General features: G+C 44.2%; 6 long non-coding RNA genes across 6 annotated transcripts; all 6 read left to right on the top strand.

Moving 5' to 3' along the window:
• The first annotated feature begins 12,411 nt into the window (after window positions 1–12,411).
• On the top strand, window positions 12,412–14,424 carry LOC309358846. Its single transcript, XR_014163664.1, has 2 exons — window positions 12,412–13,263; window positions 13,874–14,424. It is a non-coding gene; the product is annotated as an uncharacterized lncRNA (long non-coding RNA).
• A 3,168-nt stretch (window positions 14,425–17,592) lies between these two features.
• On the top strand, window positions 17,593–20,798 carry LOC309358699. Its single transcript, XR_014163507.1, has 2 exons — window positions 17,593–17,733; window positions 20,213–20,798. It is a non-coding gene; the product is annotated as an uncharacterized lncRNA (long non-coding RNA).
• An 812-nt stretch (window positions 20,799–21,610) lies between these two features.
• LOC309359319 lies at window positions 21,611–22,526 on the top strand. Its single transcript, XR_014163811.1, has 2 exons — window positions 21,611–21,839; window positions 22,270–22,526. It is a non-coding gene; the product is annotated as an uncharacterized lncRNA (long non-coding RNA).
• A 21,279-nt stretch (window positions 22,527–43,805) lies between these two features.
• LOC309359246 lies at window positions 43,806–46,722 on the top strand. Its single transcript, XR_014163793.1, has 2 exons — window positions 43,806–43,955; window positions 46,246–46,722. It is a non-coding gene; the product is annotated as an uncharacterized lncRNA (long non-coding RNA).
• An 8,624-nt stretch (window positions 46,723–55,346) lies between these two features.
• LOC309358696 lies at window positions 55,347–57,831 on the top strand. Its single transcript, XR_014163506.1, has 2 exons — window positions 55,347–55,427; window positions 57,286–57,831. It is a non-coding gene; the product is annotated as an uncharacterized lncRNA (long non-coding RNA).
• A 1,812-nt stretch (window positions 57,832–59,643) lies between these two features.
• Window positions 59,644–61,482, top strand: LOC309358349. Its single transcript, XR_014163464.1, has 2 exons — window positions 59,644–60,383; window positions 60,945–61,482. It is a non-coding gene; the product is annotated as an uncharacterized lncRNA (long non-coding RNA).
• The last annotated feature ends 10,607 nt before the right edge of the window (window positions 61,483–72,089 follow it).

Below are 72,089 nucleotides of genomic sequence, written 5' to 3'. Positions count from 1 at the left end.
GAGCCGGCATACAGCTTCCGGGTCATGTGGACAGCATGACTAAGCTGCTTCTGGCGAACCAGAGCAGTGCACTGAAACGCCATTTACCTTCGCACCGGAGCGCTACTTATTTATCTACTTGCAGTTTTGATGTGCTTTTGAACTGCTAGGTTGACAGGAGCTGGGGCAGAGCAACGGGAGCTCACCCCATCACAGGGATTCGAACCGCCGACTTTCTGATCGGCAAATCCTAGGCTCTTGGGCTCATGGGCTCAAGCCCCACACTGGTCAACGGAAAAAAAATCTGCATTGCAGGGAGTTGTACGAGATCAGCCTTTCCCCGCCTGTGGGTCCCCAGATGTTGTTGGACTACAACTCCCATCACCCCTAGCTAGCAAGGCCAGAGCTCAGAGATGATGGGAGTTGTAGTCCAACAACATCTGGGGACCCACAAGTTGAGAACCACTGTACTAGATGAACCTTGTGGTCTGTTCTAACTCTACAATTCTCATCGGGGGTGGGGGGGCAAGTCAGAATGGCTATTAGCTAAGATGACAAAATGGAACTTCTAGTTTCAGATGCAGTATACCTTTGGGTACCAGATGCTGGAAGACAAACAACAGAGCTGTTTACTTTTCAGAGGGATGCATCTGACCCATCCTTTCCCAACTTGATGGCTTCCAACTGTCACTAGACTACATCTCCCATCCGCCCTGACCACTAGGTGGTGCTGATGGGAGTTTGGGTCCAGCAGTGTCTGAAATGCCACAAGTTCCCTACTCCAACTCTATGTGATCATGGAATGCCAGCAGGAGAAATAACTGCAGCATATTAGTGGGAGATGAGCACCACCTTCTGGCCACCATGCTTCTGGCACAGTTTCTTTCCTTTGTCAGGAATAGGTCTTGACGTTGACATTCTTAACTGGTGAGATTAATATTTTGGGCACAACATTGGCCTGTAAAACGAGATGAGCGCCACAACCCCAGAGTCGTCTGCAACTGGACTTATCTGTCAGAGGTCCTTTACCTTTACTTTATCTGTAAGCATGGACTGGAGCTTCACAGAGGCCACAGTCACACCATACATTCAAAGCACCGTGATACCTCTTTAAATAGTCAGTCAAGTTTATTGCTTATAGACCAAGGCTGCTGCAATGTACACCATGTCATTCAATAATATATATACTAGTTTGATACAAAAACTTAAAACATTTATATTGTCAAAATGTGACCTAATCCTCACATAGTGTAATGGTTATATGGGGTTGCTCGTGCGTAAGTTGCCGCCACTCCTGGCTAGGTGGCCTGGTTAAACCTTTCCTGGCTGGACAGCCCCTCACTTCGTGGCTGTTCAGTCGCTGGCAGAATCCGACAGTGGGCGTTTCTTAAACCTTTTCCAACAGAAAAGTTGTTTGATGCCCAGTCTCCTCCTACTCTCCCTGCGCGGAAGTCTTCTGCGCAGGGAGGGCGTGGGCAGCGGAGGACCCATGCTCTCCCCGCTGGTGTCCAGTGAAGAGTCTCTGAGCCTGCTCTCTGCTTCCCCCATTGGCCCCCCTCCATCCCTGGTGTTGCACTGATTTTCTTCCCCAACAGGAGACCTGCCTCTCTCCCTACTTGGCCCCTCTCCAGCATCGTCGTGGAGCCTCGCCTCCTCCTCTCGTTCTGATGGCAGTTCCCTGACACATAGCTATAGAAAATCCTTAATATACAAATTAAAACATTAGACAATAACATTTATAAGCTAAAATCACCGCGGGGCCACTAATATATTAAAAGTTATGTTAAATAATACAATAGACAATTATGTACAAAGTAGTGAGAAAGATACAGATGGGGTCAAATAAATTCATCCCCATTACAGTTGATAGCTATCTCGGCTATATAATTTTGTCTAATTTTCCTGGGGGCAGTTGCAAAAAGTGCTGCACGCCAGGTCACATCTTTAAATAGTCATGGCTTCTCCTCAAAAATTATGGGAGCTGTATTTTGTTCCGGATACGAAGAGTTGCTAGGAGATCCCCTGTTCCCCTCGGCGAGCTACAATTTCCAAAGTGGTTTAACCATTGATCCTTCTTCACAGGGAACTCTGAGAATTGAAGTTCTGTGAAGGGGATTGAGGTCTACTACTAACTCTGTAAGAGCTGCCATATTCTGAAGAGCAAAAAAGAGGACACATTTGCCGACTTCTGCTTTTAACTATGGATCAGTATGACGACTCTCATTTTACATACCCATGAAAAAGAGGTTGTGTCCTGGGAAAAGAAGGCATATGGCAGTTCCTAAGATTCTTTGGGGGATGCGGGTGGCACTGTGGGTTAAACCACAGAGCCTAGGACTTGCCGATCAGAAGGTCGGCGGTTCGAATCTCCGCGACGGGGTGAGCTCCCGTTGCTCGGTCCCTGCTCCTGCCAACCTAGCAGTTCGAAAGCACATCAAAGTGCAAGCAGAGAAATAGGTATCGCTCCGGTGGGAAGGTAAACGGCGTTTCCGTGCGCTGCTCTGGTTCGGCTTAGTCATGCTGGCCACATGACCCAGAAGCTGTATGCCGGCTCCCTTGGTCAATAAAGCAAGATGAGCGCCGCAATCCCAGAGTCGGCCACAACTGGACCTACTGGTCAGGGGTCCCTTTATCTTTAAGATTCTTTGGGGGGAAGCCATGACTGTTTAAAGTGGTATAAAAAGGCTTTAAAAGTAAGGTATAAATATGGCCTGATTATCAAAAGAATAAAAAAGGAAAAGAAGAAGTAAAGGATTCCATATCCTCCAAGTGTCCCAATTTTCCAGGGACAGTCCAGGAATTGCAGAAGACACCCTGGTCCAAGGGCCACATGGCAGAGTAAAGAGATGCATAGCTAGGTAAGATCTAGCATTGAATGCAATGCATTGAAATTAATGGGTCCAAGTGAGTCACATCTATTAATTTCAATGGGTCTCCAATCTGTCTAAATCCAAGGAACCTCCTATTTCCTCCTTTACTGAATTAGCTGGTTCTTTTTAGACTACATTTTATTCCTATTTCAGGCTCTGAATCAGGTTTCCTCAACCTCAGCCCTCCAGACGTTTTTGGCCTACAACTCCCATGATCCCTAGCTAGCAGGACCAGTGGTCAGGGATGATTGGAATTGTAGTCTCAAAACATCTGGAGGACTGAGGCTGAGGAATCCTGCTCTAAATTATGTATCAGAATACCTTATAATATAACATTTCACTTCTGTAAATCAAGAGCTACGTTTTCCCTTTCCTACAGCTGTGTGGGGAGCAAAATAATCTCTTTCTGTTGCATCTCAGCAATAATGAATTGAATCCAATGCTAGCCCTACTCAGTGAAGGCCTACTAAAATAAATGGGCAGGTGAAGGAAGATTCTATGATCCGTCCAGAGGAACCGAGTGCACTTGCTCTACGAAAACATATGGTTACCAAAAAATAAAATAAAATAGGATTCTCTGTACAGGCACTGAGCCATTGGGGAAAGGATAGAAATGTCTTTAAGCAAAGGGTCTTGGATATAGGAACACAAATGGCTCATTTTTGAAATATTATGTAATTTGCTATTTTGTGCAGTCATAGAAGGGAGCACCCATCAAGTGAGATTCTACTTGCATTCTCCAGATTATGATGCCCTGGGCCATATTAGCACAGTAAAAGCTACAGTGGCACCTTGGTTCTCAAACTTAATCCGTTCCGGAAGTCCATTCCAAAATCAAAGCGTTCCAAAACCAAGGTGTGCTTTCCCATAGAAAGTAATGCAAAATGGATTAATCAGTTCCAGACTTTTAAAAACAACCCCCGAAACAGCAATTTAACATGAATTTTACTACCTAACGAGAGCATTGATCCATAAAATGAAAGCAATAAACAATGTACTGCAGTCACACAATCAGTCAGTCAGTAGCTGAACTGGGTTCCACACAGTCACAAAAACAGAAAAAAAGAGCCACAAAAACGCAAATAAATATCAAAAACAGATGGACCTCAGCGTAACACTCAAAACAGAAGTGTGGCACTCAAAACAGAGGATGTTCAGCTTCCAAAAAAAGTTCCCAAACCAGAACACTTACTTCTGGGTTTGCAATGTCAGGGTTCCAAGTTGTTTGAGTACCAAGGCGTTTGAGAACCAAGGTACCACTGTATTCTGCTTGGGTTCTTTTTAATTCTTCCACTCTGCAAAGCACGTCATTTGAGATGACCCAATATTTTTGCTTACTCCTCCTTGACAATAAAACAAGGTTTCCTTCATCCATCTCTTGAGTATAAGCCTGCTGATTGTAATTCACGTGTCTGGGGAAATGACAGAGTTATCCATCACTGCCTTGCCTCATAATTATGGCTCACACATCACTTAACAGTTCCTCCACGTGAGTCTTACCTTCTCATTTCAGAAACACACCTCAGATAACCCAAGACACCAAACAGGGTTTCACAATGGTGCACCCTGTTCCCAACTTTCTGCATTTCCTGCATTCATTAGATGTTTTGTTATATCTGTATATGGATGGGCGTGTCTAAAATCACAGGCGAGGAGAGCATTGCCTTTGCAATGAGCTCCTGTTGGCAATCTTCCCCTTTAAGAAGCAGTGTGGTACAGTGGTGAGTTTGTAGGACTAGGACCTGGGAGAGAGGAAGCTCACTGGGTGACCTTGGGCCACTCACTGTCTCTCTGCCCAACCAAGGCTGTAGTGGAGAATGAATGCTCCATGGCCCTTCTTATATTCTTTTGTTGTTGTTGTTTAGTCGTTTAGTCGTGTCCGCCTCTTCGTGACCCCCTGGACCAGAGCACGCCAGGCACTCCTGTCTTCCACTGCCTCCCACAGTTTGGTCAAACTCATGCTGATAGCTTCGAGAACACTATCCAACCATCTCATCCTCTGTTGTCCCCTTCTCCTTGTGCCCTCCATCTTTCCCAACATCAGGGTCTTTTCCAGGGAGTCTTCTTTTCTCATGAGGTGGCCAAAGTATTGGAGCCTCAGCTTCATGATCTGTCCTTCCAGTGAGCACTCAGGGCTGATTTCCTTCAGAATGGATAGGTTTGTTCTTCTTGCAGTCCATGGGACTATCAAGAGTCTCCTCCAGCACCAGAATTCAAAAGCATCAATTCTTCAGCGATCAGCCTTCTTTATGGTCCAGCTCTCACTTCCCTACATCACTACTGGGAAAACTATAGCTTTTACTATATAGACCTTTGTTGGCAAGGTGATGTCTCTACCTTTTAAAATGCTGTCTAGGTTTGTCATTGCTTTTCTCCCAAGAAGCAGGTGTCTTTTAATTTTGTGGCTGCTCTATAAGACGCACCCCCCAAAAAACTAAGGGGAAATGTGTGTGCGTCTTATGGAGTGAATGCAGGCTGCGCAGCTATCCCAGAAGCCAGAACAGCAAGAAGGATCGCTGCGCAGCAAACTAAGGCCCAATCGCCTTCTAAATCCAGCCCGTGGACCGTCTGGGAATCAGCGTGTTTTTACATGAGTAGAATGTGTCCTTTTATTTAAAATGGGCCTGCCTGGTGTTTTTACATGAGTAGAATGTGTGCTTTTATTTAAAATGCACCTCTGGGTTATTTATGGGGCATAGGAATCCATTAATTTTTCTTCTTCAAAATGTGGGTGAAGAGTAGGAACCTAATGTGTGTATGGAGAAGTGAAGATAGGAAAAGAACACCATGACACTGGATTAAGACATTATGGGAGATGATTTATAATGAAATGAAAAAGGTATTTAAATATACCTTCCTGAAGAAACCAGAGGCCTTTCTCCTGGGCATGGTTGGCCAATTGGTGCCAAAGAAGGACAGAACTTTTTTTATGTATGCAACAGCAGGAGCAAGAATACTCATCGCGAAGTATTGGAAGACACAAGATTCCCCCCCCCCCGGGAAGAATGGCAGATGAAGTTGATGGACTATATGGAACTGGCGGAAATGACTGGCAGAATCCGAGACCAGGGAGAAGAGTCGGTAGAAGAAGATTGAAAGAAATTTAAAGACTATTTACAGAAACACTGTAAAATTAAGGAATGTTAGAGGGAATTTGGAATGAAGTTAAGTAGTTTTAGCAATAATGTTATAAAGGGGTATGTAAAAATGGATTGTCAACAGGTGAAGATGTAAAGTTACAATATATTAAGATAATATATCAAGATAAAAGCAAAAAGGGTAAGGACTTGCTGAAACAACTACTGAACTAGAATACAAAAAAGGGAGGTGTGAGGAGGTCAGGGAAATAAGCAAATGAAAGACAAGACATGGAAAGACTGGTTTGTTTTTAATTGTTTTTATTTTTTCTTTATTTTTTCTGTATTTTGTATTTTTTGTCTTTTTTTCTCTTTTCTTCTTTCTATTTTTGTAATTTCCTTGAAATTTTAATAAACATTATTTAAAAAAAATGTTGTCCAGCCCCCCACAAGGTCTGAGGGACAGTGGACCGGCCCCCTGCTGAAAAAGTTTGCTGAACCCTGCCTTAGAAGCATGGTAGAAAAGTCAAGGTCAGCTGGGAGATTGGTGTTCCGGGATTCCCCTAAAATTCAGCACTGTTTGAGGTCAACTGGGAGATCTGGTTCAGGACAGGAAACAGGAAGTCTTTCTTCACCTCATGTGCTGTTAATTACAACTTACAAAACTCTCTGGCACAAGGCGCAGTGACAGCCACTGTCTTCAGTGACTCTGGTCTGGCTCCATTTAAGGCTGGTCTCCCTGTTCGAGGGCACAATCAGCCCTTTATTTTCAATTATGAGGACTGGAATCTTCCTTTATTTTTAGATAGAAGGCCGTATCCTAAATCCCTCTGAACTTTTTTCCCCCCAAGCTGGGATGAAGTTGGCCCACATTCTCCTGAATCAAGTTCTCCGATAAGCCTCCCCCACAATTGCATGACTCTTCCTCCCTCGAGCAAACCAGTCACTCAAGTCTCATACCTGTTTGCCATTGGGTGGACGCCTAAATGCTTAATCTCACTATAATATCCTGCTCATCAACCTGGAATGTTTACTCAACACCTCCAAACAGTGCCAACCTCTTCCTGGGTCCAGAGAGGGACATCTAAGGGGGAATCTCTCAACAGTTGCTCCTAAGATGCTCATTCTTGCTAATTTTACCCAGATTCTAAATTCAGCCCAAATTCCATTTTTTTCAAATAATAATATTTTACTTTATTTTCCATATAGAAAATTACATTTGTTACTCAACAACTATATTCCAATTCAACAAAACTAGTTACTCCCCCCTTACCCAATTTTGATGTTTACAACTCAAACTGCATACAATTGCATTTTAAGGTTCCGTCTTATCATATTTCATCCTCTCCAACATGTTTCTTAATATATTCTGCTGTTTTCTTGCACTTTAATCCCTTCTATGGTGTTCACATATGAGAAATAACTTTTTATATGGACCAGAAATGGTTTCCAGTCTTCTTTAAAAGAGTCTAAATTTGTAATGTTTATTGGTGCTGTCCATTTTGCCATTGCTACGTATTCCAGTACGCTTCTGAGCACAATTCAAAGTGTTGGTGCTGACCTTTAAAGCCCTAAACAGCCTCGACCTAGTATACCTGAAGGAGCATCTCTACCCACATCGTTCAGCCCGGACACTGAAGTCCAGCACTGAGGGCTTTCTGGCAGTTCCCTCATGAGGGTTAGAAATGAAGTTACAGGAAACCAGGCAGAGGGCCTTCTCGGTAGTGGCGCCTGCCCTGTGGAACGATCTCCCACCAGATGTCAAGGAAATAAAAAACTATCTGACTTTTAGAAGACATCTGAAGGCAGTCCTGTTTAGGGAAGTTTTTAATGTTTGATGTTTTATTGTGTTTTTAATATTCTGTTGGGAGCTGCCCAGAATGGCTGGGGAAACACAGCCAGATGGGCAGGGTATAAATAAATTACTATTATTATTATTATTATTATTATTATTATTATTATTATTAATATTATTTTCTTCATCAACCATTCTTCTTTCGAGTGTGTTCTCGCCTCCTCCCATTTCTGAATCCTTGCCACTGTAGTCACATATATACATAAATACCGTTAAGGCTTTCTTTAGATTTTGCTGTCTAGAAGGATTCTGCCCACCTGGGAAAAGTCACTTTATTTTTTCCCCCTTTAATTTCAATGTATATCATGTCCCATATACAGTCATACCTCTTGTTACGTTTGCTTCATGATATGTTTTTTCAGGTTGCGTCCCGCGGTGACCCAAAAGTACCAGAAAGGGTTAAGAAGGGTTTGGATTTGATATCCCGGTTTATCACTACCCGAAGGAGTCTCAAAGCGGCTAACATTCTCCTTTCCCTTCCTCCCCCACAACAAACACTCTGTGAGGTGAGTGGGGCTGAGAGACTTCAGAGAAGTGTGACTGGCCCAAGGTCACCCAGCAGCTGCATGTGGAGGAGCGGGGAATCAAACCCAGTTCACCAGATTACTAGTCTATCGCTCTTAACTACTACACCACACTGGCGCTGGTTACTTCCAGGTTTTGCCACTTGCGCATGTGCAGACGCGCAAAATGACGCCACGCGCATGCGCAGAAGCAGCGAATAGCGACTCGCACGTGTACAGACACGCAGACGTGGATTGCATTCCTGTCAGGTTGCGAGCGGGGCTCCGGACCGGATCCAGTTTGCAACCAGAGGTACCACTGTATTCAGCCCAAATTCCAAAGCAAACCCTAAATGCACCCACACTTATCTGTTCCTCCATCTGCTCTTGGTGTGATTGACATGAGCAGACTGACTTGTGCTGGAAGGGAGGGTGGTAAATTACATGCGCAGAGCACCGTCGTCATGGAATGATCTGTATATGTCTGTGGGAGGGGAGAATGTTTCATTAAGATTGACAGCAAGCCCTTAAGAGACAGTCTCCTGAGCCCATAGAAAATTGAATCCTGATTAAAATCTTCAGCATTGTGCATGAGTATGGGCTAAGAGCGCAGCCGCTGGATCAGACCAAAGACCTCTCTAGCCCAGAATCCTGTTCTCACAGTGGCCAAACAGATGACCAGATAGGAACCCTTAAGCTTCCAGATATTTTTTTCTGAATAATTAACATGGTTTTCTATGGTCTTTGTTTTATTCATAAATCTGTTTTGACTGAAGTGATTGAAAATTGCAGTTCTGCTGTATCTTACAAATGGCTGCTATTTTTGTTTGTTTGTTTGCTGTCGTCAGCGACAGGTGACCATGGAAGCAGGAAGAAATATCAGGGGAAGTTCAGTAGCTCACTGGTAGAGTATCTGCTTTGCATGCAGAAGGTGCCAGCTTCAATCTCCAGCACTTTGGGATGTCCAAAGGACCAGAAGAGCCAGTGTGGTGTAGTGATTAAGAGCGGTAGTCTCATAATCTGGGGAACCGGGTTCGCGTCTCCGCTCCTCCACATGCAGCTGCTGGGTGACCTTGGGCCAGTCACACTTCTCTGAAGTCTCTCAGCCTCAGTCACCTCACAGAATGTTTGTTGTGGGGGAGGAAAGGAAAGGAGAATGTTAGCCGCTTTGAGACTCCTGAAGGGGAGTGAAAGGCGGGATATCAAATCCAAACAACAACAACTCTTCTTCTTCTTCTTCTTCTTCTTCTTCTTCTTCTTCTTCTTCTTCTTCTTCTTCTTCTTCTTCAGAAAAGATTATTAATGTATGTGACAACAGCCACACAGATTCTTCTAGCCCTGAGATGGGAGGAAGAGTCAACCCCGGCCAGAGAAGAATGGCAAAGCAAGATGGTGGACTATGCCGAAATGGCAAAATTAACTGGGAAGCTCGGAAATCAAGAAGACAATAACTTTTTTAAAAAAAATAAGTGGGGAAAAATTATAATTTATTCACGAGGCAAGCAGGTCAAATCATTAGCAAGATTCTAATCACACTTGCAAAGAAACAAAAAATGTGGATAAATTAGAAGGGAAAAAATGGGATTGTATTGATATGCAGTTGTAAATATTGTCATATGGACCCATGGAAGGGATTGGGGAAAGTCAGGAGATTCAGAGTCATCTCGATATTTGGAGTCTGAATTGTTGTTTGTTGTATGTTTATACTTTTTAAAATCAAATATTAATTAAATAAAAAATAAAAAAGGTATGTCCCATGCCTGAAATCCTGGACAGCCATTGCCACTCAGTGTAAACAATCCTGAGCTAGATAGACCAATGGATTGAATCAGTATAACTCAGTTTCCTGTTTAAACTGGCCCTTAATTCACAACCATGAGGACTAGAATCCATTTTAGGGGAAGGACCATAATTTGGAGACAGAGCATCTGTTTTGCATACAGAAGGCTGCAGGTTATATCTTCAGGTAGGGCAGGGAAAGTCTGGAGAGCTACTGCCAGTCACTGTAGACCAGTGGTGGCCAAACTTGGCCCTCCAGCTGTTTTGGGACTACAATTCCCATCATCCCTGACCACTGGCCCTGTTAGCTAGGGATGATGGGAGTTGTAGTTCCAAAACAGCTGGAGGGCTAAATTTGGCCACCACTGCTGTAGACAATGCAGAGCCAACCAATGATCTGACTCGGAGGAAGGCAGATCTTCCTATCTTCCTAACTGTGGCTTTTATAGGTTGCATAAGAAGACTTCATTTCCTATTTCCATTTCGTTAAATGGAAACTTCAGCTGCACACAGTATTATGTCTTCCTCGCAGCTCCAATGATCTCATTGTAGTCCTGTTAAAGGGACAGTTCCAGCAGTCTATGGGTGTCATTTCCTTCCTTGTGACAGTGTCATAATAGTAGATCATCTAAGGCGACACATGGGCCATCATTGCTGTGAATCATCAGGAGTGATATCTCTGTTACTAGTATAGTGATACTCAATGCTTTTTTCTGGAGGGAAGCATACTCCTAAACATTTTGTGAATCTTTGTACTTTTGTCCATTTACTGTATTTATTTTTCCCCGATTTGAACTATAAAATGGTGATTTTCTTGAGTCAAAATGAGAGTACCCCTCAACATTTTTTTTGGGGGGGGGGGAGAACTGGTGGTACTACTATCCACAAACCTGTGTCAGTAGCTTGAAAACCACAGAGTTATAATAAAACAAGTGAATGTTTAAATGATCATGTTTTTACACTTTCTGTATTCCGTTTTCATGGGTCTGTGACCATATAATAAATGACTGAATCATTACAAGCTGTTCAGCAGTAGAATGGACTACATAAGACTCACCTTCACTGGAGGTTTCTAAACAGAGGCTGGAAAGTCATCTATCGGGGATTTTTTAGCTGTGGTTCCTGCATTGCTGGGGTTTCAAATAGATGACCCCTGTGACCTCTTCCGGCTCTAAAAATCTATGATTGAATGAAGGAGCAATAGAACTTTGACTAGGGATTATGGGAGGGCATATATGTTGTGTTCCATGATAATGCTTTTGTGTATATTTGTTTTTAACCGGGTGGTGGATTTTAGTTTTATTTGTACATGGATTGGAGAGCTTTTCGATCGAATGGTTTACACATCTTATCATACACATACAGTGGTACCTCGGGTTACATACGCTTCAGGTTACAGACGCTTCAGGTTACAGACTTTGTTAACCCAGAAATAGTACCTCGGGTTAAGAACTTTGCTTCAAGATGACAACAGAAATTGTGCTCCGGCAGCGCAGCTGCAGCAGGAGGCCCCATTAGCTAAAGTGGTGCTTCAGGTTAAGAACAGTTTCAGGTTAAGAGCGGACCTCCCGAACGAAGTACTTAACCCGAGGTACCACTGTACTACAGCCAATTGGATGGTCTTATAGACTAATTCCAGAAGGATGAGGGGTTCGTCGGTGCCTACCAGACATAAAACAGAAAGCCCATTGGATCATAAGAATGTACCTGCTGGATCATCTAGGCCCATCTAACCTAACAGCCAGGTCTCTCAGTAAACTATTAAATTCTGCCAGGAAAGCGACAGGCAGAGCAGGAATGGGAGAGCCCCCTCTCTCACTGTTGTCATAAGAGAATAAAACCAACCAGAGATGGAAAGAAGACCAAGTCCTTACCAGAGAAGAATGGCAGATGAAGTTATGGATGATGCTGAAATGGCCAAAAGGACCAGAAGAATCAGAAATCAGGAAGGCCAAAATTTCAATAAGGAATGCAGAAAATTTACAACATCTTAAAGACCATTATAAACCATTGTAAAAAGACCAAAGTTAAAATCGTTAGTAGGGATTGGAATCACTTGTAGTTTAAGGGTGAATTCTGGATGCAATGGAGATGTAAATGATTTGGACTATCATAAAAGATGCAGAAGGAAATGATAAATAACAGGGAGGGTGGGAATCCAGGAGATTCCTTGGAATCTTGTTTTTATGATTGATGTTTGATATATCTCTATGAAATTTTGATTTGAAAAACAAAATAAATAAATACAATTTTAAAAAAGAGAGAATAAAACCAACCTGGCTGCTGGGTCAACGACCAATCTAGTCCAGCACCCTGTCCTTACAGTGGCCAATCAAATGACCCACAATGGGAAGCCCACAAGCAGCAATTCTTCCTACTGATGATTCCCAGTGACTGGTATTACGCTCAGGCATACAGCATATAACAGTGAGAGAACATAGTTCTCATGGCTGGGAGCCACTGTTCGTCTGATCTGCACTAGCTTGTCGAATCCCCTTTTAAAGCCATACAAATTGGTGGCCATCACTGTAGAGATGAAAGACACCACTTCTGGAAATCCTGCAGACTCCTGTCAGGCCAGTGTGCATGGGCAGCTGGATAGCTCAGTAGGTAGAGCAGGAGACTCCCAATATAAGGCTCATGGGTTCCAGCCCCATATTAAGCAAATAATTTCTGTATTACAGGGTATTGCACTAGATGACCCTCCTAGTGCCTTCCAGTCCTACAATTCTATGATAGCGAAGGTGAGTAATCAAATGTGTACATAATGTCATTTTGGTTCATTGTAGCCATAACTGAATTTCCATGGAATGTGCATGAGCTCTGCCCACACAATGTGATCTCATAAGAGAGAGGAACACCCCTGGTTTCCCCACCTTGGAACTCATATGGGATGTGTCCAGCAATCATTGCCCAGGTGACACAAGGACAACATGACTGAGACCCAAATGGATGGAGACATAATCCCTTGTTGGAAATTCTGTGTGCAATGCCATGAGTCAAAGCCAAGGTTGCACAGCTCCAACTAATTGAGAAAGATATTGGTACAAAATGTAAAGGAAAAGAAAACAAATAAGAATGGCTCAGCCATGGCTCAATCGACAGGAGGGGTTGGCTAAGGAATAGTATAAAAAGGTGTCCTGGATGGGAGGCAGACATTCACAACAGCTGCACTTCCAGAGATCTCTTTGGTGAACAAGGTAAGTCAGTCTGTCTCTGTCTGTCTCTGTCTCTGTCCCTCCCTCCCTCGTCCTCCTTTCAGGCAGTGGTGGCTGGTGCCCAATGGGACTGGCATGGTAGAGGCCTTAGAAGCAATCTGGTTCCCTTCAATGCTTCTGGACTCCAGCTCTCATCATTCTCCTAACAACTCTCAGCACTCTTAACAAACTACAGCTCCGATAACTATTTGGGGGAAGCCATGACTGTTTAAAGTTGTTCTTTGGGGCCTTAAATGTATGGTCTGAATGTGAGCTTGGGAGCAATCTGTTGCCCAACAATGTTCCCATTAGCCCCAAGCATGGCCAATGTTCAAGGATGCTGGGAGTTGCCATCCAACAACATCTAGAAGACACCACATTGGTTACTCCTGGATTAGTGTGAGAGAGATGTTGGATAATTTCCATGCTGACTGGTGGGGCAGGAGGCAAGGAGCCCAACAGCAGGGTTGTTGTGAGAATAAAATGGGGCAGGGGAGGGTCATTAATATCCATGCCTTGTGCGGCTCCCAGGAGGAAAGTTGGGATGCAAATGCAGTCAGAAATTACCCAATTATACAAGAGTAAGCCTAGATCTGCCTTCTGTTTCCTACAGGTTCGCTTTGACAGCCAAGAAAGATGTGTTCCCGTCAGGACAAAGACCAATGCTACAAGCAGGAGAAAGAGGAAGGGTCCTGCTGTGGTGGCCGGAGGTCTTCCACCAGTGAGGACCGAGGTTCCTGCTGTCTGGGACGGAGAAACAGCGGAGGGTGTCATGGCAATCGGGGTTCATCCGGCTGTCACGGGAAGCAACAAGAGCAGCAGCAGCAGCAGCAGCAGGTCTTCCAAGTGCCATCCCAGAAGCTGAAGTAACACCAGGGAGAATTCCTAGAAGGGCCTAATTCTGCAAGAATTAGGTGGAATCATTTGAACACCAGTTGCTGAGCACTTGAGACACTCTCAATATGTTCTGTCAGCTTTATCCCTGCAATAAATTCCACCACCCCAATGCTCCAAATTCTCAGCTGCCTCTTCTCTTCTTCAATGGGAAACATCTCCTGTGAAATTTGAAGCATGAGAAGAGCAAGGGGAGTCATCCAGCTATTTCTATTTGCTGTTCCTTTGCACACATGGGTGAATAAATAATAAACAATTAGTAATAATGAACTCCTGAGCTTTGAATTTCTTTTAAACTTTTTTATTTTAAGAATCTCTGCATTTCATCCAAATAATCTTCCATTTCAATCCCGTGAATGACCAATCTCAATGTCATGTTCATGTAGGCTCATAGGAAGTTGCATTCTACTGAAACAGAGCCTTGGTCATCTAGCTCAGTATTGCATACATTGATTATTGCGTATATTATTGTGTACAGTGGATCTCCATGGATTCAGGTAAGGGAGGCAGTGATGCTTCTGAATTCCGGTTACTGGGAATCCCAGGAAGGAAGAGTGCTCTTTCATAGCCTCCAACATTTCTCTGATGAAAATAGGGAGGTCCTATTCCATTATTGTTATTATTATTATCCTCCTCCTCTTCCTCCTCCTCATCATCATCAATACTCCACCCATCTGACTTAGTTGTGAGTCACTCTGGACAACATCCATCATAAAGAAACACAATAAACTTCAGTATATGTTGTTTCCTTCAGATGTCTTATAAAGGTTGTATAGTGACTTATCTCTTTGGCTCAGGGGTTGGATAATTCCATACCCTCAAACATTTCTCCAATGAAAATAAGGATGTCCTAAGGAACAGCGGGACATTCCGGGATCAAATCAGAAACCAGGAGAGCTTCAGTAATTCCAGAACTGTCTCTGGAAAATAGGGACACTTGGAGGGTGTTTTTTGCACTGTAAAAATAGTTTACTGAATGAGATGCCTCATTGCCCTGAGCTATCATGATTCTTCTTTTGTTCTTATGGGAATGCCCGGTATTGAACCTGGGAAATTGTTTGCCTGCAAGAAGTGCTCAAAGGAGATATAGAAGACACTATCTAACCTTCTTAAGGACTCCACTCTGTATTTGTGTAGGGTTTCTTCTCCTGATGATAACCCGCAAGGCAGCAGGAATGGCTTTTTCCTCAGGGTTCACTTCCGAAGCCTTTCTCAGGAATGAGTATAACCACAAGGCAGGAGAGATTTGGATCACAGTTTTCCTTCTCCTAGATGAACTACCTTCTGAATATGATGAGCCCCATCTGCCCCCAGACAGTAATATAAAAATATCTGAGCAACTAATGGTAAATGTTTACAAGCAAGCAACAGAAAGGGTCATAGCTTAGTGGCAGAGCATGCAGCAAGTTCTGGCATTTCCAGACAGGGCTGTGAAAAACTCCCTGCCTAAAACCCCAAAGATTCAATGCCCTTTCAGTGTGTTTAACACAGGGATAGATGAACCAGTGGTCTGACTCTGAAGAAAACAGCCTCCTGGGTAAACCAGCCTTTTATTCAAGAAGAGGGGCTAAAATCTCACTTGATTTTTAGGCTAAGGACCATAGCACTGTGGCAGAGCAGTAATATAAAGGCATAGCTGTCAACCGTCCCTTATTTGGCGGGAAACTCCCTTATCCCAGCGCCGTTTCCTGCTGCTGTCCCGGATTGATGATGTCCCTTAAATTTCCCAGGTTTCATGCTCACCCAGCTCAGGAGGGAAGCAGCGGCTTACGGTCCTCCACCGTGAGAGAGAGAATGCACATGAGCTGGCGCTTCTCCGTCTCTCCCTTTCCCCCCTCAGGGGCGCGTCGTGAGGAGACGGGTGGTGGCAGGCGGGCAGGCAGCCCCTCTCTTGCGAGACTTCCGCCGTGCTGCCAGGGGAAGCCAGAGGCGGCAACGGCAGAGGCTGAGGAGGCGGCCTGAGGGAGGAGGAAGAGGAGGGGATGCGGAGGGATGCAGAAGGGCGGCACTTCAGCGGCCACAGCGCCGCCGCAACTGCCTCATGCCGGGCTCGCGGGCGAGAGTCTCTCTCCCTCCCTCCCTCTCTCTCGGGCGGGGAAGGGCCAATGGAACTCCCCGTGCCACGATGGCAGCGCCAACGTGCATAAGCTAAGCAAAATCCCTTATTTTGGCTGCTGATCCCTTATTTTTAAGGCTGCTGGTCCCTTATTTTCAAATCTGTAAGTTGACAGCTATGTATAAATGTAGCTTAGTGGCAGAGCAGCCTCCCTAACTAGAGCTTAGGAAGGCACCCTGCCTGAAACACTGCAGACTAACTTTTTAAAATTTATTAACATATAAAAGGCATACATATACATTTACACAATACACATACATAACACACTACCTTATTTTCATAACAAAAAAAACCTACATTACTCTATATAATACCTACCTATACTGCACATATCTACATACCTACCCCACACAGACACCCACCAAGTGACTTCCAGCCGTTCTTGTTACACTACTTTGTTTTTCCAACTAGCTTAAACGCATTTCATTTTTTCTTTAATCTCTTCTTCTATCTTGACTTTAGTCTCCTTTCACTCTAATCATTTTTTGGATTCACTCAATATCTGTCAGAAATTCTACTTTTTCCACATAAATTATGATGTATTCCTTAAAGATAAAAGGTAAAGGGACCCCTGACCGTTGGTCCAGTCGTGGCCGACTCTGGGGTTGCGGTGCTCATCTCACTTTATTAGCTGAGGGAGCTGGCATACAGCTTCCGGGTCATGTGGCCAGCATGACTAAGCTGCTTCTGGAGAACCAGAGCAGCGCATGGAAATGCTATTTACCTTCCCGCCGGAGCAGTACGTATTTATTTACTTGCACTTTGACGTGCTTTCGAACTGCTAGGTTGGCAGGAACAGGGACCGAGCAACAGTCACCCCATCGCAGTGATTCGAACCGCCGATCTTCTGATCAGCAGGTCCTAGGCTCTGTGGTTTAACCCACAGCACCACCTGTGTCCCTTTCCTTAAAGATAGCCGACTCCTTATTCACTTTTTGTACCATATCTCCTCTTATCCTCCCTGTTAGTTCGGCAACACTGCAGATTGACTTGGTGTAAGACAATTCCTTATGTTCTATATTGGGACCAAGGCCCAGTAGCAGAGCATTTTCCTTTCATACAGAAGGTCCTAGGTTCAAATAACAACACTTCCAGGTAATTCTAGGAGAGACTCCCTCCCTGAGACCCTCAAGAGCAGTAGCCAGTCCATGTGGATGGGGCTAGATGGTGAAGTCAGGTGTCGCATCCTGACAGAAGGCACCCACAGACACAGGTGCATAACATACTCGAGTGTAACGGAAGATAGGAATCTCATGTAGGAATGAGTCAAAACTCATTAATGCAAGATGGTGGGGAGTTAATGAAATGTGAGGCCATGGGTGCGTCAAAAATTCTAAAAGAATGTCTCTGGTGCCTGAAATGGAATGTCTGGAGATGGTATAAAAAGCTCTTTTGTTCCAAGGGATCCTCATTCGCTCGACAACACTTGACTTGACAACAACATCTTCTCAGTGATTGACCGGGTAAGTGTGAGGACCTCACTTTTCTCTGGACTGTCAATGGATCTGTCATTCTTCAAGGAAGCCTTCTGCTAAATCTAATTGAGTAGGACCAATAGCTTTCCAGATTTGCAACTGGAGAGGTCAATAGCTGCTAGTCACGATGGCTATGTTCTACCTTCACTGGCAGAGGCTGTTTGGCTCTGAATACCAGTTACTGGGAAGCTGTTGTGCGCAGGAGAAGCTTATGGGTTTCCCACTGAGGCATCTGGTTGGCCACTATGAGAACAAGATGCTAGACAAGATGGGTCTTTGTCAGAATCTCGTAGGCTCTTTTGTCTTATCTTGTTTTCATGAAAATATTTTACCAAACCAAATTCAAGATGCTTGTGATAACTTAGAAACTCATTAACAACTTCGGACTTAGATACTTGGGCTCCCAACTTTCATCATCCACGGCCAGCTGGACCAAAGGTAAAGGAAGATGGGCATTGTATTCCATCCTGCTGTAAACGATAGTGGTGGGATGAGCCTGATGAATCTCGTCCTCTAGCAAGGAAGGAGAAGAGGCCCTGCAAACTCATCTCTCCCCTTTCTAGAACCTGATGGAATTCCTAGTAATGTGCTGAAACTTTGAATGGCCTTTATTTTGATTAGATTGTTGGCTTCATATAGCTCAGTACTGCCTATTCTAACCTGCAACAGCTCTCCAGAGTTTCAGACTGGATCTTCTCCCAACCCTTCCCAGAAGATCCAGGGATTGAACCTGAGACCTTCTGCATGCAAAGCCAATGCTCTACTTCTGAGCCACAGTCCTCCTCCATAGAAAGGAACAAACAAAGTTGCCTTGTATGGAGCCAGACCATTGGCTACTGATTGCTCAATGTTGTCTACCTTAACTGGTAGCGGCTCTGCAGACCCAGCCCTGTCTAATTGAACCTGTGGCCTTCTTCTGCATGCAAAGCAATTGCTACTCACAGAGCTATGGAGCCATTCCCCCTCTTAGTCAAATTGTTGGTCCATCTCACCTAGCTGTTCCTCCTCTGACCAGCTATGGTTGTCCATGAGTATTTGGCGGTAGCAAATCTATGATGGAGATGTTTTTAAAAAAACAACCAACTGAGCAGGGATTTGATATACAAAGCATGTGTTTTAGCGCAGAGTAATGGGATTTCTCGATTGACATAGCGTTTTGTGAGAGCTTGACTACTGTCTATAAATGGCTGTAAAATCAGGATTTAGCTGGCAATTTAGAGGGTTTTTATGGCATTTCTTTTTGTGCCTGGTTAGATTGGCTGGACAGGAGTGGGGATAAGGAACAAATCTTGATTTCTGAAAACACAATTGAAAACTGTCAGGTGTCCTAAAAGCAATGTTGACTTGGGAACAAAGCATCTCAATTCAATTCAGAGCCATCTATATTGTAGGGAAAGATCTCTCCCTCTAAACCTGAAGGTGCAAGGATAAATATCGTATGAGCATAGATTGCAAATGTTGCTGACGTTGCATGTCCACCACTGGGGGGAAATCAATTTCCTTGGGAAATATTCTTAGTATATTTAAAGAACATGTCTCAACCAATCAGGGATTATATATGAAACATAGATATAAAGGTATAAAATAGGGAAGGGGGGACCTGTATCCCTCCAGATGTTGTTGGTCCCTGATTCCCACCACTCCTAGCCAGCATGACTGATAGGCAAAGAATGATGGGGGCTGGAGTCCAAAAACATCTGGAGGGCCTGAGGTTTCCCACTGATGATCAACAGGGTTGCCAAACCTCCAGGTCTAACCTAAAGTCTCCAGGTTTAATTTGACTCCCTTCAAATGCCTGGTGGAGGCTTGATTCTCCAGGTGTGGAAGAATGCCAATAAGAATAAGATTAAGAATAGTGGAAGTAGAATTAATAATCCATTCAGAAGATTTGCAAGCTTCATCTCAACAGGAGCTGGCTGCAAATGACAGCCCAGATACTTGGGGAGGGTCTGCCCTGCTTGCTTTTCTCTCTCAATTGACCTCAGTCTCCAGGACCCATACCATAACATCACAAGGAACCACCCCAGGGTCTCAGGTTTGGGCTCTAAAATATCAGGGTCTGGGATGTTCCCCACATGGCAACCCTGCTGGTCTAGGAAAAGATGTCTATCAAAGGTAGGAAACCACTGGACCCCCAGATGTTATTGGACTCTTATGTCAAGCATCACCAACCAGCATGACAAATAGAAGAAGGAAAATGAGAGTTCTAGTCCAGGCATAGGCCAACTCTGGCCCTCCAGATGTTTGGGACTACAATTCCTATCATCCCTAGCTAACAGAACCAGTGGTCAGGGATGATGGGAATTATAGCCCCAAACATCTGGAGGGCCAGAGTTTGCCTATGCCTGTTCTAGTCAACAACATCTGGAGGATCACATATCTACTTTACAGAATACCCCAAAAGCTGCTCCCTTGGAGAAACCGGATCAAAAATGACGTTGGTCTTTCTCTCTTTCTCTCCCTGCAGAAGTTATCAAAGCCATAGCAAAGATGAGCCAACAACAACAACAACAAGGAGGAGGTGGCTGTTGTGGCGGCAGAAGTGGTGGTGGAGGAGGAGGAGGCTGTCATGGTGGTGGTGGCCATGGAGGAGGAGGAGGCGGTTGTGGTGGCCGTGGAGGTGGTGGTGGATCATCTCAACAAAGCCAGAGGAGTGGAGGATGCTGCCGTAGTGGTGGCAGTGGTGGTGGTGGAGGTGGTGGAGGATGTGGTGGCCATGGAGGTGGATCTTCTCAAAGCAGAAGTAGCAGCGGAGGAGGATGCTGCGGTGGCAGGAGCAGCGGTCAAAGTAGCGGTGGAAGCAGCGGCGGATGTTGCGGTGGTGGCGGTGGTGGTGGAAGTTCTCAGCAGAAGATGAAGTAGATGCCTCCAAAAAGAGCTGAAATCCCAGCCCACAATGACCACCACCTCTTCAGGATATCTTCTTGCAAAGCAAATGGTTGCTGTCTTTTCCAGATGATGAGCCAGACCTTCCTCTGGCATGGGAAACACCAGTCTTTCATTTTCCTGCTATGACTACTTCTTTCAAGGCATTAAAAACTTCTTTCCTGCAAGCCTGTCAGTGTCATGGTGTTCTTTTCCTATCTTCACTTCTCCATACACACATAAGGTTCCTACTCTTCATCCACATTGTCCTCTCTGCTCCCAAGCTCGGCAAGTAGTCCTTACACAAAACGTATGGGAGATGCTGAGGAATGAACCTGAGACCTTCTTCATAAAGAAGGTTCCCTACCACTGATTTAGAAGTCCTCCCAAAATAGGAAGCTGCCTAGATAACCTTGCCCAGTATAGTCTACTGTGACTAGCTGCATCTCTAGGGCCTCAAAATGAGGAAGATATTTCCCATCCTTTCCCACGTGATCTCTTTTCAATGGGAGATGCTGTTGGCTAAACTTGGGGTCCTTTTTCCATTATTGAGCTAGAATGATGGACCTATGGTCTCAGTATAAAGGAGCTTCCTATATTCTTCGTCCATGGTTGAATATGCTCGTGGCTTTTAAGAAAACATGATTTAAATTTGATCTCTTCACTACTATTTTACATCCGTTCTTATTTCAGGCAAAAATAGAGGTGTTCTTTTGAATCTCCTCCCAGATTCCACCTTTTCCAAAAACACCCAAATGAGTCATCTTGTCTAATTCCTTGCCAAACAAACAGAACCTGATTATCACCTGACACAAGAAGTTAGCCAGAAAGTCTGATTAGGAAAATATATAGAAGAATGTCTAATGCTCTCCTTAGGGTTGTAGATCATAGAAGCCAATTCCTAGGGGCCGTAGTGCCTTCTCTCTTCCTTAAAATATTTGAGGGAGCTGGGCCCCAAGAACTTAATGGGCTTTGCCATTCAAATGGTGTGGGGGTGGCTTAACTGGGCCCCCACAATGCTTTATTCAAATTGGCACCCCAGTTGCAGATGATTGGTCCATCTAGCTCAAGGTCAGTTACACTGATTGGCAGCTGCAGCTTTCTAGTGATTGGACCTAGCCCCTCCTTCATGCAAAACAGCAGTTTTACCAGTGAGTTACAGTCCTTCCTTTGGGTTGGATCTGTGGTGTCCCTGTGGACTCAACTGGTTGTCATCAGATGGGCTTCAGGTGTGTTGTGAAAACAAAAAAAATTCCTTCCAGTAGCACCTTAAAGACCAACTAAGTTAGTTCTTGGTATGAGCTTTCGTGTGCATGCACACTTCTTCAGATACACTGAAACAGAAGTTTCCAGACCCTTCTATATAGTGAGAAGGTGGGGAGGGGTATTACTCAGAAGGGTGGTAGGAATGGGTGATGGGCAGATAGCTGTGATGAGCTTGTTGAAGACTCTTAACGACTGCAATAGGTCTTACAGGAAAAAGCAAGGGGTGAGAAGGTGAAAAATGGCTTTGTCATGTATAATGAGATAAGAGTCCAATGTCTTTGTTCAGGCCAGGTTTCTCCATGGTTTTAAGTTTGGTGATAAGTTGCAATTCAGCAGCTTCTCTTTCCAGTCTGTTTCTGAAATTCCTTTGTAGTAAAACAGCTACTTTGACAGGTGTGTTGTGGTTCTGGACTGTCAGGAGTTAACACTCCCTGAGCGTGGTTCTTATCAACTGGGTGCACTGCCCACATCATCTGTGCTTTTTTCCTTTGATCTGTGCTCTGTGGGGGCTGAGCTCTCTCTGGAGAGCAGTCTGTCTGAGAACATTAGCAAGGTCGTTAAGAGGCAGAAAGCTGCGAACATGCAGCTAGATTCTGTAGGTTTTTCTTTTCTGTTTTGAATGTTTCTAAATAAAGAGTTTTAGATTAGAAGCATTGGTGTCAACCTGAGTTACTGAGGACACCACGTAGACACAGACAAGCCATTTTATGCTGCTTGTGAACTCTGCTATTATCTGGTGTGTTAGGAATTTTATGGTCTTAAATATATGGTGATGTTCATAAGTGTACCAACCAAGCACATACATAGATCAGCACAGGAAGGCCAACCTGGAACCATTTTGATTCCTAAACTGACCAAATCTTTTCTCTGCAGGGTCAAAATGGAAAAGCCTCCCCATTGTCTTTTCCTTTACAAATCCTGTCTTAAGGGTATGTCTGTGTTTGAATAGGATGTGAGCCTGTGACATGGCCCAGGAACTAAGTATTTATCCTTACAAAAGACTGGCCAGGCTACCCAGGCAATCCAATCAAGTAACCTGCCAGACAGGAGATAAACAAGACAGGAGAAAAACAACATTCAAATTTCTGTTTTAAGACCGCCTTTTCTGTGATGCAGGTGTGATGTATCTGAGGGGTGGTCTTAGGTTACACCCCTTCTGTGATGTATGTATGATGTTTCTGGGAGTTGTCTTGATCTACAGGGTGGCAATTTCAAAAGTCTTTATAAGGCCTTGCACACCATTTTCCGAGATCTCTCCTCTCTCCTGCAGGTGAGGGGAGCACCCTGTTGCAACAGATCAATAAAGGCCAAGCCTACAGGCTGCTGTTTTGCTCCAAGTAATCCCGGTTGGTGTCTTTGTTTTTTGTCCAAGGGAGCCCTCGGATTTTTTCTGGCAACTGAGGAGAGTGGCAGTGCATGGAGTGGAAACATGTGAGTGCCATTGGAAGTTGGTCGGAGTGGCAATAAATCAAATTTATTGCAGGGCCGTTGCAGCAGACTCAGTGGGTCAAAAGATACATGACCCAACAAACTTTAACAAGGAGACATTGTATAAGAGTGAGGTATTTTACGTGTTTGTGTCTGTTTGTTCATTGAATGTGTTTAAAAGCGAGCTTTGAGGATAAGTCCTCCAAACCGGCTTTCAATAAAAACAAACAAACCAATGTCCCAGGTTCAATACCTGGCATTCCCCAAAACAAAAGAAGAATCGTGATAGATCAGGCCAATGATGCATCTCATTCAATATCCTATTTTCACAGTGAAAAACCCCAAGAGTAAACCCTCCATGTGCCCCTATTTTCCGGAGACAATTCTGGATTTATAGAAGCTGTCCCGGTTTTTTATTTGATCCCACAATGTCCTGCTTTTCCTTAGGACATCCCTCTTTTCACTGGAGAAATGTTGGAGGGTATGGAGTTATCCAACCCCTGAGCCAAAGAGATAAGTCACTATACAAGTTGTAAAAGACATCTGAAGGAAACTACATATACTGAAGTTTATTGTTGTTTTTTATGTTGGAAGCTGTCCAGAGTGACTCACAAGTGAGTCAGATAGGTGGAATATTGATGATGAAGATGATGATGCTGATGGTAGTAATAATAATAATAATAATAATAATAATAATAATAATGGCATAGGACCTCCCTATTTTCATCAGAGAAATGTTGGAGGCTATGCAAGAGCACTCTTCCTTCCTGGGATTCCCTACAACTGCCATTCAGAATCATCACTGCCTCCCTTACCTGAAACTCTGGAGAGCCACTGTACACAATAATGTACACAATAATCAATGTATGCAATACTGAGCTAGATGACAAAGGCTCTGTTTCAGTAGAATGCAACTTCCTATGAACCTGCATCAACATGACATTCACATTGGTCATTGACGGGATTGAAATGGATCATTCTTTGGATGAAATGCAGAGATTCTTAAAATAAAAAAGTTTAAAAGAATTCAAAGCTCAGGAGTTCATTATTACTAATTGTTTATTATTTATTCACCCATGTGTGCAAATGAACAGCAAATAGAAACAGCTGGATGAGAGAGAGAAAGAAACAGCTGGATGACTCTCCTTGCTCTTCTCATGCTCCAAATGTCACATGAGATGACCTCCTTAGAAGAGGAGAAGAGGTAGCTGAGAATTTGGAGCAGTGGGATGGTCGAATTTGGCACAGAGATAAAGCTGAGAGTGCCTCAAATGCTCAGGAACTGTAGTTGAAATGACTCCACCTAATTCCTGCAGAATTAGGCCCTTCTAGGAATTATCCCTGGTGTTACTTCAGCTTCTGGGATGGCACTTGGAAGACCTGCTGCTGCTGCTGTTGCTGCTCTTGTTGCTTCCCGTGACAGCCAGATGAACCCCGATTGCCATGACACCCTCCGCTGTTTCTCCGTCCCAGACAGCAGGAACCTCGGTCCTCACTGGTGGAAGACCTCCGGCCACCACAGCAGGACCCTTCCTCTTTCTCCTGCTTGTAGCATTGGTCTTTGTCCTGACGGGAACACATCTTTCTTTGTTGTCAAAGCAAACCTGTAGGAAACAGAAGGCAGATCTGGGCTGACTCTTGTATAATTGGGTAATTTCTGACTGCATTTGCATCTCAACTTTCCTCCTGGGAGCCCCACAAGGCATGAATATTAATGACCCTCCCCTGCCCCATTTTATTCTCACACAACCTTGCTGTTGGGCTCCTTGCCTCCTGCCCCACCAGCCAGCATGGGAATTATCCAACATCTCTCTCACACTCATCCAGGAGTAATCAATGTTGTGTCTTCTAGATGTTGTTGGATGGCAACTCCCAGCATCCTTGAACATTGGCCATACTTGCGGCTAATGGGAACATTGGCGAGCAACAGATTGCTCCCAAGGTCACATTCAGACCATACATTTAAGGCCCCAAGAAACAACTTTAAACAGTCATGGCTTCCCCCAAATAATTATCGGAGCTGCAGTTTGTTAAGAGTGCTGAGAGTTGTTAGGAGAATGATGAGAGCTGGAGTCCACCAGCATTGGAGGGAACCAGATTGCTTCTAAGGCTTTCCACCATGCCAGTCCCAATGGGCACCAGTCACCACTTCCTGAAAGGAGGACAAGGGAGAGACAGAGACAGAGACAGAGACAGAGACAGAGACAGAGACAGAGACAGAGACAGAGACAGAGACAGAGACAGAGACAGAGACAGACTGACTTACCTAGTTCACCAAAGAGATCTCTGGAAATGCAGCTGTTGTGAATGTCAGCCTCTCATCCAGGACACCTTTTTATACTATTCCTTAGCCAACCCCTCCTGTCAAGTGAGCCATGGCCCAGCCATGCCAATTTGTTTGCTTTTCCTTTGCATTTTGTACCAATCTCTTTCTTAATTAGTTGGAGCTGTGCAACCTTGGCTTTGACTCATGGCATTGCGCACTGAATTTCCAAGCAACGGACGATGTCTCCATCCATCTGGGTCTCAGTCATGTTGCCCTTGTGTCACCTGGGCAATGGTTGCTGGACACACCCTATATGAGTTCCAAGGTGGGGAAACCAGGGGTGTTCCTCTCTCTTATGAGATCACATTGTGTGGGCAGAGCTCATGCACATTCCATGGAAATTCAGTTACCGCTACAATGAACCATCAAATGTGTATTTGATTACTCACTACTTTCATAGAATTGTAGGTCTGGAAGGCAGTAGGATGGTCGTCTAATCTAATCCCCTGTAATGCAGGAATTGTTCGTGAAAAATGGGGGTTGAACACATGACTGTGAGATTAAGAGTCTTATGCTCTGCCAACTGAGCTATAATCGATCACATGACATGGTACATACACACCATATATACATATATATATATATATATATATATATATATATATATATATATATATATATAATGCTTTATTGGTTTAAAAAAACAAAAACAAAACAATCAACAAAACAAATCCGAATTGATACATATTACCAAGAAAAATTTTTTTAGATTTATACATAACAAATTCCATCATGACTTCCGATCACCACAATGTAGTTCCTAAATTACATTTTCAGCTACATACTTTCTATTGTCTCTCCTAAGTTGTTTCAGTTATATTGATTTTGTACAATTCTCTAATTTCATGCAGAAGTCCATTCAGGCCTCCCAGAGAATTTAGATATTTGCAGTGTTCTTTTAAATATACTCTGTAAATATCCCATTCTCTGCTGAATGTTTGTTCTGTGTCATCTCGGAGTCTTGCTGTCATTTTTGCTAACTTTGCATATTCTAACATTTTCATCTGCCACTCCAGTTTGATAGCAATGGAATCTCCTTTCCAGATTTTTGCAATTAAACTTCTTGCTGCGGCTATTGCATACATTAAAAAATCTCCTTAGATTTTTGGAATTTCGTTACTCAGCAGCAGAAAAGCTTCAGGCTTTTTGGAGAAGAATTCAAACATTTTCTTAATTTCATTATAAATTATATCCTAGAATTCCCTTCTTCTTCTTTTTACAATTCCACCACATGTGGTTCATCGTGCCTTCCACCTCTCTGCATCTCCGACAAATGATTGGCCTGGTTTTGTACATTTTGGCTAGTTTTACAAGTGTTAAGTACCATTTTCTTGAAATTCTCTTTCAGGTCATAGCACACAGTGAATTTCAGTTCCTACCTCCATAACCTTTCCCATGCTTCCATTTGAATATTGTGACCGAAATCTTTGGCCCATTGGACCATTACTGATTTAACTTCCTCCTCCTTGACCTCCCAGTCTAGGAGGAGTCTGTACATTTTAAAGAGTGATTTTTTTATGGTTTGAATTACATCTTTCTCAAGTCTTGATATTTCTGTGGAAAAGCCCTTCTGTTTGTCTTTTCGGAATGTCTCATTTACAGTGGTACCTCAGGTTACATACGCTTCATATTACAGACTCCGCTAACCCAGAAATAGTGCTTCAGGTTAAGAACTTTGCTTCAGGAAAAGAACAGAAATCGTGCTCCAGTAGTGCAGTGGCAACAGGAGGCCCCATTAGCTAAAGTGGTGCTTCAGGTTAAGAACAGTTTCAGGTTAAGAACGGACCTCCGGAACAAATTAAGTACTTAACCCAAGGTACCACTGCAATTGGAAATATTGCAACCAGTGTGTTAAGTGGGTTTGAATTTCTTCATTTTTTAAAAAAAAATAGCCTATTTTCCTTGTCTTCCAATAAATCTTTGTAAGTTGCCCAATTATCTCTCATGGGTTTTTTTCCTTTACCGATAATGCTTCTATCAGGGATAACCACCATGGCATTTTTTGCTCTAACAGGTCCTTATACTTAGCCCACAGAATATATAGCAATTTTCTAAACAGGTGATTCAAAAAGCCTTTGTAGACTTTAACCTTTTCATAACCTAGGTAAGCATGCCATTATCGAATCCTTCCAGATCCAGCAAGTGTCGACCATTCCCAGACCCAGAAGAGACAAGCCGCCTCATGATACAATTTCAGGTCTGGCAATGGGGGGGGGGGCTCTCTTTAACGTCACTTAATAGTTGGTGCTTAATCCTGGGTCCTCCCCCAGCCAAATAAATATTGAGATATCCCTCTGCCAATCTCTGAAACACCTTGCACACATGATCACTGGAATTGATTGGAACGAAAAGATCATTCTTGGAAACACGTTCATCTTTAATGTGGAAATTCTTCCCCAAAAGGAGATGTTTAATGCGTTCCAAATCTCCAAATTCTTTTTTTATCTCCTTCCAAGTCCTAACGTAATTATCCTGAAATAGGCACTGTGCACACACAGCATTTGAATGGCAATGTCCATCATTTTTTGGAAGCCCAACCCCCTCATATATTTTATTGGAGGGATAATCCACTGGGGCACAAAGAGCGACTATGATTTACAACCCAAAGGAGAGCACTAGACATTCATCTATATATTTTCCTAATCAGCCTTTCTAACTAACTTCTCTTCTCAGGTGGTAATTAGGTTGAGTCTGATTGGCAAGGAATTAGACAAGATGACTCATCTGGGTGTTTTTGGGAAAGGTGGAAGCTGGGAGGAGATTCTTAAGAACACTTCTGTCTTTGCCTGAAATAAGAATGGATGTAAAATAATAGGTACACAGTGAACCGTTCACTGAAGAGATCAAATTTAGATCAGGTTTTCTTAAAAGTCACCTGCACATTCCACCATGGAAGAAGAATATAGGAAGCTCCTTGATACTGAGACCGTAGGTCCATCATTCTAGCTCAATAATGGAAGAAGGATCCCAAGTTTAGCCAACAGCATCTCCCATTGAAAAGAGATCACGTGGGAAAGGATGGGAAATATCTTCCTCATTTTGAGGCCCTAGAGATGCAGCTAGTCACAGTAGACTATACTGGGCAAGGTTATCTAGGCAGCTTTCTATTTTGGGAGGACTTCTAAATCAGTGGTAGGGAACCTTCTTTATGAAGAAGGTCTCAGGTTCATTCCTCAGCATCTCCCATACGTTTTGTGTAAGGACTACTTGCAGAGCTTGGGAGCAGAGAGGACAATGTGGGGGAGTAGGAACATTATGTGTGTATGGAGAAGTGAAGATAGGAAAAGAACACCATGACACTGACAGGCTTGCAGGAAAGAAGTTTTTAATGCCTTGAAAGAAGTAGTCATAGCAGGAAAATGAAAGACTGATGTTTCCCATGCCAGAGGAAGGTCTGGCTTATCATCTGGAAAAGACAGCAACCGTTTGCTTTGCAAGAAGATATCCTGAAGAGGTGGTGGTCATTGTGGGTTGGGATTTCAGCTCTTTCTGGAGGCATCTACTTCATCTTCTGCTGAGAACTTCCACCACCACCGCCACTACCGCAACATCCGCCGCTGCTTCCACCGCTGCTTCCACCACCGCAGCATCCTCCGCCACTGCTGCTTCCACCTTGAGAAGATCCACCTCCACGGCCACCACAACATCCTCCACCACCTCCTCCACCACCACCACTGCCACCACTACGGCAGCACCCTCCACTCCTCTGGCTTTGTTGAGATGATCCACCACCACCTCTGCCCCCACAACAACAGCAACCGCCTCCACGGCCACCACAGCAGCCACAGCCTCCTCCTCCTCCTCCTCCTCCTCCTCTTCCACGGCCACCACAACAGCAACCACCTCCACGGTTGCCACCACAGCAACAGCCACCTCCTCCCTGTTGTAGTCGTTGTTGGCTCATCTTTTCTATGGCTTTGATGACTTCTGGATGGAGAGACAGAGAGAGAGAGAGAGAGAGAGAGAGAGAGAGAGAGAGAGAGAGAGAGAGAGAGAGAGAGAGAGAGAGAGAGACCAAAGTCATTTTTTGATCTGGTTTCTCCAAGGGAGCAGCTTTTGGGGTATTCTGAAAAGCAGGTATGTGATCCCTCCAGATGTTGTTGGACTAGAACTCTCATTTTTCTTCTTCCATTTGCCATGCTGGTTGGTGATGATAGACATAAGAGTCCAATAACATCTGGGGGTCCAGAGGTTCCCTACCTTTGATACACATCATTTCCTAAACCAGTAGGGTTGCCACATGGGGAACATCCCAAACCATGATATTTTAGAGCCCAAACCTGAGATCCTGGGGTGGTTCCTTGTATTGTTATGGGTCCTGGAGACTGAGGTCAATTGAGAGAGAAAAGCAATCAGGGCAGGCCCTCCCCAAGTATCTAAGCTGTCATTTGCAGCCAGCTCTGTTGGGATGAAGCTTGCAAGTTGCATTCACAGTCTTCTTAATGAATTACTACTTTTATTATTATTGGTATTCTTAAACACCTGGAGATTCAAGCCTCCGCCAGGCATTTGAAAGGAGATGTTAGGTTAGACCTGGAGCTTTGGCAACCCTATTGATCATCAATGGGAAACCTGAGGCCCTCCAGTTATTTTTGGACTCCAGCCTCCATCATTATTTGCTTATCAGTCATGCAGGCTAGGAGTGATGGGAATCAAGGACCAACAACATCTAGAGGGCTACTCGGTCCCCCTTCTTTATTTTACACCTCTGTATGTGTGTTTCATATATGATCCCTGATTGGTTGAGGCATGTTCTTTAAATATACTAGAATATTTCCCAAGGAAATTATTTCCCACCAGTGGTGGACATGCAACATCAGCAACCTTTGCAATCCATGCTCATACGATATTTATCCTTGCACCTTTGGGTTTAGAGGGTGCCCCAGAGAGATCCTTCCCTACAACACAGATGCCTCTGAATTGAGATGCTTTGTTCCCAAGTCAACATTGCTTTTAGGACACCTGACAGTTTTCAATTGTGTTTTCAGAATTCAAGATTGGTTCATTGTCCCTGCTCAAGTCCAGACAATCTAACGAGGCACAAAAAGAAATTTCCACCTAAATCCTGATTTTATAGCATTTATAGACAGTATTCAAGCTCTCACAAATGCTATATCAAAAGAAAAATCCCAATACTCAGTAGTAAAATATATGCTTTGTATATCAAAGCCCTGCTCAGTTCAGTAATTAGCATCTCCATCATAGATTTGCCACTGATACAAACTCCTAGACAACCACGACTAGTCAAATGAGGAACAGCTACTGTAGGTGAGAAGGATCAACAGTTTGACTAAGAGGGGGAATGGCCCCATAGCTCTGTGGGTAGCACAATTGCTTTGCATGCAGAAGAAGGCCACAGGTTCAATCAGACAGGGCTGGGTCTGCAGAGCCACTATCAGTCAAGGTAGACAACATTGAACAATCTGTAGCCTATGGTCTGGTTCCATACAAGGCAACTTTGTATGTTCCTTTCTATGGAGGAGGACTGTGGCTCAGAAGTAGAGCATTGGCTTTGCATGCGGAAGGTCCCAGGTTCAATCCCTGGATCCTCTGGGAAGGGTTGAACTTAACAATCTAATCAAGATCAAGGCCATTCAAAGTTTCAGCACATCACTAGGAATTCCATCAGGTTCTAGAAAGGGGAGAGATGGGTCTGCAGGGCCTCTTCCCCTTCATTGCTAAAGGACAAGTTTCATCAAGCTCGTCCCACCACTATCGTTTACAGCAGCCATTTCATCAGGGTGGAATACAATGCCCATCTCCCTTTACCTTTGGTCTGGCTGGCTGTGGATTATGAAAGTTGGGAGCCCAAGTATCTAAGTCCTAAAGTTGTTAATGAGTTTCTAAGTTATCACAAACATCTTGAATTTGATTTGGTAAAATAGTTTCATGAAAACAAGACAAGACAAAAGAGCCTACGGGATTCTGACAAATACTCATCTGGGCCAACATCCTGTTCTCCTAGTGGCCAACCAGACGCCTCAATGGGAAGCCCATAAGCTTCTCCTGAGCACAGCTGCAGTCTGTTCACTTATAATTTCCAGTAACTGATGCTCAGAGGTGCAATGTTCCAGACATAGCCACCACAGCCGTTGATACCCTCATTCTCCATGAATTTGCCTGATCCTATAAGAATGTCAGGAGAGCTTGCTGCATTGTGCCAAAGGTGGCCCATCTTGTCCAGCATCCTGTTCTCATAGTGGCCAACCAGATGCCTCAGTGGGAAGCCTGAAATCAGGGCCCAAGTGCAACGGCACCTCTCCCCACCTGCGCATCCCAGTAACTGGTATTCAGGGGCATACAGCCTCCACCAGTGGTGGTAGAACATAGCCATCGTAACTAGCAGTCATTGACCTCTCTGGTTGCAAATCTGCAAAGCGATTGGTCCTACACAATTAGATTTGGCAGAAGGCTCCCTTGAAGAATGAGAGATCCATTGACAGTACAGAAAAAAAATGAGGTCCTCACACTTACCCGGTCAATCACTGAGAAGACGTTGTTGTCAAGTCAAGTGTTGTCGAGCGAATGAGGATCCCTTGGAACAAAAGAGCTTTTTATACCATCTCTAGACATTCCATTTCAGAAACCAGTGGCAGAGCTTTTGACGCACCCTTGACCTCAGATTTCCTTAACTCCCCACCATCTTGCATTAATGAGTTTTGACTCATCCCTACATCAGATCCCTATCTTCCGTTACACTCGAGTATGTTATTCACCTGTGACTGTGGGTTCCTTCTGTCAGGATGAGTTATTGTTTGAACCTAGAACCTTTGGCAGGAAAGGAAGATGCTCTGCCACTGGGCCTTGGTCCCAATATAGAACATAAGGAATTCTCTTACGCCAATCAGTCTGCATTTTTTCAGACAGATGCTGCAGATTTTACCTGTGCATGCCAAGTTGATGCTCTGCCAGTGAACCACCTTTATATTACTGCTCTGCCACAGTGCTATGGTCCTTTGCCTAAAAATCAAGTGAGATTTCAGTCCTGGTGTTCTTGAATAAAAAGCTGGTTCACACAGGAGGATGTTTGCTACAGAGTCAGACCATTGGTACATCTATCTCAGTGTTCAACCCACTGAATGGGCATTGAGTCTTTGGGGCTATTGTCCAATTGTAATCATTTACCATTAGTTGCTCAGATATTTTTATATTACTCCGCTGCCTTACGGTTATGCTCATTCATGAGAAAGGCTTAGGGAGTAAACCCTGAGGAAAAAGCCATTCCTGCTACCTTACGGGTTGTCATCAGGAGAAGAAAACCTACACAAATAAAGAGTGGAGTCCATAAGAAGGTTAGACAGCGTCTTCCTTGCCTCCTTCCAGCAACTCCTGCAGCCAAACAGGGGCCACATGTATTTCTCCTTTTTTTCCCCTTTGGATCACATCAGCAAGGCAGAGAGGGGGTTCTTATCATCCGGGCAGCCCAAGAGCTCCATGCATATGGCCCAGGCTTGTGCCCTAGAGATGACTCTTTGGTGTTGCTAAAGCAGTAAAAACAACATAGGAGGCAGCAGTTGTGAATCAGTGGTCTCTTCAGCCACAACACGCGCATTGATGAGCCTTTTCCCACTGCATCCTCATTTTCTCAGGATTTGGCTTTCTTTTCAGGTCACCTTCATCTGCCCAAAGATGTCTACTCAGAAAAAGGACTGCAACATGGACCTACCAGCAGTAGCCAAGGAACAGCCTCAAAAACGCGGAACAGCCCTGCAGCAGCAAAGAGAGCCCCCACCCAAGGCTGAAAGAGCTTCCAAGCCACCACCAGAGGAACAGCACTGGGATCGGAGCTGTGCTTGGTCCAAAGAGAAGTAGCAAGCCTGGTCTGTCATTACCATGAGGCATAGTGAAAACAAAATGGGACCAAGCCATTCAAGCATGCTGAATCTCCCTCAGTATCAAATCCTTTCTATCTCATCATGCCTCATTCAACAGCTTGGTGCACTCTGATAAATGATGTATCTTAATTTCTCGTGCCTTTACAACAATAAAATGCATGTCTAATAATAGCTGAGTTCCATGTGTTATCGATGGTGGCGTACAAATTGGTCAATTTCAATTGCTGTTCGATTTTGCAAATTCAAATGAAGCACAATTTTATCTCATTTAATAAATGTCCAGCATTGCAAGGGGTTGAACAAGATGACCCTTGATATTCCTTCAAGCTCTAAAGTTCAATGATTTCATGTCCTGCTTGTGATTTCCCCATAGGCAACTGGTTGGCCAAAGTTTCTGACTACACACAGTACATTTAAAGCACATTTAAAATACACGGATTCCGCCAAATAATCATTGAAAGTGTACCTTCCCCTTCACAGAACTACAACTCCCAGCACCCTGAACAAATGATTTTTAGGATTATTTGTGGAGAGAAGATGCCAGGGTTTTAATCTGTGCTCACTAGGACTGGGCAAATCTCAGTTTCAATTTCTCTTCCTTTCATATATTTCCAATATTAAGCTTCCACATCAGTTTGTGATTTATTTATTTTTAATCCTAATGCAAAGTCATCAGCAGTTTAATTTTTCCTTAAAATATGCACGTGTTGTAGCAGGCGGATGACTCACCCTTTGAATGACATTTGCTTATCCGTTGTTGACTTATTTGTATTTATATTTCACCACCTGCCCTGGGGCAGCTTATGCGATGGCCATAATAACAGAGTCAAGTAAAATCAGTGAAGGAGATCAGTTGCAGGACCAGAACAAAACAGAGGATTGCCCCAATATCCAACCAGTTGTGATTATTGCTACGAGGTATGCAAAACCACCAGGTCACAGCCAACACGTGCACATTTTAAGCAGATGTAGGGCACAAATGGCCTCCAGATATTACTGGACTACAGTACCAATCATACTTGACCATTGAGCATCTGTGCTGGGACTCATTGCAGTTGGAGTTTAGCAACATCTGGATGGCCATGGGCTCCCAATTCCTTCACACCCATGTGTGTGCATTTAATATGTGATCCCCAATTGGTTGGGACATGTTTCTAGGACACAGGCAGAAAATTTCGAACCTTCAAAATATTGATGGACTACAAATCTCATCATTTCTGACTGTTTCCCATACTGGGAGGGGGCTGATGGGAAAGCTGGTTGAAGAACCTCTGGAGGCCCACCATAACATTTTGCACAAAACAGGATGTGATGGACAAATTATTGAATACCAGCAAGAATGAAATAGAAGGCATTTAGCTGCTTAACCCATCTCCATCTGGTGGCCTTCTTGAGGGAATTCTGAAAAAGGGGAATTGTCTCTCTCTTGCAGATGAGGGTCAGAATGTGATACTGGACTAGGCGGGGCATTGGTCTGATCCAGCTCAACTCTTCGATTGTTCTGATTCCATATGATGGGGAATTTGAGAATTGGTTAGGGGAATGCCCTGATTTCTCCTAGCCCAGCTTCCTAGATGATTTCCACCACTTTCTTGTAGATTACCATGGAAGATGAGCTGAAACAAATCAAAGCACTGGACGGGTTTGATTCACTAAGGAGGGGAGGAAGACCTACTGAATGCAGCGTATGAATGAAGCTATCCCATGGATGACCTGTATATTCCACCCAGATTATTTTCCTATCTCAAATCCACCACCTCCTGCCAATTACGGGAAGAGTAGTCACATCCTAAGCAATTATCATGCCCACACACTTCTCTGCAGGATACTATCAACTTCAAACATTACTTATAAAAGTCCTGATGCTTTAGGTGTCAATTCATCAGCAGATCCCTTGGTGAGGCACCCAACTTGAGCGACCATTGGTTATGCAATGTAAGCTTCCAGCCATAAGACACATCCAGTAGTCACAAGAACATGATATGGCGACAAGCCTGTTGAATGTCAACCAAGGAGAAGGAATGTAGTTCAGTGCTAGAGCACCTGTATTACATGATGAAGGTTGCTGGTTTACTCCCTGGCACCTTCTGGCACCTCCAAGTAGATCAGGGAGATGCTCTCTGAACCACTGGAGATCCACTGCCACAGTATAGACAAAACTGAGGCTGATGGACCAAGGCTTTGACATAGTGTCAGGGACTGGCAGGACTCTGAGAAGTGTGAACCATGGAAGGGGAGATGGAATATGACCCAGGAGAGGAGTCCTGTGTTTTGTGGGGAACTGTGCTGGTCAGGAGGCCAGAGTCAGAGGCAGGGGGAGCTTCAGAGCTGGAGGGTGGAGTTCAGGATGGGTTGGAACAAGAGGAGGAAGCAGTAGGTGGTTTTGTCTTCAAGCTGCCACAAGACTCAGCTCCTTTGTCCTAGCTTTTGGAAGGTGTTTTGAGCCAATGAATTCATTCGCTAGCTGAAGATGCTGGACTGGGTGGGCCATTCGCCTGATCTGTAATAGCTCTTCTTATGTTCTTATAAGTGAAGGTGAGAATTCTTTTTCCTTCATGCCCTGCCCATGGGCTCCTGGAGGAATCTTCTTTGCACATAGCTTGTGGGAGGTGTTTTGATCTAGTGGATGCATCCACTCGCAGAAGATCTGGGTGTGATTTTATTGCCAAGTCCACCTTTCACCTATATTCATGTAAACACATACAGAGAGAGAGAGAGAGAGAGAGAGAGAGAGAGAGAGAGAGAGAGAGAGAGAGAGAGAGAGAGAGAGAGATTGGGCAGGTGCCTTCAGTGGCGGAATGTGTCGGGGGTGGGACGTCTCAAGGGGGGCGGGGGACAGAGGGAGTGGTCTGCGGCTCATGTCACATTCTCTCTCACACGCAGCCTCTCCTCCCCCATCAGGCTTGAACTGGGAGCTGGAGGGGTTTTGGCTGGAGCTACATGTGGCCCAGTCTAGCCCAGAAGAGGGGCAGCAGCTCTCTGCCACTGACTCTCCACTTCGCCCCCGGGGTAAACATGACCCGGACGTGGAGCTGCACGGAAGAAAGCTGCCTCAGCAGCCCCAGCACCAGGCTCTGATGGGAGCCTGTTGTGGGGGGCCTGGTTGTGCCCCCTCCAGAAAATGCACCTGGGGAGATGCCCCTTCCAGTCCCCATGTTATGCCACTAGGTGCCGTCCCTGTAGCCTTCAGCAAATGTTTAAAAAAGTTTAAACAAGTCTATCCAGATGTTTAGAAGGTTGGTGAGAGTTTTAATCAGTTTTTAGTTGTTATTTTAACTCTCCAGAAGTCTTAAATTATTTTTATTAATTCTTCTCGCTGATAATTTTGTTGTTTTCTTTTTTTGTAAACTGCTTTCAGGGTGTTTTCTTTTTTACAATCCAGCAATGTATAAATTTTACGATATAGGTGTCATGAACACTTCTGACCCAAAGTATAAGCACTCCAGAGGAGTCAGAAAGCAGCGAACAAGAGAGAGGCTCACATTCTTCCCAGACAGGTGCGAACGGTAGTTTATAAACTCCCCCTCACTGTGAGAATGACAGGAATGCAGAGAGTGTGCTAGACAGCAACCGACTCTTTCAAATGACACAGGCAATGTCAGAAGGCGGGAGGGAAAGCAGTTCGACACTGGAAGGGAAGTTAATTCATCCAAGGAGTAGACGTATGAGAAATGTCTTAGACAGAAAACAAAGTCAGAAATGGAAAGAGCATAGGTTCTGGATATTCTGCCATGCCCGGAATCACTCCCCAGAAGGGTCAACTGATTCATAAGTCACAGGCGTGAGGATGGGCATCTGAGGCTGAGTGCTTGTATTGCAATAAATCTTCAAGCTAATTATGACTTGCATGCTGTGTTAACAAGATGGCAGCCTGGCTCTTGACAATAAATAAACTAGATTCCTATAGTTTAAGGCTACCAATGGCTTCTAGTCCTGATGTTTATATTCCCTCCAGGGTAAGCATATGTCTGCATTACATTTCCTAGAGATTGCAAGTCAGGGAAAGTGCTGTTAAACCTGCAACTTGTTCTGGACTTCCTATCAGCAACTGGTTCAGCAATGAGGACTTGATGCTGGACTAGATGGGCCATTGGCCTGATCCATAATAGCTCTTCCAATGTCCTTCTGAGTAAAAGGTAAGGGAGGACTCTTTCCTTCATGTCCTGCCCATGGGCTCCTGGAGTAATCTGACCGGCCACAGTAAGAGCAAGATTCTAGACTGACCTTTGGTCTGATGCAGAAGGATCCCTCTGATAGGTTTTAAATTCAGATCCCTGATACTGCCTATGCTCTCCAAAGCCTCCATCATAAAGAAGTCTCTTTATTTTCCCCAGATTGCTCTCTGGTGCAATCTGAACTACCTTGCCCTGGAGGCTCCTTCACCAGCCCAGCCCAGAATCCAGGCAGAAACATATAGGGTTCATTGGCAAACTAGCATTGCTCATTTGATGACTGTACAGTAGTGGGTGGGAAAACTCGTGATATGCCAAATAAATCTACATGTGCAGGAAAGGGGACAGGTAGACCACAGGGGTGGGAGAGCTCTTACCCAGCTGCATTCAGACTTCGGGTGCAGTGCCAGCAACTCCCAGCTGCTTGCCCAGGAACATACAAAGACAAGGGAATGTTTCTTGCCATCCTATTTTTATTCAGTATTTACAGAGGCTATAGAACCCAGCCTCTTGGATAATGGAGGGAATCTCCATCCCTCATCTCTCTCACTTCCTCAGTCATCACTTCTACAAGTTCTGCTACGTGCCCTCTGTCTTTGAGCTCTTTGCTCTCCTACTTTCGAGACACACCAGGTTCTGGGAGAGGGGGGTCTGGAATGCTTTATAAAGACATTGTGTCATCAGTTGTTGCCCTTCTGGTGGTTCCTCTTCCTCCTCCTCCTCTCCCAGTACTTCCCAACTTTTCTCCTCATCTGCCTATGAGCTGTGACCTCTGTCAAAGCCCTGTTGTAAATCTAAATTGTCTTCCTCTTCTCTGGAAGGGTCAGGCTGGGAAACAAAAAGAATTTATTATTATATTTCACCATTGCAGCTAGAATCTTATTGGCACAAAGGTGGAGAACGAGTGCGGTACCTGCCAAGGAATAGTGGCAGTTTAACATGCTTAATATGCTGAATTGACAGGTATAATGAAGAGGATAAGAGAAAAGGATGATAAAGAATATAAGGAGGACTGGAAAATGTTTATTGAAATTTTTGAGAACCAGTATAAACAAGTAAATAACCTGGCGGATCTTCAGTAAATCCAGCAGAATAGACGTTAATAGCATTTAACAGAGGAAGAAATTTGAAGATTGAAAATTTGGAATATGTGATTTAAAAGAAAAAGACCAAAACAGGAAAAAGGTGGAAGTATTTTGTTGTATGTTGAGATTCATATGAAAGTTGTGCAACTGGAGGGGGGAGGGAAGGGGATGTGGGATGTGTGTTTTTCTTTTTTGCCTATGTTTTAAAAATGTAATTTAAAAAATGGATTCCAATTGCCATATCCCCAGTTGCCACACTAGACTCACCTCCCCACACCTCCATGTCAGGTGTGGGACAGGTGGAGACTGGCTTTGGGCCTTGCTGCAAGTGCAAGTATTGCATGGAAGTCAGAGAAGGAAAAGATCTTCTAAAGACCTGGATCAAGTTGCTCCCACGAAGGATTTCGGGTTGCTTTCTTTTGGATCACCTGGTTTCGTTGAGACATTGAGTGATTGGCATGTGGGAGATGTATAAAGCCCTATTCAGTTTCCCTAAGGAAGACCCTTTTCTTCTCAATAGATGTGAAGAACATGATCTGCATTGGCTCCCAGTACATTTCCAAGCACAATTCAAAGTGCTGGTGCTGACCTTTAAAACCCTAAATGGCCTCAGCCCAGTAGACCTGAAGGAGCATCTCCACCCCCATCGTTCTGCCCTGACACTGAGGTCCAGCGCCGAGGGCCTTCTGGCGGTTCCCTCATTGTGAGTAGTAAGGTTACAGGGAACCAGACAGAGGGCCTTCTTGGTAGTGGTGCCCGCCCTGTGGAACGCCCTCCCTTCAGAAGCAGCTATCCTATTTTTAAAAGACATCTGAAGGCAGCCCTATTTAGGGAAATTTTTAATATTTAATGCTGTATTGTTTTTAACACTCAATTGGGAGCTGCCCAGAGTGGCTGGGGAAACTCAGCCAGATGGGCGAGGTATAAATAAAAAATTATTATTATTATTATTATTATTATTATTATTATTATTATTATTATTGCATAAGAAGAGGCTGCTGGATCCAGGGGCGTAGCAAGGAGGGTGCTTTAGGTGCAGCCGTCCTGGGTGTCCCCACTGAGAGGGGTGACAAAATGGCGGGACGGCACTCACTGTGGGGCCTGCAGCATGCCTGAGCCACACGTCTCTGGCGCCCACAGGCTCCACGCTGTCCACCCACTGCCTTCCCCCTCCCTCCAGCTGTAGGGCGGCTGAGGCCCGTGGCATGCCCAGTCCCTATGGGTGCCATACATCCTGTCCCTATGGGCAATTCGCCCCAGGTGTCCAACAGGCTTCCTCTGCCACTGGCTGAGAAGCCACAGAGCTCAAATCCTGGACACTACACTCTGCTTGTCCTTCTTTGAGTGTGAGTTCTGCGGCACATTGCTATGTCCACTCTCTAAGCTTTCAGGTAGTTAGGGTCTCTTTTTTACTCTCTAGGATTAAAGGGTGTATGTACTGAAAGCTGATTTGCTGCCTGCATCTTAGTAACCTCGGTGTCTAAGTCATCTCCCACAAAGTGTCTCTCTTTTCCATGTAATAAACCAATCTTCTTAGATCTCCTGGTGTGACAAAGCCACTTCCGACATCAAGAGGAGGCGGTGTTGCGGGCTTCATGCCCTCAACATGTGTGCGGAGGCTGGTTTTCAGCCCCCACGCGAGGTTAGGCATTGGTAGGGGTATTGTTATGCAGAGGTGTTGGGGGGAGAGCACCATCACCTCCCCCATATACTGAAGGGTAGTCCGGTAAAGGATTCTGGGGAGCGTGGCCTTGTCCAAAGCCTATGGAGGTCAGGGCCTAAAGCGCGCCCCCAAGCAGTGACCCCAGGGGAGTACCTAGTTGATGTGCATCAGCAGGGCTCCCCCTGCTGGTGTTAACCCTTTCCGGTCTTCATGCAACAGGCTGAAGCCAGATAGTCTGATAGGACCAAAGCCTAAGCCAATACCGCTCTTAGCTGTAACCAATAAAGTTGTGGCCAATTTTAGTCCATTAACCTAATACAATGGTGTCACGTGTCTTTATTTCAATTGGGGGGAGGCGGGAACTCGCCATGCAAGTTCTTTCTCAGGCAAAAGGTTTAGAGGTATGCACATACATGTTTAATGCTCGCAGACTCCATGCGAAAAGTTCCATCGCTTTCAGTAGTGCATGCTGGGTCTGTACACATTTGTGGGTCCAGACATACACCTTGTAACACCATCTTATTAGGAGGTCTGTTTTGCACAAGTAGGAATCAGACCTCAAGTATGGTGGCACTGACCGATTGGAATGCCTTCCCCAGAATATTCGACAGGCACTGACTCTGTTCTCTTTTTGGCAAATACTGAAGACCCTCTGCCCAAAATGCTTTGAATTTGAAATGTTTCCCAGTTTGGATCTAGACCCATCAAAGCGTTTCAGTTAAACACATCATAAACTTATACAGGGAAATCCAGTAGGGAAACGTGGGACTCCACAGCGCCATCTGGTGTCACAGTGTTATATTGCATATACAATGCAAATACAGGAGTACATTGGAAGCTGAACGGAATCCGTTCCAGAAGTCCGTTTGACTTCTGAAATGTTTGGGAACCAAGGCGCAGCTTCCGATTGGCTGCAGGAAGCTTCCACAGCCAATCGGAAGCCACAGGTGTTCAGGTTCCAAGGAACTTGTGATTGTTTTGAAGTTCATATTGTTTAATCATTTGTTGTTTGCCACCCTGGACTCCTTTGGGAGGTAGGGTGCAACATAAATGTAGCAAATAAATAAACAAAATTTCCAGGGATGGTGGGGGCACGATGAAGCTGAAGAAGATTGTTGAAGCTGAAGAAGATGTTGGAAGATCCGATACAGATAAAAGAAAGTACTTCTTAATGCAGCTTATCATTAAACCATCGAACTCATTCCCACATGATTCAGTGATAGGCACCAACTTGAATAGCTTTAAAAGAGGATTTCACAAATTTAAGGAGAATAAGGCTATCAGTTCCATATAGTTAAAGCTATGGTTTTCCCAGTAGTCATGTATGGAAGTGAGAGCTGGACAGTAAAGAAGGCTGTTCACCAAAGAATTGATGCTTTTGATTCATGGTGCTGGAGGAGACTCTTGAGAGTCCCATGGACTGCAAGAAGATCAAACCTATCCATTCTTTTTTTTTATTCTTTTTTTAAAAATATATTTTATTGAATTTTGACATAAATATATTTCACAAACGTACAAAAGACAAAATGAAAAAGAAAAAACAGAGAAAAGGATAAAAAGAGAAAAAAAGAAAAAAAGAAAAACACGAAAAACATACAACTTTAAAAGACATTGATCGACTTCCCCTTATCTCGATTTCGGAAAATATTACCTTGTTTATCTATCTGCTGTGTCTATTCCTTAATAAAACTTTTTACGTAGTAAGCGTTATCTCATGCCTACTGTGATTTCTGTAAGTACATATATGTTTCTGATCAACATTTTGATTTTCCCTTTATCTCTATTTCCATATATATCCTAAATTTATCCCATTCATTATTAAATTTTGCACTTCTTTGATTTCTTATTTTCTGTGTCAATTTAGCCAACTCCAAATAATCGGATAATTTAAGTTGCCACTCCTTTAGTGTTGGGATTTTTGGTGTTTTCCAGTACTGTGCTATGAGGGTTCTGGCGGCCGCCATTGCATATTGAAAAAAGGTTCTATCTTCTTCTTTGATATCCTTACCAATTATCCCCATTCATTATCCATTCTTAAGGAAAACAGCCCAGAGTGCTCACTGGAAGGACAGATCCTGAAGCTGAGACTCCAATAATTTGGCCACCTCATGAGAAGAGAAGACTCCCTGGACCCCAATGCTGGGAAAGATTGAGGGCACAAGGAGAAGGGGATGACAGAGGACGAGATGGTGGGACAGTGTTCTTGAAGCTACCAGCATGAGTTTGACCAAACTGTGGGAGGCAGTGGAAGACAGGAGTGTCTGGCATGCTCTGGTCCATGGGGTCACGAAGAGTCGGACATGACTAAACAACTAAACAACAACAACAAGCTACCAGTGAGAGCCAGTGTGGTGTAGTGGTTAAGAGTGGTAGTCTCATAATCTGGGGAACCAGGTTCGCTTCTCCGCTCCTCCACATGCAGCTGCTGGGTGACCTTGGGCTAATCTTTGAAGTCTCTCAGCCCCACTCACCTCACAGAGTGTTTGTTGTGGGGGAGGAAGGGAAAAGAGAATGTTAGCTGCTTTGAGAGGAGTTAAAGGGAGTGAAAGGCGGGATATCAAATCCAAACTCTTCCTCTTCCTCTTCTTCTTCTTCTTCTTCTTCTTCTTCTTCTTCTTCTTCTTCTTCTTCTTCTTCTGCCAGGTAAGGTGGCTATGCTCTGCCTCCATTCTTGAAAGCAGTACAGTGGTACCTTGGTTTTGGAACATAATCCATTCTGGAAAAACATTCGGCTTCTGAAATGTTCAAAAACTGAAGCATTTACTTTCCGGAAGCATTTACTTACACAAAACTCAATACAAAAGCCGCATGGTATGTTTGACTTCTGAAAAGCATTCAAAAACCGAAGCAGTTACTTCTGGGTTTTCGGTGTTCGAAAACCGAAACATTCGACTTCCGAGACATTCAAAAACTGAGGTACCACTGTAATGCTTTTGGATACCAGTTGCTGGAAAGCACAGAAGGGGAAACTGTGCTTGTGTTCAGGTCCTGCTTGCAGTTTTCCCATTGAGGTACCTGGGAGACCACTATAAGAACAAGAATTGGGCTAGGTGGCCCATTGACTTGAGCCAGCAGTCTCCTTATGTTCTTATTGGAATATTGTTTCCAAGCTCTGTCCTAGGTCCCTGAAGATATATCTTCCCCAAAGTTCAAATATATTTCCCCCGTACCACGTTGAAAGTGTAATTTGTCATTTGCATCCCATCCCAAAGTGCTGGAATTTATGATTTCAGAGGAACAGATGTGAAAGGCTTCGGGACATGTACAAACCACCCATTAAGCTGTCAATTACATTGTTACAGAGTGGCGTGAAGAATTCACCAAGAGAAACCCACACGTTATTCAGTAACTGGAGATAACCATCTCTCGTCAGTCAGCACAATTAATGCAAATCGTTGTGTCATTAAGGCCAGGCATTGGATGCTGCGAGAGCCAATGGGCCTTCTCAGAACTCATCACCATTTCTGAAAGAGGGCATTGGGAGATGCTATAAAAGGTCCTTTATCTCAAGCTCTTCTCATTCGCTCAACAACACCTGACTTGACCAACGCTTGATTCGGTGATCAATTGGTGAGTAGGAGGACCTCCTAGCTATTAATGGGTCTATCAGATGCAGGGAGAAGCGTTCTTAGAAGTTCAAAACCCTGGAGATGCTGTGGATTTTTCAGTGGCTAAAGGAAGTCCTTCTTCACATGGTGCATAGTTAAACTATGGAATTAGATATTATTTTTTTATTATTATTAGGGACGCGGCTGGCACTGTGGTTTAAACCACAGAGCCTAGGACTTGCCAATCAGAAGGTGGGCCGTTCGAATCCCCGTGATGAGGTGAGCTCCCGTTGCTCGGTCCCAGCTCCTGCCAACCTAGCGGTTCAAAAGCACGTCAAAGTGCAAGTAGATAAATAGGTACCGCTCCGGCGGGAAGGTAAACAGCTTTTCCATGTGCTGCTCTGGTTTGCCAGAAGTGGCTTAGTCATGCTGGCCCCATGACCTGGAAGCTGTACGCTGGCTCCCTTGGCCAATAAAGCGAGATGAGTGCTGCAACCCCAGAGTCGGTCATGACTGGACCTAACGGTCAGGGGTCCCATTATTATTATTATTATTATTATTATTATTATTATTATTATTAATATACTGCCTTTCATCCGAAGATCTCACAACATAAAAATACAGGATAAAAGCACAAGAAGCCATGGTGGTCACCAACTTGGATGACTTTAAAAGGGGATTAGATAAACTCATGGAGGAAAAGGCTATCAGTGCCTACTAGCCACAATAACAATGTTCTCCTTCCACTCTTTGAGGCAGTATACTTCTGAATATCACTTGCTGCAAATCACAGGTGGGGAGAGCACTCTTGTACTCAACATGGGCATCCTATGGGCATCAGGATGGCCACTATGTGAATAGTAGAACTTTTCTTATGTTCAAATCAGTGAGTGAGTGAGGGCTTAACTCCATGCCCTGCCTGTGGTCTTCCTGCTTGAATCTGATTGGCCACCATGGGAACAGGATGCTGGACCAGATGGGTCCTTGGCCTGATCCAGCAGGTCTCCACTGCATGCGGTGCATTTGCTCCATCACGGAACAATTCTTCTAGCAGCCCAGGTAGCTGATCAGACCATTGGCCCATCTTGCCTACTAGGAGTGGCTCTCCAAGGTGCCAGGCAATGGTTTATCCCAAGTTTCCACAAACCAGTGGGCTATCAATGCTTTGAACTACAACACTCACCATTCCTGATCATTGGCCAGGCTGACTAATGGGATTGAAGGGAGCTGTAGTCCAAACTTTTCCCCAAGCTGGGGGAAAGACTGGGCTCTCCTTTCAATTGGAGACTTCAAATGTGAAACCTACTTGCAAAGCATGTGAGGTCCTGCCAACAGATAGTCCTTCATAAAGGACATAGAGCTATTCAGTGCTTTGATCAGATTATATATTTGCATAGATATACAGTCATACCTCAAGTTGTGTTTGCTTCACGTTGTATTTTTTCAAGTTACGAACGTGGCAAACCTGGAAGTGTTTGCTTCCGAGTTTGCCACTTTGCGCATGCGCAGGATCAATCTGTGTGCTTCGCGCATGTGCAGGAGTGCTCTATCATGTCACACACACACAGAGAAGCAGCACTCCACTTACGGACTTTTCAGGGTACGAACGGCACCCCGGAACGGATTGCATCCGTAAGTAGAGGTACCACTGTATATGGAGGAACATTTGTGTAATTTATTTGAATTTTTAGGATATGCACATCATAGAATTGTAGAGTTGGAAGGTACAGTACACCAAGGGTCATCTTGTCGAATGCAGGAATAAAAACATAGAAACATCAGAACATAAGAAGCTAGAAATACAAGATGCTTCCTTCCATGGAATCAGACCATTGGACAATATAGCTCAGTGTTGCCTACACTGATTGGCAGTAGCTCTCCAGGGTTTTGTGCAAGCATCTCTCACTGTTCTACCAGGAGATGCCAGAGATAGAAATGAGGACCTTTGGCATTTCAAGCAGATGCACTGAGCTACAGCTCAGGTCCTGATATCTCTTAGTATATGTATAGATATAGGTTTCTCTGGGAGGTTTAGGTTGGTGGTGGCAGAGAATACCTATAAAAGTTTGTGTTGTTTGTAGGAAATCCCATAACATAACATAAATTTGAATCCCTCGCAGACCTTTTCCCTCCAGTCATTCCTGGAATTCAGTTCCCATCAGCCCAAGTGACCCCGGCAAATGGTCAGAGAGCATGCTTAATTATAATCCAGCAACTTCTGGAGGGCCACCAAATCCCTTCGACTTCAAAGGTTCTGCTGTCTTTGAGCCCCCAAATGATGTCAATCTCTACCTCTTTCTCTCTTCCCCAAGGGTTATCCAATCCACAGAAAAGATGAGCCAACAACAACAAAGAGGAAGCTGCTGCTGCTGTTGTGGTGGTAGAGGCTGTGGGTGCTGCGGTGGCAGCCGCAGTGGCGGGGGATGTTGTGGTGGCAGCCGCAGTGTGGTTTCCTCTCAGCAGAGTCAGAGCAGCGGTGGATGTTGTGGCGGCAGTAGCGGCAGTAGCGGTGGCAGATGTTGCGGCGGCAGCAGAGGTGGTGGATGCTGTGGTGGCAGCAGTGGTGGCGGATGTTGTGGTGGACAACAAAGTCAACAGAAAGTCTTCCCCCAGAAGCTGAAGTAGATGCCTTCAAGGATAGTTGAAATACTCAATTATTATCATCACTTGTTGCATATTCCCTTTTCTTCTTGCAAACCATAATTGTCTGAAATTCCCCAATGTGAATAATGTAAATGTTCAGACTTCTTTATTGAAAACTCATTAAAAGTTTCTTGCAAACCAAGAAATCTGTGTGGTTGAGTTTTTATGCTCCTCTATCTATATGTTTATGCCCAAGATGTACTCAAGGTACATTGATTCCTACCCTTTAACCATGGGCTTCATTGACAGTAGGAAGCAGTAATTTTTTTAAATACCAGTTGCATGGAGCCACAGGTCCTGCTTCCAGGGTTGCCATAGGTATCTAGTTAGGCACTGTAAGATCAGAATATTGGTCTACATGGGACAGCAGGCTCTTCTCATGTTCTTATGACACTCTACCCTGGGTAACAACAGTTAAAGTGTTTATTCCAGAGATGAGTAGATTAATGGAATTTGTCATGATCCCAGAATCCATCAGTGACCAGACCACCAAGCTAAAGGATATAACTGTCTAACCTTAGCTCTGTCTAAGGAACTGAACCAAGTTTCTGACTCTGAGATGGATCAGGATCCTAATAAACCTGATATTGGCAGGTGGGAGCCCACCAAATAGATCCTACAGCACCAGGACTAATACCAGGGGTCACCAATGTGGTGGCCTCCATATGCCTTGGACTACATCTCTCATCATTCCTAACTATTGGCCATGCCAGTTGGCACTGTTGGGGTTGTGGTCCCCAACACCTGAAGAGCACTATATTGGTTATCCTTGGCCTATAGTGACAAAAACAAACCCCTATATAACCTGCTCAAATACAGCCGCAACACATGGCTAATGAATATAGTAAATGTATTATTATTAGTAGTAGAATGTCATCCAAAATTTACAATTCATCAACTTCAAAATACAGTGGTACCTTGGGTTACATACGCTTCAGGTTACAGACTCCGCTAACCCAGAAATATCACCTCGGGTTAAGAACTTTGCTTCAGGATGAGAACAGAAATCGTGCTCCAGTAGTGCAGTGGCAACAGGAGGCCCCATTAGCTAAAGTGGTGCTTCAGGTTAAGAACAGTTTCAGGTTAAGAACAGACCTCCAGAACAAATTAAGTTCTTAACCCGAGGTACCACTCTAATATATATATCAGTCCATAACCAAGAAGTAGTCAATAAAATGAATTGCTGGCGGGGAACACCACAAAACCTTTCAATGGATGATGTCCAAGACAGTATATCCAGATTGAATCAACTATTTCGAAGATGAATCTTCTCCAGCAAATAGTTTCAGATAGAATATCCATACAGGTAAATGTAATACTTGTGGATCAGAACTCACTAACCAGTGAGAGGTGCCCATTCATGCCAAAGTCTTGTCTCTTTAACGCTCTTGTTCTCCAACTGTGGGTGACGTTTAGGTGAAGTGAACTGAAAGAAAGCTGCTACAAAGGCCCTTGGTTCAATTCCAACTATGCTTGGAGTCTGTTGTTCACTAAAGGGGAAAAAACTTGCTTTGCCCTCTGAACTCCTCCATAAGTCCAGGGAAAAAAGAATTATAGCCCCCGCCCTCCTCTAAGCCCAGTGGAACCTACTGCATTAGGTCAAATGGCCCACTGCTTCAACAACCTCAGTTTGTCCTCCATCTGCCTGTTGTCCTACTTACAACAAGTCCAGGGGGCGTTCACACACCCTGTGAGCATCCTCAGTCTCAGTGTTGTCCTTGCAGAACTCAGACAAGAAGAGGATGATGAGAAAACTAGAATGAGTTGGCCATGGTTCTCGTTGACTCTTGCCACACCTTCGCAAATAAAATAACGTTTTTTGTCTTAAATACACTTCATTAAATTGCAGTTATATTTTTAAGCTAATCGGACTGCGTGATAATTGTTTGAAACACATGTCAGTGGCTTCCTTTATTTCTATATCAGGATCCATATCAGGAAAGACACCCCGTGCAACTGTGTCATGAGTGCTCTAGACATTGCACAAAGCGTAAAATATCTATACAGCAGTCAGCACACAATGGATGCATGAGTCCTCAAATATAGTAGAAAGTTACACAAATTGTAAGAAGCTTTCAACAGGCTTTGTAAATATGTTAACCCTTTTAAAATCAGTTGATGCAGCTGTCTAGGCTGAGAGGCAGTGGCTTGCTCAAGATCACCCAATGAAATTCATGGTTGAGTGAGAATTTGAACCCTGTTCTCACATGTTCTGGTCCAGCACTCTAACCACCAAACATATGAAGCAAGCAAACAGCACCCTCAAACACCATCCTTTGTTACATACACAATTGAACTGTTGATCAGAACAAAGTACATTTGTCAATTATCCAGAAATCTTATTGACATCTCTAACTTTATATATAATAATTATAATAATAATTAATTATTATTATTATTAATAATTTTTATTTATACCCCGCCCTCCACACCCAAGCCCAGGCTCAGAGAGGCTTACAAGCTATAATAAAAACAAGTTGAATGATTACAACTTAAAAACAAACTTAAAATACAACATTAAAATATTAAAATGTAGCCTCATCGCAGGAGGAGAAGGAAAAGAAAAAAGAAAGAGAGGGAGGGAATCAAACTGGCTCCAAGCCAAAGGCTCTGTCTTACAGGCCCTGCAGAAAGAAATCAGATCCTGCAGGGCCCTCGTCTCATGAGACAGAGCGTTCCACCAGGCTGGAGCCAGAGTTGAAAAGGCCCTGGCTCTGGTTGAAGCCAATCTAACTTCCTTAGGGCCCGGAACCAGTAGGGTGTTGCTATTTATAGACCATGAGGCTCTCCATTGGGCAGACCGGGAGAGGCAGTCCCATAGGTATGAGGGTCCTAGGTCATGAAGGGCATTAAAGGTCAAAAGCAGCACCTTAAATCTGACCCTGTACTCCACTGGGAGCCAGTGCAGCTTGAAAAGCACTGAGTGAATATGCTCATTAGTCTCATTATTGTCTGTCCTGAATCCTCCAACATTCAGCTCCTTGGTGTGCCCAAATGTTCTAGAAAATTATGTCTAGACTCAATTTTCAGAGAATAACTCATTCTCGAATTGCCCCGCTCAAAAATCAATTTGCCCCCTGTGGGGCGTGAACCCCATGTTTGTGACCACAGCACTAGAGTGTGTCATTTTAACGGGTGAAACATAATTTTTGCCAATTTCTTCAGTGAGCTTCCTTAAGATATATTTACAAATAATCTCCTATTATTTTCACGATTAGACAACCTTTAGCTTCATAACTCTACATTCGACTAAAAAGCACACATACACTGCTTTTGGAAAACCCTATCGTTTTAATTTTACCTTTTGAAAATGTCAGGCAATGGTATAAAAAATTAGTTTCTCTGCATAAAACGTATCCTACTAAGCATACAACATTACATTGTAATCATAAAACATTAGAAAGTAATGACATCAGTTAATAAGAAGATTTAAAAAAGAAAATTAATCAAGCCTTGCTTTGCTTCATTCTTGTACACTGACGTGATGTAGTCCTCATGTTTCTCATGTGTGTTCACCTTGCTTGCTGCTTCTGTGACTTGTTTCACAAACCTCTCTGTAGACTAAGCATGACAGACCCATTGTGGAACTTGCATGGGGTTGTCAGTAAACTGCTGTATTTCTGCTGTAGTAAGTTTGCATGTTGAAGGAGGTCCATATACTCTATATACTACACAAGGAATGAAGCACTGAGGTTGATGAGAAGTCTCTTCCTCAGACATACAGAAAGATCTCCCAGAATGTCATCATCTCTGTCCCTTAAGTCAACGATCTTTCAGACATCAGCTCTCCTTTCCTCACTGTCATCTGAGAGACAAGAGTGTCTGGATTAGAATTTCACTGAATGCACAGAATTCCAGACCCTCCTAGTGTCCCTATTTTCCAGTGACAGTCCTGGAAAAGCTGTCCAAGAAGTTTTCTTGTCTGTATGGTCTTTGTGATCCAATACCTTTACGCTTGATCAGTAGACTCCTCCTTTATAACATTATGACTAAGGAAAGAAAGATGCTCTCTAACTGATAGCTGGGTAATGAAGGATGAGTTTTAAGTTCTGCAGTGGTGTCTGGCATCTTGTCAAAGTGACCTGACCACTTGCTGTTAGGCAAAGTCTTCCCATCAACTGATGTGATCAAGTGTCACAGGAATAACGTGTTCATCTGGAGGACTGACAACCAGATTCTCTACCATTACGTTACATCCTCCAATATATCTATGAGGTTTACATGAAATTTAGGTGAAAGGTGGACTTGGCAATAGGGGATGAATCCACTGGATCAAAACACCTCCCACAAGCAAAGAAGCTGAGTCTTGTGGCAGCTTCAAGACAAAACCACCTACTGCTTCCTCCTCTTGTTCCAACCCATCCTGCACTCCACCCTCCAGCTCTGAAGCTCCCCCTGCCTCTGACTCTGGCCTCCCGACCAGCACAGTTCCCCACAAAACACAGGACTCCTCTCCTGGGTCATATTCCATCTCCCCTTCCATGGTGCACACTTCTCAGAGTCCTGCCAGTCCTGACACTATGTCAAAGCCTTGGTCCATCAGCCTCAGTTTTGTCTATACTGTGGCAGTGGATCTCCAGTGGTTCAGAGAGCATCTCCCTGATCTACTTGGAGGTGCCAGAAGGTGCCAGAGAATGACCCAGCAACCTTCATCATGTAATACAGGTGCTCTAGCACTGAACTACATTCCTTCTCCTTGGTTGACATTCAACAGGCTTGTCACCATATCATGTTCTTGTGACTACTGGATGTGTCTTATGGCTGGAAGCTTACATTGCATAACCAATGGTCGCTCAAGCTGGGTGCCTCACCAAGGGTTCTGCTGATGAATTGACACCTAAACCATCAGGACTTTTATAAGTAATGTTTGAAGTTGGCATCCTGCAGAGAAGTGTGTGGGCATGATAATTGCTTAGGATGTGACTACTCTTCCCGTAATTGGCAGGAGGTAGTGGATTTGAGATAGGAAAATAATCTGGGTGGAATATACAGGTCAACCATGGGATAGCTTCATTCATACGCTGCATTCAGTAGGTCTTCCTCCCTTCCTTAGTGAATCAAACCCATCCAGTGCTTTGATTTGTTTCAGCTCATTTTCCATGGTAATCTACAAGAAAGTGGTGGAAATCATCTAGGAAGCTGGGCTAGGAGAAATCAGGGCATTCCCCTAACCAATTCTCAAATTCCCCATCATATGGAATCAGAACAATCGAAGAGTCGAGCTGGATCAGACCAATGCCCCGCCTAGTCCAGTATCATGTTCTGACTCCCCTCTGCAAAGGAGAATTCCAGAATTCCCTCAAGGAAGGCCACCAGGTGGAGATGGGTTAAGCAACTAAATCCCTTCTATTTCATTCTTGCTGGTATTCAATAATTTGTCCATCCCATCCTATTTTGTGCAAAATGTTATGGTGGGCCTCCAGAGGTTCTTCAACCAGCTATCCCATCAGCCCCCACCCAGTATGGGAAACAGTCAGAAATGATAAGATTTGTAGTTTATCAATATTTTGAAGGTTCCAAGTTTTCTGCCTGTGTCCTAGACACATGTCCCAACCAACTGGGGATCACATATTAAATGCACCCACATGGGTGTGAAGGAATTAGGAGCCCATGGCCATCCAGATATTATTAAACTCCAACTGCAATGAGTCCCAGCACAAATGCTCAATGGTCAAGTATGGTGGGTACTGTAGTCCAGTAACATCTGGAGTCCATTTGTGCCCTACATCTGCTTAAAATGTGCTGTGACCTGGTGGTTTTGCCTACCTCATAGCAATAATGACAACTGGTTGGATATTGGGGCAATCCTCTGTTTTGTTCTGGTCCTGCAACTGATCTCCTTCACTGATTTTACTTGACATAGTTATTATGACCATCGCATAAGCTGCCCCAGGGCAGGTGGTGAAATATAAATACAACCAAGTCAACAACAGATAAGCAAATGTCATTCAAAGGGTGAGTCATATGCCTGCTACAACAAGTGCATATTTTAAGGAAAGATTAAACTGCTGATGACTTTGCATTAGGTTTAAAAATAAATAAATCACAAACTGGTGTGGAAGCTTAATAACGGAAATATATGAAAGGAAGATAAATTGAAACTGAGATTTGCCCAGCCCTAGTGAGCACAGATTTAAACACTGGCATCTCTTCCCCGCCCCCCCCCAAAAAAGAACTCTGAGAACCATTTGTTCAGGGTGCCGGGAGTTGTAATTCTGTGAAGGGGAAGGTACATGTCCAATGATTATTTGGCAGAAGCCGTGTATTTTAAATGTGCTTTAAATGTATGGTGTGTAGTCAGAAACTTTGACCAACCAGTTGCTTATGGGGAAATCACAAGCAGGACACGGAACCATAGAATTGTAGAATTGGAAGGAATATCAAGGGTCATCTCAGTCAGCCAAAACAAGACCTGGAGCTGACTGTGGCTCAGATCATCAGCTTCTTATAGCAAAATTCAAACTTACATTGAAGAAAGCAGGAAAAACCACTGGGCCAGTAAGATACAATCTAAATCAAATCCCTTATGAATACACAGTGGAAGTGAGGGACAGGTTTAAGGATTTAGATTTGGTGGACGGAGTACCTGAAGAACTATGGATGGAGGCTCGTAACATTATACAGGAGGCAGCAAAAAAACCCATCCCAATGAAAAGGACATGCAAGAAAGCAAAGTGGCTGTCCAATGAGGCCTTACAAATAGCGGGGGAGAGAAGGCAAGCAAAATGCGAGGGAGATATTGAAAGATACGGGAAATTGCACCTAGTTCAACCCCTTGCAATGCAGGGCATGAGTTAAATGAGATAAAATTGTGCTTTGTTTGAATTTGTAAAATTGAACAGCGATTGAAATTGACCAATTTGTACGCCGCCATCGATAACACATGGAACTCAGCTATTATCTGACATGTATTTTTTGTGTGTGTAAAGAAATGAGAAATTTAACTATGCCATTTATAAGAGTGCACCCAGCAGTTGAATGTGACATAATGAGATAGAAAGGATTTGAGGTTGAGGAAGATTCAACATGCTTGAATGGCTTTGTTCCATTTTGTTTTCACTATCCCTGATGGTAATGATGGACCACGCTTGCTACTTCACTTTGGACCAAGCACAGCTCCGATCCTGGTGCTGTTCCTCTGGTGGTGGGTTGGAATCATGAAACTCAAACATCAGGAGGCTAATGCATATCATAGGATATGCTGTGAAACTCCCACTAGGGATGGTCTGGGCTAAATTCGCAGCCATGTGGAACCAGATTTTTAAAACGATCTCTTCCACTATTTTAAATTTAGTCTACATGCCTTTTCTTTCTTTAAAGTATGTTTGTCTCATTCACTGAAAGACTTTAAAAAGGGCCCCAACTAGACTGGAGGTGTGCATTTTAAAAATAGGCCGGATGGTCCATTTTCTGGATTGATAGATTTATCTTTAAGGCCACCCAATCAGTCCTCCCTGGGGTATTAATGACAATCGTTAAGGACATTTGCATGTCCCCCCCCTTTTTTGTTGGGATCCATCTGTCTTGAGAGACAATTTAGTGCACCTCTGAGGGTGAAGTCAAACCACGGGAAAATCTGCAGAGACCACTGATTCACAACTGCTGCCTCCCATGTGGTTTTTGCTGCTGTGGCAGCACCAAAGAGTCGTCTCTGGGGCACACGCCTGGGCCATGTATATGGAGGTCCTGGGCTGCCCAGATGATAAGAACCCCCTTTCTGCCTTGCTGATGTGATCCAAAGGGGGGAGAGAGAGCATTTCATGTGGCCCCTGTTTGGTTTAGGAGTTGCTGGAAGGAGGCGAGGAAGACACTAGTATCTAACCTTCTTAAGGACTCCACTCTGTATTTGCGTAGGGTTTCTTCTCCTGATGACAACCCGCAAGGCAGCAGGAATGGCTTTTTCCTCGGGGTTTACTCCCAAAGCCTTTCTTGCGAATGAGTATAACCACAAGGCAGGAGAGATTTGGATCACAGTTTTCCTCCTCCTAGATGAATTACCTTGATGAGCCCCATCTGCCCCCATACCACTGAATAAGACAGTAATATAAAAATATCTGAGCAACTGACAGTAGATTATTACAAACAAGCAACAGCCCCAAAGACTCAATGCCCATTCAGTACGTTGAACACTGAGATAGATGTACCATGGTCTGACTCTGTAGCAAACTTCCTCCTGTGCAAACCAGCTTTTTATTCAAGAACACCAGGACTGAAATCTCACTTGATTTTTAGGCTAAGGACCACAGCACTGTGGCAGAGCAGTAATATAAAGGTGGCTCAGTGGCAGAGTGTCTACTCAGCATGCACAAGGCTCCAGGTAAAATCCGCAGCCTCTTTAACTAGAGCTTAAAATGACACCTTGTCTACAACACTGCAGACTCACTTGATCTAAGACCATTCCTTATGTTCTATATTGGGACCAAGGCCCAGTGGCAGAGCATCTTCGTTTCCTGCAGAATGTCCTAGGGTCAAACAACGCTTCCAGGTAATTCTAGGAGAGACTCACTGCCAGAGACCCTCAAGAGCAGTTGCCAGTCCATGTGAATGGGGCTAGATGGTGAAGTCAGGTGTCACATCCTGACACAAGGAACCCACAGACACAGGTGCATAACATACTCGAGTGTAACGGAAGATAGCAATCTCATGTAGGGATGAGTCAAAACTCCGATGCAAGATGGTGGGAAGTTAAGGAAATCTGAGGTCAAGGGTGCGTCAAAAGCTCTATCAGAATGCCAGTGGTTTCTGAGATGGAATGTCTAGAGATGGTATAAAAAGCTCTTTTGTTCCAAGGGTTCCTCATTCGCTCGACAACACTTGACTTGACAACAACGTCTTCTCAGTGATCGACAGGGTAAGTATTTTCTCTGGACTGTCAGTGGCTCTGTCATTCTTTAAATCTAATTGAGTAGGACCAATAGTCTTCCAGATTTGCAACCAAAGAGGTTAATGGCTGCTGGTAACAATGACTATGTTATACTTCCACTGGTGAAGGCTTTAGGCCACCTTTGGCATGATGCAGTAGGGCTATCCTGACATTCTTAGAGGATCGGGCAAATTTACTGACAGTGAGCTTATCAATGGCTATGATGGCTATGTCTGGAGCATTGCACATCTGAGCATCAGTTACTGGAAATCACAAGTGCACAGACTGCTGCTGAACTCAGGACTGGTTTATTGAGGCATCTGGTTGGCCAGTATGAGAACAGGAAGTTGGCCTTGTTGGGTCTTTGTCGGGATCCAATAGGTTCTTTATTTGTTCTCATGATGATATTTTACTGAACCAAATTCACAATGCTTGTGATAACCCAGAAACTCATTAACAACTTTAGATACTTGGGTTCCCAACTTTCATCATCCAAAGCCAGCCTGACCAAAGGTAAAGGGTAATGGGATTTCTATTCCATCCTGATGGAATGGCTGCTGTAAACGATAGTGGTGGGATGAGCCTGATGAAACTCGTTCTTTAGCAAGGAAGGGGAAGAGACCCTGCAGACCCATCTCTCCCCTTGCTACAGCCTGATGGAATTACTAGTGATGTGCTGAACCTCTGAATGGCCTTTATCTTGATTAGATTGTTGGGTTCATATAGCTCAGTGCTGCCTATTCCAACTTGCAACAGTTCTCCAGGGTTTCAGACTGGATCTTCTCCCAGCCCTTCCTGGAGGATCCAGGGATTGAACCTGGGACCTTCTGTATGCAAAGCCAATGCTCTACCTCTGAGCCACAGACCTCCTCCATAGAAAGGAACATATAAAGTTGCTTTGTATTGAGTCAGAACATTGGCTAGCAACTCAATGTTGTCTATCTTAACTGATAGAGGCTCTGCAGACCCAGCCTGTCTAATTGAACCTGTGGCCTTCTTCTGCATGCAGAGCAATTGTGCTACTCACAGAGCTATGGGGCCATTTCCCCTCTTAGTCAAACTGTTGGTCTATCACACCTAGCTTTCCTCCTTTGACCAGCTGTGGTTGTCCATGAGTCTTAGGCAGTGGCAAATCTATGTTGGAAATGCTAAATTTTTGAACTGAGCAGGGCTTTGATGTAGAAAGCATATGTTTTACTGCTGAGTATTGGGATTTCTCGATTGATATAGCATTTTGCGAGAGCTTGACTACTGCCTATAAACGGCTGTAAAATCGGGATTTAGATGAAAATTTAGTGGGGGGTTTTATGGCATTTCTTTAAACTGTGTGTTAGATTGGCTGGACTGGAGCAAAAACAAAGAACCTTAAGCCCTATAGAAATTGTTTGACTCCAACTCCCACCAACCACACCAGTACGACCAATGGTCAGGAATGATGGGAGTTGTAGTTCAGCCATTTTCTTGGACTCCAGCTCCTATTGGTCCCTGCCAGAATTACCAAAAGTCATGTGTGGTGAGAGTAGGAATCTGGAAGTTCATAGGTTCCTCAACCCTCATGGAATTTTTAAAGGGGTGTGTGTCATTCTACAAGAAACGAAACAGTACAAGAGGTGGATTGCACACAAAAATTCCAGCCTTAAATCACACTAAATTGTTTCCAGATACTGAGAGTAATCACACAATAGGGGGATTAATCCTAGACAGGAAGGAGTTGTCCTGGGATACTCTTGTTGCACTGCAGAACAACATCTGGAGGATGTTTTACAAAATACCCCAAAAGCTGCTCCCTTGGAGAAACTGGATCAAAAAATGATGTTGGTCTTTCTCTCTCTTTCTCTCCCTCCAGAAGTTTTCAAAGCCATAGCAAAGATGAGCCAACAGCAACAACTACAACTGGGAGGAGGTGGCTGCTGTGGTGGTGGTGGCCATGGAGGCGGTTGCTGTTGTGGAGGCAGAGGTGGAGGAGGACGAGGTGGCTGCTGTGGTGGTGGCCGCGGAGGCGGTTGCTGTTGCGGAGGCAGAGGCGGAGGTGGACGAGGTGGTTGCTGTTGTGGTGGCCGTGGAGGTGGAGGCGGTGGCTGTTGCTGTGGCAGCAGAAGTGGTGGTGGATTATCTCAACAAAGCCAGATGGGTGGTGGTGGAGGTGGATCTTCTCAAGGCGGAAGCAGCAGTGGAAGCAGCGGTGGGTGTTGCGGTAGATGAACTCAATGCCCCCAGAAAGAGCTGAAATACCACACCACAATGACCACCACCCCTTGAAGATATCTTCTTCCAAAACAAACGGTTGCTTTCTTCTCCAAATGATGAGCCAGACCTTCCTCTGGCATGGAGAACATAAGTCTTTCATTTTCCTGCTATGGCTACCTCTTTAAAGGCATTAAAAACTTCTTTCCTGCAAGCCTTTCGGTGTCATGATGTTCTTTTCCTATCTTCACTTCTCCATACACACATAACATTCCTACTCTTTACCCACATATTCCATTCTGATTAGAAGCAGCTCCCAAGCTCTGCAGGTAGTCCTTACGTAGAACTTCTTGGAGATGCTGGGGATTGAACCTGAGACCTTCTTCATGAAGAAGGTTCCCTACCACTGATTTAGGAGTCCTCCAAAAATAGGAAGCTGCCTAGATAATCTTGCCCAGTATAGCCTACTGTGACGGCTGCATCTCTCCAGGGCCTCAAAATGAGTAAAATATTTCCCATCCTTTTCAATTGGAGATGTTGTGGGCTGAACTTGGGATCCTTCTTCCATTACTGAGCTAGAATGATGGACCTACGGTCTCAGTATAAAGGAGCTTCCTATATTCTTCTTCCACGGTGGAATATGCAGGTGGCTTTTAAGAAAACTTGATCTCTTCAGTGAACAGCTCACTGCGTACCTATTATTTTGCATCCATTCTTATTTCAGACGAAGATAGAGGTGTTCTTTCGAATCTCCTCCCAGCTCCCACCTTTTCCAAAAACACCCAAATGTGTCATATTGTCTAATTCCTTGCCAAATAAACATAACCTGCTCTACACGATTATCACCTGACAAGAGAAGTCTGATTAGGAGAATATATAGATGAATGTCTAATGCTCTCCTTAGGGTTGTATATCATAGGAGCAGATTCCTAGGCGTCATAGTGGCTTCTCCCTCCAATAAAATATTTGAGGGAACTGGGGGGCCCCAAAAGTATATGGGCATTGTGCACCGTGTGTCATGTGATTGATTATGTGGGTTGTGGCTTAACTGGGCACCCACAATACTTTATTCAAATTGGCACACCTGCTGCAGATGATTGATCTATCTAGCTCAAGGTCAGTTACACTGATTGGCACCAGCAGCTTTCTAGCAATTGGACCTAGCCCCTCCTTCATGCAAAACAGCAGTTTTACCAGTGAGTTACAGTCCTTCCTTTGGGTTGGATCTGCGTTATCCCTGTGGACTCAACTGGTTGTCATCAGATGGGCTTCAGGTGTGTTGTGGTTCTGGACTGTCAGGAGTTTACACTCCAGGAGCGTGGTTCTTATCAACTGGGTGCACTGCGCACATGATCTGTGCTTTTTTCCTTTGAGTAAGGTATTTTACATGTCTCTGTGTGTTTGTTCATTGAATGTATTTATAAGAGAGCTTTGGGGATAAGTCATTCCAAGCAGGCTTCCAACAAAAACCAACAAACAAATTTCCTAGGTTCAATAGCTGGCATTCCCAAAAACAAAAGAAGAATCATGATGGATCAGGCCAATGATGCATCTCATTCAATATCCTATTTTCACAGTGCAAAACCCCAAGAGTAGACCCTCCAGGTGCCCCTATTTTCCAGAGACAGTTCTGGATTTAAAGAAGCTGTCCCAGTTTTTTATTTGATCCCAGAATGTCTGGCCTTTCCATACGACATCCCTCTTCTCATTGGAGAAATGTTTGAAGGTATGGAGTTATCCAACCCCTGAGCCAAAGAGATAAGTCATTATACAACCTTTATAAGACATCTGAAGGCAACCAGGCCTTCTCGGCAGTGGAACGTCCTCCCATCAGATGTCAAGGAAATAAACAGCTACCTGACTTTTAGAAGACATCTGAAGGCAGCCCTCGTTTAGGAAAGCTTTTAATGTTTGATATTTTATCGCTTTTTAATTCTGTTGGGAGCAGCCCAGAGTGGCTGGGGTAACCCAGCCAGATGGGTGGGATATAGATATTATTATTATTATTATTATTATTATTGCCACGGATAGTTCAATCCCCATGAGTTTGTCTAATCCCCTTTTAAAGTCATCCAAATCGGCGGCCATCACTGTAGAGATGAGAGCTGCCACTACCAGAAATCATGCAAACTCCAGTCAGCCCAGGATGCAATGGAAATGTGTGCATAGAGTACAGGATAGCTCAGTCAGCAGAGCATAAGATTCTTAATGTCAGGGTCATGGGTTCAACCCCCATGTCGGGCAAACAATTCCTGTATTACAGGGGATTGGCTTAGATGACCCTCCTAGTGCCTTTCAGTCCTATTATTCTATGAAAGTGGTGAGTAATCAAATACACATCTTATGGATCATTTTAGCCATAACTGAAATTCCAAGGAATATGGATGAGCTCTGCCCACACCAAGTGATCTCATAAGAGAGAGGAACACCCCTGGTTTCCCCACCTTGGAACTCATGTGGGATGTGTCCAGCAATTATTGCCCAAGGACAACATGACTGAGACCCAAATGGATGGAGACATCATCCCTTGCTTGGAAATTCTGTGTGCAATGCCATGAGTCAAAGCCAAGGTTGCACAGCTCCAATTAATTAAGAAAGAGATTGGTACAAAATTCAAAGGAAAAGAAAACAAATTGGCATGGCTGGGCCATGGCTCAATCGACAGGAGGGGTTGGCTAAGGAATAGTATAAAAAGGTGTCCTGGATGGGAGACTGGCATTCACAACAGCTGCACTTCCAGAGATCTCTTTGGTGAACCAGGTAAGTCTCTCTCTCTCTCTCTCTCTCTCTCTGTCCCTCCCTCCCTCCCTCCCTCATCCTCCTTTCAGGCAGTGGTGACTGGTGCCCATTGGGACTGGCATGGTGGAAAGCCTTAGAAGCAATCTGGTTCCCTCCAATGCTGCTGGACTCCAGCTCTCATCATTCTCCTAACAACTCTCAGCACTCTTAACAAACTACAGCTCCGATAATTATTTGGGGGAAGCCATGACTGTTTAAAGTTGTTTCTTGGGGCCTTAAATGTATGGTCTGAATGTGGTCTTGGGAGCAATCTGTTGCCCACCAATGTTCCCATCAGCCCCAAGCATGGCCAGTGCTCAGGGTTGCTGGGTGTTGCCATCCAACAACATCTAGAAGACACCACATTGGCTGCTAGTGGCAAGGAGCCAAACATCAGGGTTGTTGTGAGAGTGAAATAAAGCAGGGGAGAATCATTTATAAAAGACTTGTGGGGATCCTGGGAGGAAAGTTGGGATGCAAATGCAGTCAGAAATTACCCAATTATACAAGAGTAAGCCCAGATCTGCCTTCTGTTTCCTACAGGTTCGCTTTGACAGCCAAGAAAGATGTGTTCCCGTCAGGACAAAGACCAATGCTACAAGCAGGAGAAAGAGGAAGGGTCCTGCTGTGGTGGCCGGAGGTCTTCCACCAGTGAGGACCGAGGTTCCTGCTGTCTGGGACGGAGAAACAGCGGAGGGTGTCATGGCAATCGGGGTTCATCTGGCTGTCACGGGAAGCAACAAGAGCAGCAACAGCAGCAGCAGCAGGTCTTCCAAGTGCCATCCCAGAAGCTGAAGTAACACCAGGGATAATTCCTAGAAGGGCCTAATTCTGCAGGAATTAGGTGGAGTCATTTCAACTACAGTTCCTGAGCATTTGAGACACTCTCAGCTTTACCCCTGCAACAAATTCCACCACCCCACTGCTCCAAATTCTCAGCTACCTCTTCTCCCCTTCTAAGGGGGTCATCTCATGTGATATTTGGAGCATGAGAAGAGCAAAGAGAGTCATCTAGCTATTTCTATTTGCTGTTCATTTGCAGACATGAGAGAATAAATAATAAACATTTATCAATAATGAACTCTTTATTTGTTCATTTTTATTTTTTTATTCTAAGCATCTCTGCAGTTCATCCAAATAAGCTTCCATTTCTATCCAGCAAATGACCAACGTCAACATCACTTTGATGTACGTTCATAGGGAATTGCATTCTACTGAAACAGAGCCTTGGTCATCTAGCTCAGTATTGAGTACTCTGATTATTGCGTACATTATTGTGTACAGTGGCTCTCCAGGGTTTCAGGTAAGGAAGACAGTGATGCTTCTGAATAGCAGTTGCTGGGAATCCCAGGAAGGAAGAGTGCTCTGCTGGTTTTGAACACTGTGAAAATAGGATACCTAATGAGATGGATCAATGGCCTGATCCATTCTTGTGTTCTTCTGGAGGTGCCAGAGATTGAACATGGAAGCTTTGTCTGTTATAATGTTGGAAGCCCGTTTGGGAGAACTTACCCTAAAAGCTCGCTTGTAAATACATTTAATGAACACACACATACACGTCAAATACCTTACTCTTATACAATGTCACCAGACACCCATCTGATGATCTGGGACCCGTTGAGTCTGCCCAGATAACATTGCTCCAACCCAAAGGAAGGTCTGTAGCTCCATGGTAGATCTGCTGTCTTGCACATGGAAAGGGCTAGGTCCAAACTCTGGAAAGCTGCTGCCAATCAGTGTAGCCAATCTTAAGTTGGATGGACCAATCATCTGACATTGTGTAAGGAAGTTTCTACAACCCTAAGGAGAGCATTAGTCATTCATCTATATATTTTCCTAATTAGCCTTCCTGACTAATTTCTCTTCCCAGGTGGTAATCAGGTTGTGTCTGTTTGGCAAGGAATTAGACAAGATGACTCATTTGGGTGTTTTTGGAAAAGTGGGAGCTGGGAGGAGAATGGAAAGAATGCCTCTATCTTTGCCTGAAATAAGAGCAGGTGTCGAATAATAGGCACACTCAAGAGACCAAGTTTAGATCAAGCTTTCTTAAAAGCCACCTGTATACAGTGGTACCTCGGGTTACAGACGCTTCAGGTTACAGACACTTCAGGTTACAGACTCTGCTAACCCAGAAATAGTACCTCCAGGTTAAGAACTTTGCTTCAGGATGAGAACAGAAATTGTGTGGCAGCAGCATGACAGCAGCAGGAGGGCCCCATTAGCTAACGTGGTACCTCAAGTTAAGAACAGTTTCAGGTTAAGAACGGACCTCCAGAATGAATTAAGTTCTTAACCCGAGGTACCACTGTATTCTACCATAGAAGAAGGATACAGGAAACTCCTTCATACTGAGACTGTAGGTCCATCATTCTAGCTCAATGTTGTAAGAATGATGGGCATTCTGTGGTGCTCTGGGGATTTGAGACAGGAGACTTTCCCTGCCCAACCTGGAGTGACAGATCTTGAACCTGGACCTGGGACCCTCTACATACATAGCACGTGCTCTGCCACTCAGCGGTTGTTGTTGTTGTTGTTCTAGCCCACCATTTTCCCTGATGGGACTCAAGGTGGATTACAGATAAAAACAATAATTAAGAAGCAATTAAACACCGATAAAACTATCTACATATCTAAAATCTGTTTAAAACATGCAAATAATTACACTAAAAAAATCACGGCACCAGCCCTTTCATTAAAAGCAGTCAACTTCCCAAAACCCGTAGGAGAAGGAAGGTCTTCAACTGCCAGCAGAAGGACAGAGACAGTCTGGCTTCTCCAGGGAAGGAATTCCAGAGTCTGGGAACAGCCACGAAGAAGGCCCTTTTCTGCATCTATCAGAATATTGGCCCCTCTAGCACAGGTCTGTTGGCACTGAAGGACAGTATCTCTCTAGAGTAAGGCAGGGATCTCTCTCGGTCCAATCTGGAGATGCCAATGGTTAGACCTGGGAACTGAACCTGGGAAAATTCCTAGAATTCCCTGTGAAGAGGAATTGTTAAATCACCCTGAAAAGTATACCTCTGTGAGGGGAAATGGGGTCTCCTAATAACCATTAGTACCCTTAACAAACTACAGTGCCTGAAATTTTTTGGGTGGGAGGGCATGAGTGTTCAAAGTGGTATCAGAGCACTTTAGATGTGTGCTATAGATGCGGCCTCAGGAGGACTCTGATGCTCTCCAACCTTACTGGACTCCATCTCCTATCAGTCCCAAGCATGGCCAGCGGTCAGGGATGCTCGTAGTTGTAGTTCAGCAACATATGGAAGGCATCATATTCACTACTCCTGGATAAGTGTGTGTGGATGTGTGGGTGGACTGCAGTGGTGCATAGTTTCGATTGAGATTGGTGGAGAAGAAGCTATGGAGCTCAGCAGCCCACGGCAGGCAAAGCCAGCTAATTCTAATTTCATCCCCATTTATTTCCACGTTGTCTACACTGATGTTGTCTCCAGACCTGACTGGATATGCTGGGAATTGTAGCTGGGACCTTCAGCGCGTGAAGCAGTAGCTCTACTGCAGAGCTTGCCTTCTCGCAAGTCAGAGCTTGGTCCATTGAGCTGAGCATTGAAGATTAATAGGACAGAAGGCAGGGAGGACAACAGTAGGTGGACAGGGAGGCAAGGGCTGATAGGACCAACTAATTCTGATTTTCTCCCCACCCTCCTCCTCCTCCCTACAATGGGCAACACTGAAACTAAGGAGGAGGAGGAGGTTGACAGCCAGGGCCACGCTCCTGATGGGCTGTAGGTAAGAAGGCAGGCAGGTTCATGTTGGCTGATGTTGGTGGAGCAATGCCTATTCACTTTAATGGACAAACTTCCAGTGGATGTGTGTGTATTTGGCCAAGCATTTTGTTTTGCATGCCATGGATCCAAAGTTCAGCCCTCAGCATCTCTAATTGAAAAGTGATCAAGTGGGAAAGGGTATAAAATATCTTTCTCTTTTTGAGGCCCTGGAGAGATGCACCCGGTCAGAGTAGGCCAGGCCAGGCAAGATTCTCTTTTTTGAGGACCAGTGGCAGAAAATATTATTATTTTAATGAAAGAGATCTCAGAGTCAATCCCCATTATCTCCAAGAAGCACTGCATAAGGACTGTCTGCCTACTTGACAGATGCTTCCCATCAGAGTGGACAATATTGGGCTAAAGTGGGGAAAGAGTAGGACATTATGAAGCAGGTTATGAAGTGCGCAGGAAGTGAAGGGGGAGAAAACACCATGACACTGAAAGGCTTGCAGGAAAGAAATTATTTAATGCCTCCACAGAGGTAGTCATAGCAGGAAAATGAAATACTATGCTTCCCCCTCTGGAAGAAGGTCTGGTTCATCATCGGGAGGAGACAATAACCAGGAGATCTTCAAGAGGGTGGTGGTCATTGTGGAGTGGGATTTCAGCACTTCTTGGAGGCATCTACTTCATCTTCATCTGCTGAGAACTTCCACCACCACTACATCCGCCACTGCTTCCACCACTGCTTCCGCCACCGCAACATCCGCCACTGCTTCCACCGCTACTTTGACCACTGCTTCTGCCACCGCAACATCCGCCGCTGCTTTGGCTTTGTTGAGAAGATCCACCTCCACGGCCACCACAGCATCCTCCTCCACCTCCTCCTCCACCACTACCACGGCAACATCCTCCACTCCTCTGGCTTTGTTGAGATGATCCACCACCACCACCGCCACCGCAACAGCCACCACCTCCATGGCCGCCACCACCACCACAACAGCCTCCTTGTTGTTGTCGTTGTTGGCTCATCTTTGCTATGGATTTGAGAACTTCTGGAGAGAGAGAGAGAGAAAGACCAATGTCATTTTTTGATCCAGTTTCTCCAGGGGAGCAGCATTTGGGGTACTCTGTAAGGCAGGTATGTGATCCTCTAGATGTTGTTGGTCTAGAACTCTCATTTTCCTTCTTCCATTGGCCATGCTAGCTAGGGATGTGAGAGGTAAGAGTCCGACAACATCTGGAGGTCCAGAGGCTCCCCATCTCTGATATTAATATTTGTCTAGGCCAGTAGGGTTGCCAGGTCAGGAACTCAAGTTTTCAATTGTGTTTTCAAAAATCAAGATTGGGCCCCCTCTTAACCACAGTGCAACAAGTCTTCCCCAGGATAGCCATTCAGTATACTTGAAAGAGGACAATTCCTTCCTGTCTAAGAAGAAACACTCTGTTGTGAGATTACTTTCAGTATGTGGACACATTTAGTCTGAGGAATTTAACTCAAAAGTGGTCTGTAAGACAACCTGAATTAGCTTGGAGATACAAACCTGGGTATTTTTTTCATGCAACTCCCCCCCTCCACCCTTGTACAAATTCCTTTCCTTATACAATAACAGCCCCTCCCTTAAGCACACCACAAAAACACTTAGACCAGGGCTCAGGAACCTCTGATCTTCTCTGATGGTTGGTCATGGCTGAACCACAACTCCAATTACTCACAACCATTGACCATCCTGACTGGGGCTGCTGGGAGTTGGAGTCCAAAAATATTGTCGAACTACAACTCCCATCACCCTGACCATTGGTCATGCTGGCCAATGGTTGAGGGGAGTTGGAGTCCAACAAGTTCTGGAGGGCCACGGGTTCCTTGTCCAGCCAGTATAACCATGCACACACATTAAGAAATGCTATAAAACCCTACAGTAAATCCTGATTTTACAGCCATGTAAAGACAGCAATCAAGCGCCCACAAAAATGCTAACTCTATGGGGAAATTGCAATACTCAGTAGTAAAGCCCCACTCAGTTGAGTAATTAGCATCTCCAGCATAGATTTGCCTCAGCCAGAGACTCCTAGACAGCCACAACTGGTCAAAGGAGGAAAAGCTAGGTGAGGTTGACCAACAGTTTGGCTAAGAGGGGCAAGGGCCCCATAGTGCAGTGGGGGAGAGATGGGTCTGCAGGGCCTCTTTTCCTTCTTTGCTAAAGGACCGGTTCCATCAGGCTCATCCCACCACTATTATGTACAGCAGCCATTCCATCAGGATGGCATTCCCATCACCTTTTACCTTTGGTCAGGCTGGCTTTGGATGATTAAAGTTGGGAGCCCAAGTATCTAAGCCCCTAGTTGTGAATGAGTTTATAACTTATCACAAGCATCTTGAATTTGGTTCAGTTAAATATCACCATGGGGAAAAATAAAGAGCCGCTGGATTCTGACGAAAACCCATCTAGGCCAACATCCTGTTCTCACAATGGCCAGCTGCTTCTTGGTGAGCCTATAAGCAGCTCCTCAGTGTAGCGACAGTCTGTCCACTTGTGATTTCCAGTAACTCATGTTCAGAGGCATACCACTTCAGACAGTAGCGGTAGAGCATAGGCATCAGGGTTTCAAGGAGCCATTGACACCCTCATTCTCCATAAATTTGCCTGATCCTATAAAAATGTCAGGAGAGCCCTGCTGCATCATGCCAAAGGTGTCCCATCTTGTCCAACATCCTGTTCTCTTAGTGGCCAACCAGATGTCTCAATGGGAAGGCTGGAAGCAGGGCCCGGGTGCAACGGCACCTCTCCCCACTTGCGCTTCCCAGTAACTGGTATTCAGGGGCATACAGCCCTCACCAGTGGTGGTAGAACATAGCCATCATGACCCAGGCTTCCTCAACCTCAGCCCTCCGGATATTTTTGGCCTACAACTCCCATGATCCCTAGCTAGCAGGACCAGTGGTCAGGGATGGTGGGAATTGTAGTCTCAAAACATCTGGAGGACCAAGGTTGAGGAAGCCTGCCTTGACCTCTCCGGTCACAAATCTGGAAAGCTATTGTTCCTACTCAATGAGATTTGGCAAAAGGCTCCCTTGAAGAATGACAGATCCATTGACAGTTCAGAGAACAGTGAGGTCCTCATACTTACCCTGTTGGTAGAAGACGTGGTTGTCAAGTCAAGTGTTGTTGAGCGAATGAGGAACCGTTGGGATGAAGGAGCTTTTTATACGCTCTCCAGACATTCCATTTCAGGCATCAGAGACATTCCGGTAGAATTTTCGACCCACCCACGGCCTCACCTTTCCTTAACTTCACACCATCTTGCATTTATGTGACTCATCCCTGCATAAGATTCCTATCTTCCGTTACATTCGAGTATGCCACACACCTGCGTCTGTGGGTGCCTTCTGTCACCCCAGAGTTATGCGACACCTGACTTCACCTTCTGGGTGAAGATTCTTTCCCGATATATCCGCCATCTGCTTTGGGTGTTTTGTTGAATCTTATGTTCCTATGAAACTCAAGATCTTCGAGACAGCATAGAACTTAGGGAGCCATCTATCATTGGCTCAGACAGTTGTCCCTTCTAACCCAGTCTACACTGACTGGCAGCTGTTTTGTTAGCCCCAAAATGGAAAGTGAGCGAGGTCCCAATCAAAGAAGATTGGCAATTTAAGTTGACAGAATATGTGCAGCTTGCAGACTCAACATATAGAATAAGGGAACAAGAAGAACATCCATTTAGAGAAGATTGGAAAACGTTTATTGAATATGTGGGAAATGACTCTGTACAGCTGAAAACGCTGACAGCGTTGAGATAAATTCAGCAGTGTAAACAACTTTTGATGGATGCAATAATGGAATACTGAATCATAGAATCATAGAGTTGGAAGAGACCACAAGGGCCATTGAGTCCAACCCCCTGCCAAGCAGGAAACACCATCAGAGCACTCCTGACATATGGTTGTCAAGCCTCTGCTTAAAGACCTCCAAAGAAGGAGACTCCACCACACTCCTTGGCAGCAAATTCCACTGTCGAACAGCTCTTACTGTCAGGAAGTTCTTCTATTGAAGTTCTTCTACTGTCAGGAAGTTCTTCTACTGAATGCCATAGTTTTTTGTAAAATGTACAGGGATTTATGTTACGTAAAATGAACCATGGAAAGAGAAGAAAGGAAGTCACTGCTTTCTTAAGGATTGTAAAAATGAGTAAATTGTAAAACAGATATATATATGCCACTGAGCTACCTTTATATTACTGCTCTGCCACAGTCCCATGGTCCTTTGCTTAAAAACTGAGTGAGATTTCAGTCCTCATGGTCTTGAATAAAAAGCAGGCTTTAATAGCAAACTGCCTTCTACAGAGTCAGACCATGGGTTTTTAAAACACTTTAAAAAAAAACAGAACTTTTTTTATATGTGTGTAGATTCCACCTGTGTTTGAGATTCACAATTTTCAATTCAATGGGGAAAATTTGGAGAAGATGCTTCCATTTTCTCTAGGACTCTTTTTTACAAGCACCCTCTCACTATTTTCTAATTCCTTTTTCAGGTCTCTGTAATAATAATAATTTAATAAATAATAATAATAAATAATAATAAAGTAGGTAAAGGTACCTACAGAGTCCGAGCTCACTAGTGTTGGCTAAATCTCTCAATTTCAATTTCTCTTACTTTCACATTTTTCTGTTCTTAAGTTCCCTTCTCCAGATTTCCATATCAGTTTGTGTGTGTGTGTTTTTAAAAAAATCCCAATGCAAAATCATCAGCATTTCAATTTTTCCATAAAATGTGCACTTCATTTGCAACTCTGCCTAATAATGTGTGTGTTTATTGCCATTTTCTCTGAGAGAATGCGTTTTTATATGCCATTTTCAATTGTATACGATGGAAACGATGCCTTATGAGGAACGGCTAAGGGAGCTGGGCATGTTTAGCCTGGAGAAGAGGAGGTTAAGGGGTGATATGATAGCCATGTTCAAATATATAAAAGGATGTCACATAGAGGAGGGAGAAAGGTTGTTTTCTGCTGCTCCAGAGAAGCAGACACGGAGCAATGGATCCAAACTACAAGAAAGAAGATTCCACCTAAACATTAGGAAGAACTTCCTGACAGTAAGAGCTGTTCGACAGTGGAATTTGCTGCCAAGGAGTGTGGTGGAGTCTCCTTCTTTGGAGGTCTTTAAGCAGAGGCTTGACAACCATATGTCAGGAGTGCTCTGATGGTGTTCCCTGCTTGGCAGGGGGTTGGACTTGATGGCCCTTGTGGTCTCTTCCAACTCTATGATTCTATGATTCTATGTATATAGGCTGATGAGGAATCTAAGAGCTCTATCCATGGAGACTGGATACCTGTTGTAGCCTGTAGAGGACTCACCCTTTGAATGACATTTACTTATTCACTGTTGACTTGTTTGTGTTTATATTTCACCACCCGTCCTGAGGCAGCTTACACAGCAGCCGTAATAACAGTCAAGTAAAATCGGTGAAAGAAATCAGTTGTGACACAACCCACCAAAAAACAATAACACAGCTGTACACTCAAGAGAGAAATTTCACCCAATTCAGTGCAGAGAGTTTGCCTCGCCCGATCTGAGCACCTATCAGAATAACATCCATTTATTTTATTTTTTTTAAGTAATCTTTTTGGTCAGTAAAGAGGGAACCAGACTGGTGATTGGACTGGAGATGGAGGAGGAATTGCTTTGGTGTGCTTTTCACAGAGGACTGATCCAATCCGTTGTATCCAGACTTGCTTGAAGAGTTGGTTCACAGCAACTAGATATCGCAATGCCTTTCTGGTGTGCAAAGAAAAAGATGTGTAGAAAAATACTTATATCACACAAAAGGTGCAAACAAAAGGTGCATTTTTGTGGAGTACTGCTTTTGAAAACACTGGAAAGCATTTTACATTTAAAAGTGGATATTTCATATAAAACTGTACAACGTATGCACATTTTAAGCAGGTGTTGGGAGACCGTATCTCTGCCTAATCGTCTTCTCAATCCAGCCCACGGATGGTCCGGGAATCAGCATGTTTTTACATGAGCAGAATGTGTCCTTTTATTTAAAATGCATCTCTGGGTTATTTGCAGGGCCTGCCTGGTGTTTTTACATGAGTAGAATGTGTGCTTTTATTTAAAATGCATCTCTGGGTTATTTTGGGGGCATAGGAATTTGTTCATTTTTTCCCCTCAAAATATAATCCGGCCCCCCACAAGGTCTGAGGGACAGTGGACCGGCCCCCTGCTGAAAAAGTTTGCTGACCTCTGGTGTAGACAATTCTTAGCTAGATGGGCCTATGGTTTGACTGTGTAAGATAGCTTCATATCTTCATATGTTCATCACCAGCTCCTACGGATGAAACATCAGCAGATCATCCTAGCTTTAAAGTGAGAGCTATCTGGCTAGCCAAATGAATCAGCAACCACAGCAATGTTTCTATAATTGTTTTTCCATCAGCTCTCCAATGTTTTTTAAAAAACAACAACAACAACAACAACACTGTCTTCCTGGTGAGTAGGTTTGTCCTCATTATTCACGTCCTTTTTTAACTTTTCTCTAATGGAGGCTGTTTACAGTGATTGATTGATTGATTGATTGATTGATTGATTTTGCAGCAGAAATCAATCAGTTGCCCCACAGAAAAGAACAGGGCTTCAATAAATAATAATAATATTTCTATTATTTATATGCCACCCATCCAGCTGGAAGATGAGCAACATTTGCCTTTTCTTCTTCTTCTTTATTCAATACAAGCCATTTTTTCCCCTCGTGTCTTGACATAACTATTTTGTTTTTGTGGGACCAGTTGGCCCCAAAACTATTACACGCCCGTGTTCTCTTTCTCCTCCAATTTTGGCCGTAACCATCAAATTTGATGTTGGAAGGCAGACAAAAAGGAGTTCTTCTCCACACAATGCATATTTCAGCTATAGAACTCACTCCTATAAGAGACTGTGGTGGTCACCAAATTGCCTGAGGATTAGGCAAATTAATAGATGGCTCCGACCTGGTGGAATGCTCTGTCCCATGAAACTAGGGTCCTTCAGGATTTAACCTCCTTCCATCGGGCCTGTAAGACAGAGCTATTCCACCTGGCCTTTAATTTGAATACAGCCTGATCTTCTATTTCCCTTCTCTTCCCTCCCCCTCCCCTTTTATGAAGATCACCCGCTCTGAGACCCCACAGCTAATTCTCCCCTGGCCTCCTCGCTGGCCCAAGTAGGACTAATTCAGCCAGCTAGCCCTGGGGATTATCTAATGCTTATTTCCCCTAAATTGATTTTTGAATTTTATTGTTATTCATGTTTTTATACTGTATTTTATGCTGCTTTTATAATTAAGTGTTTTAAATTTGTTGTTAGCTGCCCTGAGCCCAATTTTGAACCGGGAAGGGTGGGGTATATTATTATTATTATTATTACTACTATTACTACTATCAAGGAGGCAAGGCTATCAATGGCTGCTATGGTCAACTTCCATTGTTTGAGGTGGTATGTTTGTGAATATCTATTGCTGTGAATGCCAAGTAAGGAGAAATCTCTTTGCCACTGTGAGAACAGAGTACTAGACTCAAAGGAGCCATTGGCTTGTACCAGCAGGGCCCTTGCCTGTGTGTCCTGCCTATGGCATCCTGGGGGGCTTTTGTTTGGCCACTGTGATAGCAGGATGCTGGACTAGACAGAGCACTGGCCTAATCCGAGTGGACTCTTCTAATATTCTTCTAAGAGAGCTCGCTATAGCTGCCAGTCTGCACTTGTAGAAACGGAACAGCTTCTTTTTAATATGTGTCAAGCGTGGAGAGTCCTCTCCTCCCCTGGTAACCTCATAGGCAAGAATCACAAGCAGTTTGTATTTTTAGAGTCCTTTTTATTCAGTCATCTGGTTGCAAAGCAAGAATCCATATCTCTCCACAGAGAGAGGTGTTGGCTATTCTGAGCCCTTCCTCTTCTGTCCAAGCAACATCCTTGGTGCCAACA

The sequence above is a fragment of the Podarcis melisellensis genome (genome assembly GCF_964234715.1).
Source record: "Podarcis melisellensis genome assembly, chromosome: 16".
NCBI classification, from domain to species: domain Eukaryota; kingdom Metazoa; phylum Chordata; class Lepidosauria; order Squamata; family Lacertidae; genus Podarcis; species Podarcis melisellensis.
This window is presented reverse-complemented; position numbering and strand designations above follow the sequence as displayed.